General features: G+C 39.4%; 6 protein-coding genes, 1 non-coding gene and 1 pseudogene across 8 annotated transcripts in view; all 8 read right to left on the bottom strand.

The window, feature by feature from the left end:
* LOC141643821 (DEAD-box ATP-dependent RNA helicase 13) overlaps positions 1–1,793 on the bottom strand; it is a 14,255-nt gene extending 12,462 nt beyond the window's left edge. Inside the window, exons 1-3 of the mRNA XM_074453137.1 lie at positions 1,648–1,793; positions 1,299–1,450; positions 363–614 (exon numbers count right to left, since the gene is read on the bottom strand). Coding sequence (XP_074309238.1) covers positions 363–614; positions 1,299–1,425 — 379 coding nt within the window. The 5' untranslated portion in view covers positions 1,426–1,450; positions 1,648–1,793. The remainder of the gene's footprint in view (positions 1–362; positions 615–1,298; positions 1,451–1,647) is intronic.
* Positions 1,794–7,252: 5,459 nt separating this feature from the next.
* On the bottom strand, positions 7,253–7,359 carry LOC141644844 (small nucleolar RNA R71). Its single transcript, XR_012544448.1, has one exon. It is a non-coding gene; the product is annotated as a small nucleolar RNA R71 (small nucleolar RNA).
* A 16,671-nt stretch (positions 7,360–24,030) lies between these two features.
* On the bottom strand, positions 24,031–28,990 carry LOC141643820 (glutathione S-transferase 2-like; annotated as a pseudogene).
* Positions 28,991–30,587: 1,597 nt separating this feature from the next.
* On the bottom strand, positions 30,588–32,881 carry LOC141641797 (glutathione S-transferase 2-like). The gene is made up of 10 exons (XM_074450445.1): positions 32,873–32,881; positions 32,645–32,732; positions 32,081–32,137; positions 31,771–31,856; positions 31,576–31,647; positions 31,426–31,479; positions 31,261–31,336; positions 31,110–31,171; positions 30,856–30,912; positions 30,588–30,732 (listed from the first exon to the last, which is right to left on the bottom strand). Exons 1-10 carry the CDS (start codon positions 32,879–32,881, stop codon positions 30,640–30,642), a joined length of 654 nt encoding a protein of 217 aa, XP_074306546.1. The 3' UTR covers positions 30,588–30,639.
* A 1,460-nt stretch (positions 32,882–34,341) lies between these two features.
* On the bottom strand, positions 34,342–38,564 carry LOC141643811 (adenylosuccinate synthetase 2, chloroplastic-like). The gene is made up of 4 exons (XM_074453126.1): positions 38,097–38,564; positions 36,260–36,952; positions 35,314–35,625; positions 34,342–34,837 (listed from the first exon to the last, which is right to left on the bottom strand). The coding sequence occupies exons 1-4, from the start codon at positions 38,394–38,396 to the stop codon at positions 34,667–34,669; spliced, it is 1,476 nt and encodes a 491-aa protein (XP_074309227.1). The 5' UTR covers positions 38,397–38,564; the 3' UTR covers positions 34,342–34,666.
* A 9,660-nt stretch (positions 38,565–48,224) lies between these two features.
* Positions 48,225–52,899, bottom strand: LOC141643819 (endoglucanase 25-like). 2 transcript variants are annotated; one of them, XM_074453136.1, is made up of 7 exons: positions 52,861–52,899; positions 52,065–52,658; positions 50,779–51,089; positions 50,078–50,536; positions 49,450–49,585; positions 49,176–49,348; positions 48,225–48,977 (listed from the first exon to the last, which is right to left on the bottom strand). In XM_074453136.1, the coding sequence occupies exons 2-7, from the start codon at positions 52,441–52,443 to the stop codon at positions 48,576–48,578; spliced, it is 1,860 nt and encodes a 619-aa protein (XP_074309237.1). In that variant the 5' UTR covers positions 52,444–52,658; positions 52,861–52,899; the 3' UTR covers positions 48,225–48,575. The 2 variants fall into 2 exon arrangements, with proteins under 2 accessions (XP_074309237.1, XP_074309235.1); XM_074453134.1 differs by lacking the exon at positions 52,861–52,899 and having other exon boundaries at positions 52,065–52,665.
* Positions 52,900–57,370: 4,471 nt separating this feature from the next.
* Positions 57,371–61,538, bottom strand: LOC141643818 (uncharacterized). Its single transcript, XM_074453133.1, has 6 exons — positions 61,093–61,538; positions 59,118–59,229; positions 58,939–59,032; positions 58,523–58,706; positions 58,376–58,445; positions 57,371–57,877 (listed from the first exon to the last, which is right to left on the bottom strand). The coding sequence occupies exons 1-6, from the start codon at positions 61,479–61,481 to the stop codon at positions 57,566–57,568; spliced, it is 1,161 nt and encodes a 386-aa protein (XP_074309234.1). The 5' UTR covers positions 61,482–61,538; the 3' UTR covers positions 57,371–57,565.
* A 583-nt stretch (positions 61,539–62,121) lies between these two features.
* Positions 62,122–70,165, bottom strand: LOC141643817 (T-complex protein 1 subunit alpha). The gene is made up of 17 exons (XM_074453132.1): positions 69,969–70,165; positions 69,801–69,865; positions 68,615–68,704; positions 68,441–68,527; positions 68,293–68,352; positions 68,132–68,182; positions 67,937–68,032; positions 67,762–67,827; positions 67,451–67,668; positions 67,134–67,230; positions 66,663–66,749; positions 65,536–65,670; positions 65,305–65,409; positions 64,325–64,453; positions 63,770–63,873; positions 62,895–62,985; positions 62,122–62,448 (listed from the first exon to the last, which is right to left on the bottom strand). The coding sequence occupies exons 1-17, from the start codon at positions 70,027–70,029 to the stop codon at positions 62,365–62,367; spliced, it is 1,626 nt and encodes a 541-aa protein (XP_074309233.1). The 5' UTR covers positions 70,030–70,165; the 3' UTR covers positions 62,122–62,364.
* Between the last annotated feature and the right edge of the window lie 559 nt (positions 70,166–70,724).

Raw genomic sequence — 70,724 nt, 5'->3', positions numbered from 1 at the left:
TGAGCATCCCGCATTGATAGAAGATAAGAGAGTTTACTACTTTATAAGAGTAGGGGACTACTCTCTTTATGTCAATTGGTTTTAGTGTGGAACCTCCTTGGGCTTATAAAGTGGGCTCACTTGCCTCCATATGGGTGCCGCCAAGACCCGTTTTCATGATTTAACGATCACAATTCATAATGCTTAATCTTATGTGTAGAAACATCTACAATGTACTTATTGGCAAGAGTAGTTTTCAACAGCCCATTGAATTCCGAACATAAAATCATAAAGATAATAATAACAAAATCCTCTAAAAAAGGTCGGACATACAGTCACAAAACTTTCAAAAAAAAAACTGCTACCAATAGTGGCAAACTCACCATGATTTTCAGCTGGCTTTTCCTTCTTCCTTTTCTTTTTATTCTTCTTCTTCATCTTCTTCTTTTCTGCATTACCCTCTTCTCCCACCTCTTCTTCACCTGCATTTTCATTATCGTCTTTGTCCTCGTCACTAGTTACCCTTTTCCGTTTTCTAATTTTGGAAGGTACACTTGACTCTTCAGATTGTTTTACAGGTTGAGGAATCGGCAAAATATACTCTGACTCATCAATCTCCTCCAGGGACAAAAATCCTACACAGAATTCAAATTCCTAAAGGTTAAAAACATAGCTAACACAGCACAAATAAGGTATACAGAATACTACTGATTTGTAACTAAACCATCTTTTCACACGAAATTGGCCCAAACTGTCTAAATCCCTGTACGATTAGCAATTTAACACCAAACTACTTGCCAATCATCAAACTTGTATTCAAATGTTCTTTTATTTGGCAGAAAACATACATCTGCATAATCATTATTAACTGTAGACCAAACTTAACGCCGTACATTAAGGGCACGCTAGACAAGATACTTAAATACACCGCCATCAAATGGAAGTATCTAACCTCTAAGCCCATAACAACTTTAAATCAAAATCAACATTACCTCAGTGACTCAAGGACTCCGGGTAAGGGAGTCAGATCTACGTATCTTGCCCTTGTGTTATCATTTAGCAACACAAAGAACGAATCTCTAAGCCTCAAACACACTAGTTCCTTCAGCATTGAGCTTGCGTTTCAAGCAACAGCGATAAAACCCACAGATCAACATAAATTCAATCTCGACCAAAATTAAAAACCGACTTCAGTCGAGTGAACAAGGCAAACACATAATCATAATTCGCAAACATCTTTGCCCTCTACAGCTAAACCATTACATGGTGAATCAAAAAACAATACTCCGTATTATGAAAAGGTAACAAAGAGCACAAACCTCCTTCTTCATTGTCATCGCCGAAAAAAGAAAGGTCGTCAGTAGCGATAGAAGATTTCCAAGGTAGCTTATTAATACGCTCAACTTCTACCTTACGAGAAGGACGTCCTCGATTCGTCTTCCCCATTGATTATGGAAAGGTAGCTTAAACCCTAATTCATCAACACATAACAATGAATTCAATCAATTGAACAAATATACGATAAAAATTAGTACATACAGACATAGACGAAATTAAACCCTAACCTAAAATCGGCAAATTTGAGCAGAAATTGTTCAGGGCTAAAAATGAGATTACGCAGAAAACAAAAACAAAGAGCGATTGAGAAAACGAAAAGAGAATAATTACCTTAAAATGGAGTTGAATCACAGAGATGTATGGCGATACTGTGAACTTCTTCAACTAGCTTAAGACTTTAAGCAATGAATAATTATGGAGGAGGCGAAAGGGATACGCTAAACCCTTTTCTTAAACCCAGACGCGATACGGTCAGCTTTTTTTTTTTTTGGACCGTCTTAAGCTTAAAACGATATAGAATAGAATACGAGTATTTTTGCATACTCCGTATTTTTATGGAACTCCCGCGTATATAAATATTTTCTTTCATTTTTATTTTATTTCTTCTCATTCTTTTTATGTGGACTATAAAATTTGACATTATATATTCTCTTTTATTTTTAATTTTATTTTTACTTTTTCACATACGGAGTTTACTCTTTCACATACATCATTTACAGTTTTAACCTGGTCATTTTTGCAATTTTTTTGTCTCCCTTCCCTGATCTCCTTTCACCACCTTCGTTCACCACCTCCGGTCAGTCCATTCGCCGGCAACCCTCACTCACGTCAACCGACCTCTGTCATTCTCCCACTACGCCGCACTCCCGCCCTCTGCAACTGTCAGCGCCCCCCTTCCTTTGCGACTCTCCTCACCCCGGAACCGCCTTATCTCAGGCCGACCACCGGCGTCCCAAGACCAAGCCGACCAACGACGTCTTACATTTCCGCCGACCACCGTCGTCCTTATCGAGAGCAGACCACCGTTATCCCCTACAATCACCATCAACCTAATTGAAAAACTTGAAGTATATATTATAAACCCTAATTATGATTCAAAATAATTACTTAGCAAATTTTTAATAATTGCAAATAAATTAATTACTTCTCTAATTGAAGAATTTGAAAAAATGTAATCCATTGTTATGTTTGTAGAACAATTTTGTTTTAATTTTAGGGAGAAAGTATATGTAAAACCTAATTTGTTTAAATTTTGGAAAAGGGTATAGTATGAAAACTTTATGAAAAAAATGTATGTGAAAGAATAAACCCTGTATGTGAAAAAGCAACACCCTTTATTTATTGATGACCAAGGTTTGTTAATTTTGACAAACAAAATGAGAATGGGAAAAAAATAGTGTATTTTACAAGTTTAAGGCAGACTTAAATAACAATTTTCTTAAAAATATGATCCCTCAAAAAGAAATTCTAAGAAAATATTGTTGGGAAAAATTCGTATTTCCCTCTTTGTGCAATTACGGGAAAAATAAATAAATAGTAAATAAGATAATTAGACAAAGACACAATAGAATTTTTGGTTACGCAGAAAAACCCAAATAGGTAAACAACCGCGGGACGAGTAGTCCAATTCTTCCACTATAATATTTGTAGTAGGATTACAAGTCGTCACCTTAATAAGGTGGATATCTCTCACTATTAATAGTGGCTTTCTTCTCTCACAAAAACTCTCACAATAATAATACTAATTATTGTGGATTAATAATATATGTTTTGTTGTTGTGATTGATGAAATATGCTCTTCAATCTCACGTATTTATATGTGATGATGAAGGTTTAACTTACTCGAGTAGTTACTCCAATATTAAACGCTAAAATGAATGTTTTTCCCCACATTCATTTAGCAAATGAGTTTTATCAATTTCTTTAGTAAATGCATCTACGTTATTCATTTACTAGATGAGTTTCAATGACTTAAATCATGTGAAACATCTCGTTCACTTATTGTGTTCATCCCTCTCAATTAAAGAGAGAATAACCCAACAAATCTCCCCCTTCTCGACTTAATTGGAGGGCATCACCACACCGGAACCATCGCAACAATCATCGAACTTCTTTGTTGATATGGTCTTGGTCATCATGTCGGACCAATTGTCATCAGTGTGAATTTTATCAAGTAGAAGCTTCTTTTCTTCTAACACATCTCGAATCCAATGATATCGAACATCGATGTGTTTGGATCTTGAATGATAGGCTGGATTTTTAGCTAAGTGAATAGCGCTTTGATTATCACAAAGCAGAACATATTTTTCTTGCTTTTGACCAAGTTCTAGCAAGAAATTCTTCAACCATAACATTTCCTTACAAGCTTCGGCGGCTGCAATATACTCGGCCTCGGTAGTTGACAACGCAACACATTTTTGCAGTTTAGACTGCCAAGATACAGCTCCCCCTGCAAAAGTAGTCAAATAACCTGATGTCGATTTTCTGGAGTCGACATCGCCTACCATGTCTGCATCACAATAACCTTTCAGCAAAGGTTCGCCTTTTCCAAAACATAAGCATCTATTGCTCGTTCCTCGGAGATATCTAAATATCAATTTCACAGCGGACCAATGTTCCTTTCCGGGATTAGATAAATGGCGACTAACTACTCCGACTGCATAAGCAATGTCGGGTCTTGTACATATCATGGCATACATTAGACTGCCAACAGCGGAAGAATAAATGACATTTTGCATCTCGAATCTTTCATTCTCACTAACTGGACTTTGCTTCTTACCGAGTTTGATATGTCCAGGAAGTGGCATACTAACCGGCTTGGCATTGTTCATCTTGAATTTCTCAAGGACTTTCTCAATATATCTCTCTTGGGATAGCCATAAGAGTTTCTTCTCTCGGTCACGAGTAATTTTTATCCCAAGGATCTGTCTCGCCGGTCCCAAATCTTTCATAGCAAACGATTTGCTTAGAGCTTTCTTGAGCGATACAATTTTCAGCTTATCTTGCCCAACAATTAACATATCATCAACATATAACAATAGTATGATGAAATCACCACTTGCGTACCTCTTCATGAAAACACAATGATCAGTCTGTGTTTTGTTAAAACCGTGCTCGGTCATGAAGGAATCAAATTTCTTATACCATTGTCGTGGTGCTTGCTTCAAACCATAAAGACTTTTGTTAAGACGACAGACGAGATTTTCTTTACCTGGTTTTTCGAATCCTTCAGGTTGCTCCATATAAATCTCCTCGTCAAGATCTCCATGTAAGAATGCAGTTTTCACATCGAGTTGCTCAATCTCCAAATCTAGACTAGCAGCTAGACCCATTACAACTCGGATGGATGACATCTTCACAACGGGGGAAAATATCTCATCAAAATCAATCCCCTTTTTCTGATTGCATCCCTTAACAACAATTCGAGCTTTATATCGAGGTTTAGGATTGTTCTCTTCATTCTTGAGCTTGAACACTGATATATGACCATTTTGCACTCTTTTTCCCTCTATTTTCATGCATATTCGACCCCATTTAAGGCGGTTTTGTACCCCCTTTACTCTCGTTTCTAGTCCCGATTCCCTTTACTATGACACTTTGGCCCCCTTGCAGAAATTGAGGCGGGAACGGGCGAAACGAAACTAGAAAGACGGGATTTCTAAGCTTTGCATGAAAGATGAAGGGAATTATGCTGAGGAGTACCCTCAGCCGGTAGGCCGGCAGCTGGCTAGCCGGCTGGGAGTACATCTACAAGGAAATGAAGGAAGAATTGTGAAGAAGCATCCCCAGCCGGTGGCCCGGCGGCCGGCTGGCCGGCTGGGAGGACATATGAGCTTAGGAAATGCAAAGAAGTGAAGAAGGTTACAGGAATCTCCCAGCCGGTCAAAAGACCGGCGGCCGGCTAGCCGGCTGGGAGTTCCTCCAAATGCCAAAAGTCAAGATTGAAGTCAAGGATGCCCCAGCCGGTCAGTGACCGGCGGCCGGTTGACCGGCCGTGCACACCTAATGACCTCCAAAACTCGTTCAAAGTTCCAGAGATCTCCCAGCCGGCCAAAGCACCGGCGGCCGGTTGACCGGCCGGGAATGCATATACGTGTTTCAAAGCCCATTTCCAATTTCTGTCCTAATCCTTGTGTAACCTATAAATACCCTCTCTTAAACCCTTTTGTGGAGATAATAACCCTAGATCTGAAAAACATTCCATTTTATTGTAATACCTCCTTAATCAAGCACTAATCTTTCAATAATTATTATTAATATTTAGCAAGAATTAGTTAGTTCTAGTAATAGTCAATTGTTTACACTTGTTTGTTGAAGTTTGTATTGGGGATTTTGAAGGGTTTTCCTTCTTATTAATCAATCAAGCTTTCATCTTTCCTTTTGTTGGTATAATTTCTTTCCTTTCTTTTACTTGTTTATCATTTGTTTACATTTTCCTTGTCCTTTGATATTGCTATAACATTCATCATGTCTCCTCCTTGTGTTGTTTGCTTTTCTTCTCTATTTAGCATAATTTCCCTTAACATGAGTGAGTAGATTCCCTCTAGGGTTTAGGGTGATTCTTTATGGAATTTAGGGGCATGATTCTTTGAATATTTTGGTCTTTGGTGAAATTGTTTAACTTTCCTATTCATTGCACTCAAGGTGTTTGTTGATTTGCTCAAGTGAAAGCTTTTGCCTTTCTTCCTTTATTGCTTAATTCTCCCTTGGAATGAAAGTTTTTTGGGGGTCTTGATGTGTGTCTAGGAGGGGTGTGAGACTTAATGAAAATTAGTAGCCACCTTTAAGATAGCCAAGACATTGGTTCTTCATCTTAGGTTAATCTCTCACCATTGACCCTTTTTTATCTTCATGTTTGCCCCGAAACCATATTGATGACCCCGAAGGCCCTAGCTTTTAATTAACCGTATTCATTATCATCAACTTGTTTGTCTTTTGCTCTAGTGATTATAACCAAAACCCTTTCTTTTAAATTTTGATTAAACTTGACTCCTAATTAAACTTCGTAGCAACCCCCACCATCCTTGAGTTCGACCCCGACTAAATACTACGCTTTTTCGGGTTTTATAAATAGTTTTGGTATAGGAAGTAGACGACAAATTTCCTATTATCAAACGGCGCCGTTGCCGGGGATGGCGTTAGGTTATGCTTAGTTTTATTTAGAGTCTTTGCTTTAATCTTGTCTCAATTGTCATTTTTGCTTTAGTAGTTGATTGTTGTTTGTAGAGTGTGTGTGATTTTTGCCTTTCCCTAGTGTGTAAAAACACTAGGAGACTTACGATTTGTCAAGTGTATGCCTAGAAGGAATCACCAAGCTCTCCTATTCAACTCCGACCCCGAAAGGCTTTTTAGAACCTTGAGGACTAGGACTCTTGAAAGAGTGAGGAACAATTCCACCCAAGCAAACATTGATCAACCAAACTCACACATCCCACAAAATTTTGATACAACAACTACGATTCAACCAAATACCACAATTGAGACTTTAGTAGAGAACCCCTTTCATAACTTCCTTAATTACAATAGTCCACCTCAAACACCACCACATCAAGAACCGAACCACCCACCACAAATGGCTCTTAGAGATCACAACCGGCCTAACCATAATGATTCATGTAATCCCATCAACTTTGGCACTTTGGCCCCAAACAATTTTGAAATGCATCCCGCCCAAGTCGGGTTAGTTGAGAAGGACTTGTTTGGAGGTCATCTTGAGGAGGATCCCCATGCTCATCTCCGGAAGTTTAAGAGGAAAGTATCAATGATGAAGAAGAATGGGGTGTCCGAAGACACCTTGAGAATGATGTTGTTTCCGTTTTCATTGACGGGCAAAGCGGACCGGTGGTTGAACATTCACCCACCGGATACTTTCACTACTTGGGATGACTTAGCCCAAGCATTTATGGCCAAGTACTACCCTTCCTCAAAGACCGCGATGCTCCGCAACGAGATCCATACGTTCCAACAAGAGGATGGGGAGTCCTTAGGTGAGGCTTGGGACCGTTATCAAGATTTGATAGCAAGTTGCCCCCACCATGGAATACCGGAATGGTACATTACTCAAACATTCTTCCAAACTCTACTACCAAGAACTAAGGAGATGGTAAATGCCTCCGCGGGGGGAGGTTTTGACCACTTGAATGATGAAGAAGGCACGACATTGATCAAAAAAATGGTAGACTCGGAGGCAAACTATGGTTCTAGAGGGAACATGCTACGAAGGAACGGGAAATATCCTAAGGAAAATGCCTCCAACTCCGAGACAAATGCCAAGCTCGACTTGCTCACAAAGCAATTTGAGAAGTTTTCAAAGAATCAAGTGAACCAAGCCGCGACCTCATATGGGCCGCCCATGGAAGAAGTTGCTCAAGTCGCGAGTTGTGAACTTTGTGGAGGAAGTGGTCATACATATGACTTGTGTGGCAACAATTACAATGGTGCCTATGAAGAGAATGCCCAAGAGGTGAACGCTTTTCAAAGTTACAACAACAATCCTAGACCACCAAGGCCTCCTTACAACAACCCAAACACCTACAATCCAAATACCAATTTCTACCACCCCGGGTTAAGAAACCACCCCAACTTTAGTTACAAAAGCACCAATGTTCAAAACCCCCAACATCTCCAACCACAAACCCAAACCAATCCACCCGGTTTTGCTCAACCAAGGGGAATTCTCCCAAACCCAAGAAATAATTTTGGAAATCAAAACCAATGGTCAAGCAACAATCCACCCCAAAACTATGGCAACCAACAACAAGGGCACCAAGAGTTTGGAGGAAACCAAAGCAACCAAAGGTTTTACCAAGGGAATCAAGTAAATCAAGCAAATCAAGGATTTGGGCAAGGGTATGTTCAAGGGTCTCAAGAACAAGGTCAAGGATCAAATTTCAACAACTATGGTCCGAGAGGTAACCTACAAGTGGGGCAAAACAACAACCAAGGTCCCAATGCTAGATATGACTATGGGTTCCCTTTACCCATAGCCAACCAACCTCATCAAGAACCCCAAGGTGAGCTCTCTCAAGTGGAGCTTTTGAAGATGATTAAGAACGTGCAACTTCAACATAGCCAAGAGATAGCTAACTTTGCAAAAGCTACTCAACAAGAACAAGCAAACTTGAGAGCTACATTTCTTAAGGACATGAGGGAAATGGAATCTAGGATGGCTTCTCATGCTATGGCTAACCCTCAAAGGCCACCCGGTGGTTTGTTGGCTCAAGGACAAAGCTCCAAAGATGCCTCAAATAGCCACCATGCTCATGCGGTAGTGCTAAGGAGTGGTTTAGAGCTTGAGGACCCTTACAAAGACCTTGAGTTGGAAGTTGATGAAGATCCCAAGGGGAATGAGGTAGAAATGGATGATGAAGAAGAAAGCTCACCCATTGAGGCTTCGGGTAAAGCTAATGAAGACACCAAAGGAAAGAAAGCTTGTGAAGATTTGACTAGAAAAGGAATTCAAGTGGACAAGGATGTTGATGGATATGTGGAAGACCTCCCTTATGAGGAGGAAGCTATTGAAGAAATACCTTTGCAACACTCTAAAAAGGTAACAAAAAGTTCGGCTCCTCCAAAGGTATCTTCCAATTCCCAACTTGTTTCTAAAATTCCTTACCCTTCAAGAGCCATAAAGAGTAGAGAAAACCTCAAGTATGCAAAATTTTGTGATATGCTTGAGAAACTTGAGGTTACCCTACCCTTTACGGAGGTGATAACGAACATGCCAACCTACTCAAAATTTTTAAAAGACATTTTGACAAAGAAAAGAGTCTTGGGTGACCAAGAAATAGTGGCTATGGAAGAAGCATGTAGTGCTCATATTCTTAACAAATTGCCCACTAAACTTGGTGACCCCGGAAGCTTCTCCATTCCTTGTGTAGTTGGCGGTGTTCCTATCTCTAGAGCTCTTTGTGACTTGGGAGCAAGTGTTAGTGTTATTCCTTTGAAAGTTGCAAAAAGGATTGGCATTCAAAACTTGGCTCCCACTACCATGACTCTCCAATTGGCGGATAGGTCCGTCAAGCGCCCTATGGGGGTACTTGAGGACGTGCCCGTTAAGGTTGAAAAGTTTTTGATTCCCACCGATTTTGTTGTCCTTGATATTCTGGAGGATAGCCACACTCCCATCATCCTAGGTAGGCCATTTTTGGCTACCGGAGGAGTACTCATTGATGTGAAGAATGGGCGGCTAACCTTCTAAATTGAGGGCAACAAAACCGAATTTAACTTGCCAAATTTGATGAAAGGTCCAAGTATAGAAAGGTTGAGCACAATCGAGGTAATTGATGAAGTAGTGCACGAAGTAGCCCGTGAAGAGGCGGAGATGGAAGAGGTTTTTCAAATCTCTTTGCATGATGAGGCAATGAAAGAGGATCACGAAGTCGATGAGGAACTATTAAAGAAAGTGGAGGGCTTTCTCCCTCCAAAGGTACAACTCAAACCCTTGCCTCCCTCACTCAAATATGCTTTTCTTGATGAGGGAGAGACCTATCCGGTGATCGTTAATGCTAACTTAAGTGAGTCCCAAGAAAAGAAGCTTTTGGAAATCTTGAAAACTCATAGAGGAGCACTTGGGTATAGCATTGATGACATCAAAGGTTTAAGTCCGAGTTTGTGCATGCATAGAATAGTTTTGGAAGAGGGGAGTCAACCCAAAGTTGATGGTCTTAGGAGGATTAACCCAAAGATGGCCGAGGTGGTGAAAAATGAAGTGTTGAAACTCCTAGAGGCCGGTATTATATACCAAATTACCGATAGCAAATGGGTTAGTCCGGTCCACGTGGTACCCAAAAAAGGGGGGATACAAATGGTTGAACAAGAGGATGGCACCACCCTACCCACTAGACCCGTGACCGGGTGGCGTATGTGTATTGACTACCGCAAGCTCAATGCCGCCACCCTAAAAGACCACTTCCCAATTCCCTTCATTGACCAAATGCTAGAGAGACTCGCGGGCCATGCTTATTATTGCTTCTTAGACGGTTATTCCGGGTTTTTCCAAATTCCCATCCACCCGGATGACCAAGAGAAGACGACCTTCACTTGTCCAATAGGGGTCTATGCCTACCGTAGGATGCCATTCGGGCTTTGTAATGCGCCCGACACCTTTCAAAGGTGCATGATGGCAATCTTTTCGGACTTTCTAGAGAAAATCATGGAAGTCTTCATGGACGACTTTAGTGTCCATGGAGACTCATTTGATCATGGTCTAGAGAACTTGACTAGTGTGTTGAAGAGATGTGAGGAGCACAACCTCGTCCTCAATTGGGAAAAATGCCATTTTATGGTAGAGGAAGGGGTTGTACTCGGTCACATTGTCTCTAGTAGGGGTATTGAGGTTGATGGTGCCAAAGTTGCGGTCATAGAGAACTTGTCACCCCCTTCCAATGTCAAAGGAGTGAGAAGTTTTCTAGGCCATGCCGGGTTTTATCGGCGTTTTATCAAGGATTTTTCAAAAATAGCAAAGCCCCTAACCTCATTACTCCTCAAGGATTCCCCCTTTGTGTTTGATGATTCTTGTCTTGAAGCTTTCAATAGGTTGAAGAGAGCATTGGTCACGGCACCGATAATCCGGTCTCCGGATTGGAATCTTCCCTTTGAGATAATGTGTGATGCTTCAGACTTCGCGGTTGGTGCGGTACTTGGGCAAGTTGTGGATAAGAAGCATCATGTGATATATTACACAAGCAAGACTCTTGATCAAACTCAATGTGGATATGCTACTACCGAAAAAGAAATGTTGGCAATTGTTCATGCCGTGGAGAAATTTCGGCAATACCTTGTTGGGTCTAAGGTGGTGGTCTACTCCGATCACACCGCCTTGAGACAATTGATGGTGAAGAAAGATGCGAAGCCCCGGCTCTTGAGATGGGTCCTTCTTCTTCAAGAGTTTGATTTAGAGATTAAGGATAAGGCCGGTTCGGAAAATGTTGTTGCCGACCACTTATCTAGATTGACCGTTGAAGACCATGGGATACAAGACAAGAGTGGACCCATAAATGAGTGGTTGCGGGATGATGGACTCATGGAAGTTACCGCCAAGACCCCTTGGTTTGCGGATCTTGCAAACTACATTGTGAGTGGTTTCTTACCGGATGAAATGGAACCTAGAGAAAGGAGGAAGTTGAGAAATGATGCTAGGAGATATTTTTGGAATGACCCACATTTGTTTCGCAAGTGTGGGGATGGAATGTTCCGAAGATGTGTTTCAAGAGAGGAGGGCTTAGAGATTGTGGACCGGGTTCACAATTCCGCCTATGGGGGACACTTGGCCACCTCTAGAACAATTGCCAAGATCCTCCAAGGTGGGTTTTATTGGCCCTCCATGTTCAAAGACATTCACTACTTGGTTAAATCTTGTGATGCTTGTCAAAGAGTTGGGAACATTGGGAAGAGAAGTGAGATGCCCTTGACTAACATATTGGAGATTGAGCTTTTTGATTGTTGGGGCATAGACTTCATGGGACCCTTTCCCAACTCTTGTGGAAATGAATACATCTTGGTTGCAGTGGACTATGTATCCAAATGGATTGAAGCGGTTGCCTCCCCCACCAATGATAGCAAGGTTGTAATGAAGCTTTTTAAAGGCACGATTTTTCCAAGGTTCGGAACACCAAGAGTAGTCATAAGTGATGGCGGATCTCATTTCCGCAAAAGTACCTTCAAAGCTCTACTTGAATCACATGGAGTGCGGCACAAAACCGCACTTGCCTATCACCCTCAAACTAGTGGGCAAGTGGAGGTTTCTAACCGCCAAATTAAAGCCATTTTGGAGAAAGTCACCAACAAGAGCCGGAAAGATTGGTCCCAAAAGCTCCCGGATGTCTTATGGGCATTGAGAACCGCCTTCAAGACACCACTTGGCACCACCCCGTATAAACTTGTGTACGGAAAAGCTTGCCATTTGCCGGTGGAGTTGGAGCATAAGGCTTGGTGGGCTCTTAAAGAAATGAATTTTGACTTTGATGCCGCCGGAGAAGTGCGCTTTCTCCAAATGAATGAGCTTGAGGAGTTGAGATTGGAGGCTTATGAGAGCTCCAAAATCTACAAAGACCAAACGAAGAAATGGCATGATGCCAAGATCATGAAGAAAGAGGTAAGTGTTGGAGACCTTGTTCTCCTTTTTAACTCCAAAATCAAGGTGTTTCCGGGCAAGCTCAAATCACGATGGTCCGGACCCTTTAAGGTGATGAAAGTATTTCCATATGGTGCTTTCGAACTTTGGAGTGAAGAAGGGGGAACTTTTAGGGTCAATGGTCAAAGAGTCAAGCGATACTATGATGGTGATAACAAGGGTCCTATTGAAGTGCTCTACCTCGGGGAACCCCTCCCCGAGGAGAGGGAAAGTTGAAATTCTTGATAGCAATTTGGTTTGGTGGAGTTCCTCAAGAACCACCGCTTGTATATATCATGCATTTAGGTAGAATTTGAGGAATTTTGGATAGAAGCTACTTGTCGATTTGATTGTTGTCGGTCACGATTGTTGAAGATTTGGGGTTTTTGTTTGATGAACAAGCGTTTGACCATTTATTGGCCTTTATCCGACGTCCCGAGTCGGGTTTGAAAGTCGAAAACACGAGAAACGAGGCCAATAAATGATGGGAATTGGAATAAGGGGTTTATTGGAGAAAACATGATGAAAGGGAGTCCCAGCCGGGTGACCGGCGGCCGGTCTTCTGACCGGCTGGGAAGTCCCTGTAAATTTCAAAGATTTTTGGCGAAAACACAAGGAAGAGTAGTCCCAGCCGGCTGGCCGGCAGCCGGTCCACCGGCTGGGAATGCGTATAATAGAAGAAATGAACCAAATTGGATTGAGGGAAAGTCCCAGCCGGCAGGCCGGCAGCCGGCCCACCGGCTGGGGATACGCTTATGGGGTTTTTTGGCATGTTGGCTTATGAGGCAAAGTCCCAGCCGGCAGGCCGGCAGCCGGTCCACCGGCTGGGAATGCACATATGAAGAAAATGGGGAATGGGTGTCCTCCCGGTAGGGTGATGGCGGCCGGCCTCTCTGACCTACCGGGAGTTTTCTGATCTTTTTTTGGAATTTCAAAAATCACCCGAACTCCCAGCCGGGTGACCGGCGGCCGGTCTCCTGACCGGCTGGGAGCACTCTGATCGCGTTTTGAACTCAATTTCACCCAAAATCCCTCATAATTTTCGACCCATTCTTCTCTCATCTCTCACTCTTAACCCAACCTCCCCTACCCTCACCTCACCTCAACCCACCAACCACCACCTTTCCACCACCCTTCCACCACCAACAACCACCTCAACCTCCTTCCTAACCTTTCACCCACCATAAAAATCACAAACATGGCCCCAAAGAAAAGAGTGAGGAGAGGAGACTTGGCTCTTCAACAAAGGAGGCGGTAGCGCAATGGCGGCGACCGACATGAGCTCCGATCCCGACTTCCCGGACATCCAATTCGCTTCAATCACAATGAAAGGTAAGTTTGTCTTATTCAAGAAACGCCCTATTGTCCCTACCCGATTTATTGATCGACAATCCATGCGGGAACTAGGATTAGATCAAGTTACTCTTGAATTATTTGATGGGGTGGGAATGAAAATGATGTATGGAATTCATGAGCGGACCTATGTCCGTCTTACTTGGGAGTTTTTGAGTTCCCTCCGCCTTGACAAGCATCGCCAAACCCAAAAGGTCGCCTTTTTGCATTTCCGGTTGATGAACAAGGACTACTCCTTGACCCTTGCGACCTTTGCTTCCCATTTTGGGCTTGACACTAGCCCGCCTCACAAGGCACCCGAGACATTTGACCATGGGGCCTTATGGAAGGCTATTACGGGTTTAGATGACGTTAAGGGGGTCAAGAGAGCCGCCAACACTGTCCACAATGCGGCTATCCGGGTTTGGCATAGGTTCATGGGGTGGACTGTTTTCGGCCGTGAGGAAAATCACAATTTCCGAACGGAAGAGTTGGAAATTCTCGGCTCTTTTGTTCGATCCAACCCCACTAATTTCAAGATTGACATTGCCCACCACTTGGCCCTTACATTACAAAGGCTTAGCAATTCTCCGGCCTCTAATACGGCCGTTGTCGTGGGTGGACTCATCACCCATTTGATGAAGAGGCTCAATCGGAGGGTCAACTTGGGTGGCTTGCGTTCTATGATTGGTGATACGATGTTTTTCAAAAGCTATATCCACCACAACCTCGGTTGGTTGAAGACCAACCCGAATGATGGCCTAGACTATTGGCAAATTCGGGTTGATGGAGTTGATCGAAATTCTATCCCTCTTCCCAACCCCGACAAAATGAAAGTAGTGCCTAACCAAGAATATTACTTGCTTGAGATTGAAGATCTTGAAGATCCCTCCATCCCCCAACAAATTAACCCTAATCTTCGTTATTCTCGTGACCGACCCATCATTCCCGCAAGGTCTACCTTGCGGTATGTCACACCATCTACCCCTTTTGTCCCCCGGCCTTTCCATCAAGGAGAGGGGTCCTCCAGTCAACAACAACAATCGCCCCCTCTCCACGCCGATCTCATTTCCTTCATGGAGGAGATGAAAATTAACATGGCAAACGCCGCCGGTGAGCGGCTTGGGCTTCAACAACGACTTGACCGGATTTACTTTGACCATTCTGTTGGTCAATTTCCGGTCTATGATGACTATATGAGGAACCAATACAAGCACCCCTCCAAACTACACCCCTCCTACTATTTATTCCCGGATGGCGGACATCCGGAAGATGGGACCTTCCGCTACGGAGATATTAACTTGCGGCCCGACTACTTTAGCGCTCCGGTTTTTCCCACCCCGCCTACCACCCAAGGGGAGGGACATGACGCGAGGTGGTTCGGGGGTGCCCCTTCAATCTTCCAAGAGGGCGGGTCTAGTGGTGCCGGAGGGCACCCGGAGATGTTTGTTGGTATGAGCTCGGCCATGGAGAATATTAGCTCGGATGTCCACTTGAACACGGACGATTTCATCCGTGAGTCCGAGTTCGGGGCAATGCAAGGTGATGGTAATGATGATGATGATGGAGATGATGATGGAGACGGTGATGGTGATTATGATTTTGAGTAGAGCCTAGTAATGAGGGCTCCACTTCTTCTTCCCTTTTCAATCCAAAGCCGCCGGTATGCTCCCCTTAATCAATCCAAATGACAAGTATGATTTCTCCCTTTTATCCAAATTTCTCATTCATGTTTAAATTTTTCGCATGCATTTAGTTGATAATTCATTTAGTTGCATCATATAGGATTGCATTAGATTTAAATTTTGTAATATATTGTCACATTTAGTAATTGCATTCACTTAGCATAATTTGCATTGTCATTTCAATTTTGCATATAGAATAGAGCATGCATTGCATTTTCAAAATAAAAACCAACTAAAAATTGAAAAATGACCAAAAAACCAAAAACATGTTAATTTATTTCACTAATATGCCCTCCCATGTTTATAAATAAGTGTGGGGAGGGCCTAAAAAAAAAAAAAAAAAAAATATGTCTTTTAATTTGTACTCCCTCCACACATTTATTTCCATTTGGAAGTAATGTAAATAAATAAGTGTGGGGAGGGAGTTTTCATAAAAAAAAAAAAAAAAAAACCCAAAAATACGTCTTTTAAATTTTTCAAACCCAAAAATCACAAAAATATGTTATTTTGCCTTTGAAAAATCAAAAAAAAAATCAAAAATATGTTCCTTCATTTTTCTTATTCTCTCCCTATGCTTTTGTCCATTGAGGACAATGTACATTTCAAGTGTGGGGAGGGAAATATCCACCCTTGTGAATATTTGTTTATAATTGTAAATGTTTATAAATTAGAGAAAATGCCTAAAAATTGAAAAAATTGAAAAATTTCTGAAAAATTCAAAAAAATTTGCATTGTATATATATGTTTTGTCTAACCTTTGGCATGGCACATTGACCACTTGAGGCAAAAAGGAGCTAGAAGACCGCTTGGTATAATCCCTCCTATCTCTTGCTCCTTTTACTATTCTTTCTTTTTGGTATCTTGGATATTTTGAAGGAGAATGGGAATTTTGTTGCTTTGGGTGTCTCCTTTGGAGACCGTTTGGAATTTTGGTGTTGATGTGCTTCTAGGTTTAGCCAATTTGTTGCATGTTTCATTTCGTGTTTGTTTGAATTTCCGCATGCATTTGTTCACATGTAAATACTTGTTGCATTTCTTTCTTTTGCATTGAGTTTGTAAATAAGTTTTTAAGGAAGAACATAGTCAAAGGAAGGGAACCAAGTACCCCCATGATGAACTAATGTGCCCAATTGTGCCTTTCCCCTCCTCGTGACTCGCACCCGTGGCCTCTTAGTTAGCCGAGGAAGGGGGAGCTTGACCAATGAGTCTAGACCGAACTTGTGAGACCTTGGGCCGTAGGCTAGACCTTTGGCTCGACTTAACTACTCAAAGGTAAGGGTAGAGCCTCCTAGGGCGGGTACATTCATACCCCGCCCTCATCTAGGTTCGAGAGTAGGCCTCCTCGCGAGGCGTGTCACGTCTTTACGCACAAGTGTGTCGCATCGTCCTTAGATCATGAAATTGCATTACATTTTTGTGCATATGGTTTGAAGCAAAAATCAGTTTATATGAACCTCACAATAGCCAAATAGCCTTGTTTTATTCCCTACATTATCTCCCTTTTTGATTCACCCACTTTTGAGCCTTAGCCTTTTCATTGACAAACCCACTAAATTAACTACATCCCATAAACACCTTTCCTTGATCAAGAATTGGTCGGTTTTGTATTAGTGTTTTAGGAGGTGATTGGGTCATAATGGCGGATAGCCTATTTATCCACTTGGGTCGGAATTTGGTATGCATTTGGCATTGTATATAAATAAGAGGTTTTGAAAAAGAAATGAAAAACAAAATAGAAAAGTGAAAAAAGACATGAAAAATCAAAAAAAATGAGTTGTGTTGTATATATTTGTTTGTTGTCAAGAAAAAGAAAAAGGCGAGCAACACCCCTACTCATCATTTAAAGGGGTAGAAAAAGCCGTTGCTAAATAAAAAGGGGGCAAATTGATGTTTTTCCAAAAATGAGTCGGGTCTACACATTTTTTGCATGGCTTTGGAAACCGAGTCGTTGTTACGGTGTAGACGTTACCATTTGTTGAAATAAAAGGAGTTTTATCAAATTTTTCCTACTTGAGTTGGGTTTATGCAATTTTTGCATAGTTTTGGTCATCATTGCTATGTTAGGGCATAGACGTGTCTCATGTGTTGCAATAAGAGATGGGATGTGATGTGTCGACGATTCTTGATTTGAGCCCCACATGTCCAAACGGTGCTTGCACCAATCCCGTTTCGACCCTCTCCTTAGCCCCGTTGTAACCCTTGCTTCATGTTTTGTGCATTTTTCCCATTGTTTGCATTTCATTGGACATAGGACGGTGTTACACATTAGATTGCGGGCACGTTTTCGCTAGTCGAGTTAGTTGAGTGATTTTGGTTACTTTTTGTCACAAAAATCACCTTGTTCTTTCATTGAGTGACGAGTGAAAACCGTGAGGATGTCGTTGCCTTGGTCTCCTTAGTCATGGGTCCTTTGGTTGAATCTTGTGTCGGTTTTGTAATTCTCGGCGGACTTGCCCTTTCTTCCCTTTCCCCGCTCTTGAATTAGTTTCTCGAGCATTGGTCACACAAGGGTTGCTTTTGTCACATTTAGGGGGTTGGCACCTCAATTGGCACTCCTGAGACGGTACTCCCGACCGAGACCATGTTTTGTTATTTGAAAAATCCGACCACTTAGATGAGTAAAGTGGATCATTTTGTTAGATGCATTCTATTTGTTGATTATGTGCTTTCATGATGAATGTGTCAAAAGTTTTGTAGCAAGACCCAACTTGCCTTGCAATAGGGCACTCTCCCCTCATGGGTGTCAAATTGTGAGTTGAAGGGGCGTTGAGTGCGCTAATACTCGATCGGCTTAAGTAGTAGTTTAGTTGAGTGATGCTTATATTGTGCATCCACTCTCCATTTCTATCATAATAATGCTTTGTGCAATTGGTTGAGGACTTACTCGGGGACGAGTAAGGTTCAAGTGTGGGGAGGTTTGATATAGGACCATTTTGCACTCTTTTTCCCTCTATTTTCATGCATATTCGACCCCATTTAAGGCGGTTTTGTACCCCCTTTACTCTCGTTTCTAGTCCCGATTCCCTTTACTATGACACTTTGGCCCCCTTGCAGAAATTGAGGCGGGAACGGGCGAAACGAAGCTAGAAAGACGGGATTTCTAAGCTTTGCATGAAAGATGAAGGGAATTATGCTGAGGAGTACCCTCAGCCGGTAGGCCGGCAGCCGGCTAGCCGGCTGGGAGTACATCTACAAGGAAATGAAGGAAGAATTGTGAAGAAGCATCCCCAGCCGGTGGCCCGGCGGCCGGCTGGCCGGCTGGGAGGACATATGAGCTTAGGAAATGCAAAGAAGTGAAGAAGGTTACAGGAATCTCCCAGCCGGTCAAAAGACCGGCGGCCGGCTAGCCGGCTGGGAGTTCCTCCAAATGCCAAAAGTCAAGATTGAAGTCAAGGATGCCCCAGCCGGTCAGTGACCGGCGGCCGGTTGACCGGCCGTGCACACCTAATGACCTCCAAAACTCGTTCAAAGTTCCAGAGATCTCCCAGCCGGCCAAAGCACCGGCGGCCGGTTGACCGGCCGGGAATGCATATACGTGTTTCAAAGCCCATTTCCAATTTCTGTCCTAATCCTTGTGTAACCTATAAATACCCTCTCTTAAACCCTTTTGTGGAGATAATAACCCTAGATCTGAAAAACATTCCATTTTATTGTAATACCTCCTTAATCAAGCACTAATCTTTCAATAATTATTATTAATATTTAGCAAGAATTAGTTAGTTCTAGTAATAGTCAATTGTTTACACTTGTTTGTTGAAGTTTGTATTGGGGATTTTGAAGGGTTTTCCTTCTTATTAATCAATCAAGCTTTCATCTTTCCTTTTGTTGGTATAATTTCTTTCCTTTCTTTTACTTGTTTATCATTTGTTTACATTTTCCTTGTCCTTTGATATTGCTATAACATTCATCATGTCTCCTCCTTGTGTTGTTTGCTTTTCTTCTCTATTTAGCATAATTTCCCTTAACATGAGTGAGTAGATTCCCTCTAGGGTTTAGGGTGATTCTTTATGGAATTTAGGGGCATGATTCTTTGAATATTTTGGTCTTTGGTGAAATTGTTTAACTTTCCTATTCATTGCACTCAAGGTGTTTGTTGATTTGCTCAAGTGAAAGCTTTTGCCTTTCTTCCTTTATTGCTTAATTCTCCCTTGGAATGAAAGTTTTTTGGGGGTCTTGATGTGTGTCTAGGAGGGGTGTGAGACTTAATGAAAATTAGTAGCCACCTTTAAGATAGCCAAGACATTGGTTCTTCATCTTAGGTTAATCTCTCACCATTGACCCTTTTTTATCTTCATGTTTGCCCCGAAACCATATTGATGACCCCGAAGGCCCTAGCTTTTAATTAACCGTATTCATTATCATCAACTTGTTTGTCTTTTGCTCTAGTGATTATAACCAAAACCCTTTCTTTTAAATTTTGATTAAACTTGACTCCTAATTAAACTTCGTAGCAACCCCCACCATCCTTGAGTTCGACCCCGACTAAATACTACGCTTTTTCGGGTTTTATAAATAGTTTTGGTATAGGAAGTAGACGACAAATTTCCTATTATCAAACACCCATTTACATCTCAACGCTCGTTTTCCTTTAGGCAACTCCACTAGATCATAAGTGTAATTCTCATGCAAGGATTGCATTTCTTCTTGCATAGCTTTCTCCCATTCTTCTTTATGGTCGCTGGTTAGTACCTCTCGATAATTCTGAGGCTCCCCCGCGTCAGCGATAAGTTCATACTCTTCTTCACTATATCTAGTGGATGGACGTCGTTCTCTACTGCCACGACATGGTTCAGGTTGAACCTGAGTATTTATATCATCTGCTTCAAATTGTTCAGCATTCTGATCATGATTTTGTTCTCTTTCTTCTCTCCCTATATCATCGGGTACCACAGGGGATGGTGAAGAATTATCACGAACAATAATATGAGGTTGAGACTTCTCAGACTCCTTGAGGTCTTCTATTGTTTGATCCTCGAAAAATACAACATCTCGGCTTCTCAAGACCTTTCTTTTGACTGGATCCCATAATCTATAGCCAAATTCGTCTTTGGGTGAGCCAAGGTAAATACATTGCCTGGTTTTTGAATCAAGTTTGGCTCGCTCATCCTTTGGAATGTGGACGAATGCGCGACAACCAAATACCTTCAGGTGATCATAAGATATCTTCTTTCCCGACCATACTTCATCTGGAATGCCTCTATTTAAAGAGTTTGATGGCGAGAGATTGATAATATCCATAACAGTCTTCACAGCTTCTCCCCAATATGAGTTTGGGAGTTTTGCGTGAGATAACATACATCGAACTATTTCACAAATAGTCCGGTTCATTCTTTCAGCTATGCCATTTAGCTGAGGTGTCTTCGGAGGAGTCTTTTCTAGTTTGATGCCAAAAGACTTGCAATAATCTTCAAATGGACCACGGTATTCACCACCATTATCAGCACGAGCGCACTTTAACTTCTTACCCGTCTGACGTTCAACCATGGCATGAAATTCCTTAAAGGATTGGAGTACCTGGTCTTTGGTTTTCAACAAATATAACCAAACTTTTCTCGAATGATCATCAATAAATGTGACAAAATAAGATGCACCTCCTTGAGATTTTTCAGTCATAGAGCAAACGTCAGTATGAACCAAATCTAGGATATATTTTCTTCTAGATGGCGAACTGGATCTTTTAAATGAGACTCTATCTTTGCTTTCCCGCTAAGTGTGTGCAAGGATTAAGAGATTTACCTTTCACCTTTGGTAGTAGGTCTTTTTGTGAGAGAATTTGTAATCCTTTCTCACTCATATGCCCTAACCTTTTATGCCATAACTCCAAGGAAGAATTATCATGAGCAATATTTGCCTCCCCCTTGAATAAGTGCCCATGGGTGAAATATAAGGTACCTTCTTTCTTTCCTCGAGCGACAATCATATTACCATTGGTGAGCTTCCACTTTCCATCACCAAAGTAATTGGATACCCAACATCGTCAAGTTTACCAAATTTATCGATTAAGCCGCATATCGGGTACATGTCTCACATCCTTCAACATAAGCTTACAACCGGTACTAGTCACTAGTTGAATATCTCCTAAGCCAACAATTTTGCTTGTGACTTGATTTCCCATTTTCACCGTACCGAAATCACCTTTCTTGTAAGATGAAAATAACCATTCATGTGGGGTGATGTGAAATGATGCACCAATCGACAATCCATAGGCTTTCATCGAAAGCTAAATTGAGATAATTATCTTCTCCGATTATAAATATATCGGTTTCTTCCTCAATCTATGACAATACTGGTGCTTGTTCTTCTTTCTTCTTTGGGTCAATTTGATCTGGCTTGACCGTACCATTTTTCTGGTCTCTCTTCAGATTTCGACATTCGGATTTTCTATGACCCGGTTTACCACAATAATAACAAGTAACGCTTGCTCTAGAACGAGATTTGGATCTTCCTCTTGACTTGTCACGCCCCTTGTTTCTAGAGTTATCACGATTTTCACTTCTGCCTCTGTTTTCAACAACATTAACATTTGAATCTGTTGAAATACCACGTTCCTTTCTCCTGGCTTCTTCATTTAGAAGACTCACGAATTTACATCCATGGTGAGATTTCCTTGAGGATGAGTTCTTGAGTGTAACAACTAAAGTGTCCCAACTCTCAGGAAGAGAGCTTAAAAGCAATAGTGCTTGTAGCTCATCATCAATCTTCATATCCACCTTGGTTAACTGGTTTACAAGACCCTTGAAATTTTTCAAGTGTTCAATCATGCATTGACCATCTTTATAATCTAACTTCACCAATCGTCTTACGAGAAGAGCTTTATTTCTAGGAGTTTTCTTTTGAATCATAGATTCAAGTTTTGACCATAATTCATGGGCATTAGTGAAAGTAGCCACATGCTCAAATAAACTTCGGTCGATATATTTACGTATCATAGCGACCGCTTTCCGATTAAGGAGATCCCAATCTTTGTCTGATTTTTCTTCCGGCTTGTCTTCACTAATGATAGGCTCATACAAATCTTTACAATATAAATGATCCTCCATCATTGGTTTCCAATAGGAATAATTATCAGCCGTGAGTTTAAACATATCAGCATCATAATGAGCGATGGTAGTCTCCATAATAATACACAAGAAAATATAATGAGCCCACTAACGTGGCTCTGATACCACTGTTGGGAAAAATTCGTATTTCCCTCTTTGTGCAATTACGGGAAAAATAAATAAATAGTAAATAAGATAATTAGACAAAGACACAATAGAATTTTTGGTTACGCAGAAAAACCCAAATAGGTAAACAACCGCGGGACGAGTAGTCCAATTCTTCCACTATAATATTTGTAGTAGGATTACAAGTCGTCACCTTAATAAGGTGGATATCTCTCACTATTAATAGTGGCTTTCTTCTCTCACAAAAACTCTCACAATAATAATACTAATTATTGTGGATTAATAATATATGTTTTGTTGTTGTGATTGATGAAATATGCTCTTCAATCTCACGTATTTATATGTGATGATGAAGGTTTAACTTACTCCAATATTAAACGCTAAAATGAATGTTTTTCCCCACATTCATTTAGCAAATGAGTTTTATCAATTTCTTTAGTAAATGCATCTACGTTATTCATTTACTAGATGAGTTTCAATGACTTAAATCATGTGAAACATCTCGTTCACTTATTGTGTTCATCCCTCTCAATTAAAGAGAGAATAACCCAACAAATATGAAGGTGGTGTTTGGTTGATCAAATAATTTGTATTTTCTATACAAATTTTCAATTCATAAAAATTAAATTGACTAGTACAATTTACATATGAATTTGGCTAATAAGATAAGCCTGAAGGCCATTATTCGTGATTATGAGGATGCCTCCGATCAGCTTGTCAACTTTGATAACACGACTATTTCATCTAGCAAGGGAACTAGCTTAAGTTAGAAGAAGCGAGTTGTTGCGGTATTAGGTGCAAAGGGTTGTTGAGGTGCAGGATACGTATTTGGGTCTTCCCACGATGGTAAGGAATTTGAAGCAGGTTATTTCGAAGATTATTCATCACTGGTTAAATAAGAAATTGCAGAGTTGGCGTGGAATATTACTTAGTAAAGGTGGTCGGAAATCTTGATAAATGTAGTTGCCCAATCTATCCTCACATATGTGATGAGTGTCTTCAAATTGCAAGCTAGCTTTTGCGATGAATTGTGATCTCTTGTCTCGAGATTTTGATGGGGGGGACAGAAGATGGTACAAGAAAGATGGTGCGGGACATGTCGTGTCTCCCAAAATCGAGAGGGGACTTGGGTTTCACGATTTTAACAAGTTCAACCATGCTCTTTCAGGCATAGAGGCTTTTGACCACCAGGGATTCGCTGACAGGGAAGTCGGGAAGTCCTTCACTGAGGTTGATATGGGGTCTGCTCCGAGCTACACTTCATATGTGGGAGGCTCGAGAGGTTATTAAGTTAGGAGAAATATGTGGGAACTCTCTCCAAGTACTTCACATTCGATCATAGGTAGGTTTTCTCTACACAGGGCCAAGTCCGAGTCCATTAACTCATCTTGGACCAGACTTATTAGTGAGCTGTAAATTTCAAGTTAAATCCAACCCGAGCCTGCATTTGATTACCTTAATAACAAGTGGTTTGCTCAACGCTTAAATAGCACAACTATCTTGCAACTATATCCTTATGATCCGTCACTTTGGAGTGACGGATATCATTTTTCCTCACAATGACCCAAATAGAGGAGAGAGGGAAGCACATGGGGGTGCCCCCACCTTGTCCCCCCTATCCGTTTTGTGAGTGACATTATCCGACCCGTCTTCAGCAAGACTAATTATTGCTTATGTGTGTGACCATACAAAATTACAAGTTCATACATTTCAACCAGACTAGACTCATAATTATTTGAACAGTCGAAATATACACGAACAGGAAGAAATTGCTTGCACGAAATTTCAGCAATTCAACGTTTGGTACCTGCCAGTAGAGAAGCTACGCAAAGTCAGTTTGGGTTCAAATGTTGCTAGAAGATGATATTGGAGGATCATTGGATCAATTTCGACAGCAATAATGCATGCCCTAAAAGAATCAGCTGATGCTAATCATGCTATGTAAACATTCAAAATATATGTTGATTTTGATTTAACCAGATTGGATAGCCCGAAGCCTTGGACGGTTAGCCACAAATATTTATTTGTGTGTTTTGTTCGACTCTGGTGTCAAAGTTTTTTAAAAATAGTAACTTTTATATAATGATGATTCGCAAATTTTTAAGAGGAAGTCGTAAACAATTTCTTTGGAATCCGGCAATGCTTCCAAAGAACAAAGCTTTAACAATTCAATCAAATTTAAGAAGCTCTGATAGAATAGGACATTATTCTCAATTTCATGCTCTATCCGACTATCCGGTAGCACAGTTTAAGAATTCTCTGAACAAAAAAACTTGACAAGGTACGTCTGGGCATACCTAGGATTTGGTGCCACTCAAGCATCTGGTTGCTTTGCGGGCATGGCATTTTGAAATGCGGGTAGTTCAGAATACGCATCATTCAACCTCTTCATTAGTGGGAATTCAGCCTGAGTGGTTATATACAGATAAACAAAGCTAGTTAGCAGCCCACATAAACTTAATTTAATCTTTCAAAAAGCATAGCAGTAGAAACGTAAACACGGCTATTTTTTCACGACAGCCAAAAAATCAATTAGGGATAAAACGAGAGTATTTTTTACGGGAGTCAATGAACAACTATGGCTGACAGTTACTTTTGAGGGAAAATATTACCAGGACGAGGTTGAACCTTTTGGCTGATCCTATCTGAGGAGCCAAAAACAGGTCTGCCTGCAGGTAGTCAAATACTTCGTATCATATTACCTTAAACATCAAGTCTTGGTATTTACATAGATACAAATAAAAGTGTCAGAAAAACTTAAGAAGCTCAGATAGTTTATTAAGTCATTTTGCTTTGTTTATAAACCAAACTCGTAGAATAGCAAGTCTTGTTGACTTTGCAATAAAAAGAAAAAATTCTTAGTTCTCGTATGGACAAGCCAAGAATAACTCGTTCAGTCTATCACCACAGAGAAAGGAACGGTATAGCTATAATAAGATAAGAGGGATTGCGAGAATATATTACTAATCTGCAAATGATAAACTAATAATCAGGTATGAAAGAACAAAGAGAAACAAACCAAGGCAACTTCATCCCCAGTAGCATATTTGCCAGCGTGCTCTTCTAGCAACTTCTCTAAAGCTGATTTGACAAAAGAAACCAATAAACAGGTCAACTCACCACACTAGAGGATCACTGGTTGAATTAAACGTCTGACGTCTTGAACAGAACTTAATACGGACTTAAGCTTTCTAGAAGGCCTGAATTTGACCCTTCATAGGAATGAATACCACGGCACGGTAATTATTTAGGGATATCAGCAATGAACTTTGCATTAAGATGCTCATCCAATTCACCTAATAGAGTAATAGGTAATAATATGTTTGGTATGAACTCTGTCTAAAGTTCCACAAAGTCCGAGTTCAAACCAATGCCAAGAAGTGTACACTTACCGACAAAGCCTTTCCTGATATGGTGCTGGGCCCAAGAAAGCCTCTCATCAGCCCCAAGTTTTTCTTCAATATAATTCTGAATCAAAAAAATATTGCAAGTAGTAGCATCTCAGGCATTGATATATTAATGAAAGGTACTTGGAGAAGAGCAGAGCAGATCACAACTAACCACCACTGCGAGATTCTGGAAAGGCTGTATGTTTGAGGCAACAATATTCGCAGCCTTGAACAGAAACCAAATACGGATTAGATAGACGATATTAAATAATTATTATGCAGTACATGCACAGAGGCTGCTATTTATTTGAATAATAACACACCATACCACAGTATTGTACATTCCATTTATCTACTTGTGTGTAAGCACAGATATAAAAAAGGAACTGAAGACATGAAAATAATTACAAATTTGAATCTATTTATTAAGATAATGTTATAAAAATAGGGTTCATGTAGGAAAGGTTTCTCCTAATCTAGGTAAGGACTAACACGCTACTTCACATGTAAGTCTCTATTGTAAACACACAACATGACATGTGTTTCGTTTTTCCAAAACGCAACAGAATTACAGAACCATCATACAGCCAGCCGGTTTTCACATGTAAGAAACGTTATCTAGCCTGGCATATTTGATTTTTGCTCTCGTTAAACTGTATTCCTTTTTTCTGTTGCTCCCAGACGAGAAAAATTAGACCAAGACTAATTTTCGTATATAATTTATTTCAGACCTTTTATTAATTTTCGTATCCGTGGCTTTTATTTACCAAGTTTTCCTCTTTTTTTTTTACCCTCTTTCTTCCTCTTAAATTTTTCTTCTTCCTCGTTCTTGGTAGAGTGAAGGGGGTCAATATACTCGAAGATAAACATGAAGTCGTAGATGTCATGGATCATGATCCAGTAAATTGACAAGGGTAGAACACAACATATACACCAAGTATACCTGGTAATTGAGAGCTCTTTTCTGCAGATCCTGAGGTAACAATGGGTTTTCGGGATACTTCTCTTCCAGATACTGTAAAACAAAAACAAAAAAGTCTCTTTTGACCACACTATCTTGAACTGTAAAGAACCTAAAACGAGAGTTCCACAAATTGTTTTAACAACGAAACCAAGAAGATCCAATAAAGTAGGAAACTGACCATTATGATTGCAAAGGAATCAGCAATAACAATATCCTCATCCACCAACACCGGCACATAGCTAAGAGGATTTAGTTTCTGAAACTCTGTTAAATACCAAAAAAATCTCAGTAAACCAACAGCACTCGGAAATAAGCTCAGGAATTAAACCAATGCCCACCTTATACAATGTCATCATTGGAAAGAACAAAAAATCTCCTTAGATGGCATCAACATAGTCTGAATTTCCAATTAATTACTCTCAATGCAAGCGAATCCTTAAGGGGATATTAATTACTCGCCTGTCCCAATGAGATTGCATAACGCCATAAAGCCATATTTTAATAGTCCCTCACCGCCCCTTTATCCTCTCTTCACCACCATTTTAGCTTTCCTTCACTACTAACCCTTATCGCCTTTCATCCTTTTGTTTTGACCTCTATTATCCCGTAACAATTATACCTAATCCAAACGAACCCAAATCAAAACCCCTTCAAAATCTAAGATTTCAGAGTGATTCAGGAGGGTTTCAAAGAAAAACATGATCATGGGGGTATAGAATTCCACACTGGTTTCTACAAGTGTTCACCAAGCTGAATCATTTAATCTGAATATCTGAAGTATAAACAACAGATAATTCTTTAAGCTTTTTTTACTTTCATTTGCTTCTTTCTTCTTAAGCTTTCACGGTTTCACCCATCGACGATTTTAAATGATGATTCATGTCAGCCTACCACAAATCATATCAGGATTAAGGGTGTGTTTGGATAGCAAAAGTGGAGGGAAAAGAAGGGGAGGGGGAAGGAGGGAAGGGAAAGGGAGAGAAAGGAAGGGGAGGGAAAATGGAGTGTGGGTGTTTGGATACAATTTCCCTCCAAATCTTGCCTATTGTGGAGAGATTTTGATTAGCCTTGGAAGAGGGAAATTGAATCCCTCCAAATCTCCTCCCCCTTCATTTCCCTCCACCCTCATTTGCTATCCAAACAAAGGATTTTAAATCCCTTACTCTCCCTCCCTTTGTTTTCTTTCCAAATCCCTCAATCCAAACACACCCTAAGGCTCTATTGTTGCTGAATTATATAAAGCATAAACAATAGATCAAGCAAAAACTAAATATGAAGCCATAAGAAAGCACAATCAAATAGCACACAAAAGGCGGAAAATCGAAGAGAAACACAAAAATCAAACCCTCACCAGCAGTCAAATGTTCCCCATTGCGCAAATTTACAGCTTTATACTCAAAATCCAACCCTGTAAATTTTCCAAAATATTACTAATAAGAAGTGAACTTTTGTACATAAATTGAAAACCCATAAAAATAAAAAATAAATAATTAAAAAGGAGAGACCTTTGAGATTAAGAGCAATACGAACACGCCAAGAACAAGAGCTTCCCGCAGTAGAGTAGAGTTGCAGCTTCGACATCACTGGGCTTGCCTGTATTATTTAAATATATTATATTATTACTCACTCCGTCTCAATCATTTGTTTACGCTTTTTATTCAGTGATTCAAAAGTAAACAAATAATCGAGACGGAGATAAATGAAATGGGTCATGTATAATTTGTAGCATATGATCAGGATTGTATAAATCAGAAGAATTAGGAGAAATGGAGAATCAGCAAGTAGATTAATTAACAGTAATGAATTTAGTAAGAAAGAGAGACATGCATACATACCATGATTGACGGAAAGTGTGGATATTGATTAGCGAGTGAATGAAATGACAGTAGCAGTTCCAGTTTGGAGTTTGGAAAATGGTGAAACAAGGTAATGGACGACTCATCAAAGACTTCATCTACAACTTTGCAACTACTAATAAGTACGAGACATGCCATTGACTAGCAAGTCTCCGGGCATTTTTTGGTCCGAAATTAAGATGGAAAAAATGTGATTTGTTTATAAAAAAAAGTTAGGGATTAAAATAATTTCTTTATAAAATTTTAATAGTAATATTTGTCTTTAAATATAGTCACTTTGTTGACATTTTATTGATCTAATTTCAAACAGACGGATTTGTAAAAAATTACTAAAATTAGAGTGACTTGTAGAAAAAACGAAACTAAAATATGATTATAAATTATGCTCTCGGTATCCTTACCTTGTAGTCCTATTCAACCTTAAGACACTCTTAAATTCGGGATATGCAGTACAATCGTAAACCTCTTTGTGAGAGCATACGTGACGAGAGAATTATACACTGTTGTCGACAATAGACATCCCAAATTACACCCAAAAATTGTGGGGTTTACGAAGTACAATACTCACTACTTAGAAACTTCTTATTCGAGAATTGAGCTAATAGAAGTGCTGGAAATATTTTATGGGAAAAAGCTAAAACATGGTTAATTAACACAAATCTGATACAAAATTAGTGAGCGAGGGTCAAAGACCTTGTAATCCATTTAAATATAGTTGGCTTGACATGGCGTGACACATTTAGTTGTAGACTAATCCGAGCATATTAGAGTATTAAATCGATCTTGAGATTTCAATTAAAAGCTTAAACTCTTGGTTGAAATGGTTTCTTAACATGATAAGAGAGTAAGTGTAACCAATAAGTCACGGATTTAAATCTCATCACCTTTTTCCTTTCTAAAGTGGAATATTAGCATCGGGTTTGAGGAGGCTTGCAATGCATCCACACTTCAAGCCGAAAGAGCATTCGTATGAGGGGCGTGTTAAAATATAAAACCGATCATGAGACTCCAACCACCAACATAAACCTTTGGTTGAGATGGTTTCCTGGCTAAGTTTTTGGTTGAGATGGTTTATTGACTATGGAGATGCCTGCGATTGCATCCACACTTAAAACCCAACGAGCATTCGTATGGGGAGGCGTGTTAGATAATATGAATATTTATAATAGTTGGGCCTCAACCATCACCTTAAGGTTTTGGTTGAGTTGGTTCATCTATCATGGTATCAGAGCCAGTGTGACCGAAGGTGGAAACCCAGCACACGGTACGGAGGAGCCGGTGCACAACCTACCACTCTTCAAGCCCAACGGGCATCTGAGTGGGTTCAAATCCCGGCAACCTCAAAACCCCTCAAAAACTCGAAGTGGAAACCCAGCACACGGTACGGGGGAGCCGGTGCACAACTAACCACTCTTCAAGCCCAACGAGCATCTGAGTGAGGGAGCGTAATAGGAGAGCATCTGAGTGAGGGAGCGTAATAGGAATATTTATAATAGTTGGCCTCAACCATCACCTTAAGGTTTTGGTTGAGATGGTTCATCTATCATTAGAGTATTAAATCGATCTTAGAAGTCCAACCATCAACTTAAATATACTATTCGGCACAATTATCTTCATGTGTTTAACAATACAAATTACAATTAAAATTAAAATTACAAGTTCATACCATACAAAGTAACAAGTTCATTAATTGGGTATCATTCCACTAAACTAGACAACTTTTACAGTGTTTTTTTTTTATTCAAATGCTTGAAGATTTGCAACCATGACTTTTTTTTAGAACTCATTTATCCAGTTCCTACGGGATAGTCGAGCACTCAAGCACCTGGGTGTTTTTCGGGCATGGCATTTTGAAACGCCGGTAGTTCAGAATACGCGTCATTCAACCGTCTCAATAGTGAGAAGTCCGCCTGAGAGGCAAACACAGATAAATAAACAGTACTAGTTAGCATCCGAAATGCTAAGCGTTTACATATGCTATTCTTTCACAGGACAGTCAAAACATAAATTAGAGGTAAATAAATAATAATTACCAGGTCTATATTGAACTTCTTGGAATATCCTATCTGAGGTGCCAGAAACAAGTCGGCCTGCGTGTTGTCAAATAACTCGCATCATATTGCCTTAAACATCAAGTATTTCATTGAACAACTACTTCTAGGAAGAAAACAATACGTATTCCCTTCCTAGAACTAGTTGTTCAATGTAACCAAATTATTAGTCTATGAATTACTGTAATTCATAGACTAATAAATTGATTGGTCTGAAAGAACAAGGAGAAACAAACCAAGGCGATTTCATCCCCCGTAGCATATTTGCCAGCACACGCCTCTAACAGCTTCTCTAAAGCTGAAAGAAAACAATTAACCATAACGTCTACTGATATATATATATATATAGTCGGAGTTGCAAAGCAGTGTCACGAAGTGTATGCTTACCGACAAAGCCTTTCCTGATATGGTGTTGGGCCCAAGAAAACTTCTCATCGGATCCAAGTTTTTCTTCAATATAGTTCTGCGCGTCAAATAAAACGCAAGCATTAACATCTCATGCATTGATATATTTACTGTAAAGTACAGGGAGAACAGCAGATTACAACTAACCAGCACTGCGAGATTCTGAAAAGGCTGGATGTTTGAGGCGACAAGATTCGCAACCTTTAACAGAAACCAAAAACCACAAATTCATGCATTAATCCTCCAGTAAATTGACAAGGGTATAACATACGGAGTAGTATATAAGTATATATATACCTGGTAATTAAGAGCTTTTTTCTGAAGGTCCTGAGGCAACAATGGAATTTCAGGAAACTTGTCTTCCAGATACTGTACAACGGAAAAAAAAAAAAAAAAAAAACGTTGATCAATACATCGAGTTGCGAAGAGCCCAAGACACGAGTTCCAAAGACTCTTTTTAAGACCGAAATGATTAATGAAGCAGGAACTGACCATTATAATTGCAAAGGAATCAGCGACAACAATATCCTCGTCCACCAACACGGGCACATAGTTAAGAGGATTTAGTTTCTGAAACTCTGTTTAGTAAAAGAAGTTCAGTAAACCAATGCCGAAAATATGCTCAACAATTTAATTAACCATTGACAACGGAAATTGCAAGAATCAGTTACATTGTAGAGTGGAAATCAGTGCATTGTATTTCCTTATTCTTATGATTTTACTTGTCATGGACGATTTTACAAGATGATTTATGTTCGTCTATACAAATTAAATGTAACGCTCACAAAATGCAAATTCTCACCAGTAGTCAATTGTTCTCCTTTGAGCAAATTTATGGTTTTATACTCAAAATCCAGCCCTGCCAAATTTTCACGAAAAACGATAAATTTCAGTACCACCCACCATATTTTAGCAATGAAAAATTCTACCGCCTCACACACAAACACAATCCACCCAAGTAAAATATTATAATGGATTGTGGGAGATATTATAATGGATTGTGGGAGAACGGTAGAATTACTCTTAGCAATCAAAAATTCTACCGTCCTCCCGGAGGACGGTACTCACACAAACACAATCCACCCAAGTGTAATATTATAATGGATTGTGTGTGAGGAGTACCGTCCTCCGGGAGAACGGTAGAATTACTCGCTAGCAATTTATTCAAATGTATATTTAAAGTTGTGTTTTGCAAAATTTCTAAGCAAAAATAAAATCAAGACAGGGTAATTATTATTATTTTTTAAAAAAAAATACATTTTAGAAAATCAATTTTAGATTTTGATACATTCCTAAAAGGAAAATCTATCATTTTTCTTTTAAGGAAATCAATTTATTTTAGATTTTGATACATTCCTAAAAAGACCTTTGAGATGAAGAGCAATACGAACACGCCATGAACAAGAGCTTCGAGGAGTAGAGTAGAGCTGGAGCTTCGACTTCACTGAGCTCGCCTGAATCGTATAAATATTAAATTAATTAATATGAAATATAAATCAAATCTAAAGATAAATACTCGATAATGTAATATTTGTAGCATATGGTCAAGGTTATACAAATGAGAAGAAATCACGTAGATTAACAATTAAAATACGGAGTACATTTATTAAAAAGAGAAAGATAAACAAATGAACGAGAATAGAAATAACGAGGCGACAAGCATACCATGATATACACTTAGTAAATTAGTGAAAGGATGAAGATAATTGGATCGATGTTAATGAAATCAGTTGGACGATTCAAATACTTCATTTAGCTTATAGTTTTATAAGATAAATAAAATAAATTATATTACGGAGTAATATAATAATATGACACCCGTTTATCATGGGAGTGCATGTTATCCTCCGACTTACTTATTAAAGAATGTAACCATAAAATATTCAGACCATATTCGGAAACACTCTACGCGTCTAGGTCAAACAAAATATTCGCATTTATTTTCTTCGTTCACTTAGATTCCATATGTTTCATTAAAATACGCCTTATGGTAGATTGCAGACGACTTACGGTAGTTTGGTCGGGATAGAAGAGTTCGATCACCCTTTTTTTTACGAGCAAAATAATATTTATATACATATTACTTATCTCAAAAAATAGGAAAAAAAAAAAAGTTCCATCTATAAAGTATGTTATTATGTCAGGAGGGAGCCCTACAGCTCCCGAGTGCTAACTCCTGACAATTCAATTTATGTACATTTTAATGAATAAATTAGCATTCATGATTCAACCCCCTTTGCTAGGTCAGCCTAGGTGGTTGTGGCTTGTGTATAAGTATTCACCAACAAGATTACACGTTTGTGTTAAGCAATCCGTCTAAAGTTGTAGACGGACAATGTCTTTCTCACAAAATGAGAGTGGATAGTGCAAGTGAGTGTAGCTCCATCACTATCTACGGAGTAGTCTTTTATGGGTCAAGTTATCTCAAGTCGGGTCGTATTCAGGGGAAATGGATCCTCTCCATTTCCTTTCTCTCCATTTCCTCTCACAATCTCCTTAAATAATACGAGTAATTTCTTTTGAGGAAATGGAGAGAAAATGGGCTCGTATTCAAGTTGGGTCAATCAAGTTGTTTTGGATTAGTTCGAGCCCTAAATATAAAGGGTTTTTATCTTATTTTTTCTTATTGGGCCACTTCAGGTGCAATCTGGTTATTTCGGATCGAATCACTTCGGAGTGGCGTCATTTTCACATATAGGTCAGCAATGGGTTATACTGTTTGGGTTTGGGTTTGGGTCGGGTTCCAATTAATGCAGGTCAGGTCAGATTTGAGGCGATCTATGAAGCTCTGCATGGTACCAATCGTTGGTTGGCGCAGTGGTAGCATGGGGCTGTGCTTGGTAGGGAGGTTTGCGGATCGATCCCCCACAACTGCGATTGGGAGGGGTTTAAATACCGTAATCCTTGGACACGCCCCGAAATCCGGATTAGTCGGCCCAATGTGGTTCGGATTACCGGATGGTTTAGACCAAAAAAAAAAAATGAAGCTCTGCATGGTCCAACGGTCTAATGCAATGTGAGAACGAGAACAGAGAAGAAAGCCAAACAAACAAAGAACCAAGCTGGAGTACAACATTGCTTCCTTTGCCAAGATAAAAAAAATACTTCCCTGCGCAATCGGAAAATGAGTTAATATAAACTGTAAAGTGACCGCGACTGGACAAACTAAACCTCAGATGTTCCAAGCATCTTCTCCGACCAGAATCAATCGGCAGGTACATGTTCTACAAATAAGGGCATCTTGAAAAAATCTAGTTTGTTTGGATTGAACGACATCCAGCGAATTGAAAATGGAGCGATTGGCGACATTCTCCGCCCCCTCCCAAAAATAAGATAAAAATAAACCATTCAGGTAGTCAGGTATCATCTGAACTGAAAGTTGCGGTTGCTACTTGTAAATGAGGGCATCTCGACCAGGACCAACTCCGATGTAGTGGATAGGCACTCCGACTAGTTCTTCTATCCTCTCAACATAACGACGAGCAGCCAATGGAAGATCCGCATAGTTTCTTACTAAGGATATGTCTGTCTGCCACCCGGGAAGAACCTCATACTCCACCTGAAGATGATAAAACCGATCATTTTGAAAATTATGTGACAAGCACGTATGCCATATTATTTTCTACTCTGCTTTAAACTACCAAAGACCCGTGGGCTGTGGTCAGAAAAGGGTTGTGGTTACACAAAATTTCCCGGAGATCAACTTTTTGAACCCTCCTTAAACAGATTATAGGACACAGAACAAAAAGGGATGTGTCTATTACCATACCCTAATAGTTACTCCCACACCCCTCCTGTTACGCAAACATATTGGAATCATAAAAGCTGTATTGTGAGAGAGAATAGTCGTAGGAAGTGTCGGAATTGCTATGCCCCTTAGAAAATTCAATAAACTTGTATGTATCATGTGAGCCTCCATCATTCCTCTTAGTATTCCTTAAATCTGATATCCTATAGTATAGAATAGATAGTGGTTCACATGGAATGAGAGACGATAAATGGTTTGATAATTGAAAAAAAGAAAAAGAAACTCACCTTCAACCGTTCAAGCACACGAAGATCACCAGGGAATGACTTGATAGGTGTACCATCAACATCTGTGTAAGCCACCCCCAACTGGATCTCAGAAAGATCCGATAGAACATCTAGCTTTGTGAGATTCAGAGATGAGAACCCATTAATCTGGCAGGAAAACTTTAACGCAACAATGTCAAGCCAGCCACAACGACGAGGACGACCAGTTGTAGTCCCGAACTCCTGACCAGCAAACCTAAGAAGGTCACCACCCTGACCTAAATTCTCTGTAGGGAAGGGACCAGAGCCAACACGTGTCGTGTATGCTTTCACCTAGTATCAAGATGAATGTCAGGAATAATGTGAGATAACCACTTATCCAATCAAGCATTCAAGCTGCATACACACAGATGGGGAAAGGGGGCAATACCGGGGCATGCATGAATATACTTTTATAGTTTCATTATTCTTTGGTTTTGGATTATGATTGCACTAGAAACTGGCTACAATTCTTCTTATTATAAAGTAACAGCCATTCAATACAACTCTCTACGCATTTTTCATTACAAGTCATGTGACCACTCCTTGCCCTCCATTTTATAGAAGCCCTTGAGGCATTGGGCTACTGTTCTTGTACATTTTCATTATATTCGTTCTCTAAATGATCAACCAAGTGACACCAGCAGAAGCAAAACTAGTCCTAAAATTTTGTGGTCTTCAAGCCATATTTAGTACACAGTAAATAACAAAGAAACTGATATACGTCAATATATTATAGGAGGCGTTGTGGACTTCAAAGGACAAAAAAAAAAAGCACCTGAAGTCCCCGACCCATATTTTATCATAGTCAACATATATCAATAATCTATGACTACAACGAGTGGATACATATACATATATCCATCTACAAGTACCTACAATGAGAAACAAAATAAATTGAAAAAATATGATGGTAGTGTGCACTTACAACTCCAACTAGATCACCGATAACTCGGGGAGCAATTCCAAGACCAGTGGAAATTCCTCCAGCTGACGGGCTCGAAGAAGTTACAAACGGATAAGTTCCAAAATCAATGTCTAACATAGTAGCCTGGCCACCTTCAACCAAAACCTTCTTCTTCTGAGAAATTGATTCATTCATGACATGCACAGTATCAGCGATATACGGCTCCAATCTCTCAGCAAACCGTTTGTACTTTTCAACTTCTTCCTTCAACATTTCTGGACTGTATTTGAAATCTTTAAATCTAGAGGCTGCGTCCAACAATAAAATTTCAAGTTTGTGAGGGAAAGTATCCATGTGTCTAAGGTCACCTACTCTTATGCCATTACGAGTCACCTTGCTAGAATAACACGGCCCAATGCCTCTCTTTGTCGTCCCAATAAAAGATTTTGCTAGCTCAGCCTCTCTAAGTCCATCAACTTCTTGATGGAAGTCAAACAACAAGTGAGCACGGTCAGATACCAATATACGACCCTCACAAGAAACCCCGTTAGCCTCAAGTCCATCAATTTCTTTGAAAAGTCCAGGCAAGTGCACAACAACTCCATTTCCAATAACGCAAAGGGTTTCCTCGTTAAGGATACCAGACGGAACTAAATGAAGGGCAAACTTTTTACCCTCGGAGTTGTAGATGGTATGTCCAGCATTAGCTCCACCCTAACATCAAATCAATATAACAACACGAGAATGTTTCAGGACGGCATATCTTTCAATAAACAATTGCACAAGTCCATCCCTTAGGAAAGCCATTTTCTCCATTTTCTTTAAATAAAAGACATGTTGTACAGAGTATGAACAACTGGATCAAAATATTGACATTTTCATAGGGCACTTAATTACCTAAAGCCTCAAATTATATTCTCATTTCCCCAATCATTTGTTTACCTTTTTTATTCTTTGGGAAGGGTATTCTAATCAAAGGTAAATGAATGACTGAGCGGAGTGAGTACTACTCATAGCTATATAACTCCGACAACTAATTCCTTACCGAAACTAAATCTTGGTGGACTATTGGTATACTTCAGTTTAAGCCACAACTAAAGAATAACAAAGTATCAAAAATTCAAAATAATTTTAGTTTGGCTTCTAGTAGCTAAACTTGCTTTCTCCATTTTCCGTCCTCTCCATTTCTCTCTAATCTAATTCATTAACCAAACAACCGAAACACAGGGTACATGCTACAGTAAGTGGATTATACATCCGATGTATTACCACCAATTGCTTAGTTTTATAGCATTACAATAAAGTTTTTGAATTTTGTTTTAAAGTTTTTGAGTTTTACTATAAAGTTTCTGAGTCCATTCAATTAGACTTTAAACTCAAAAAATTACAATATAACTCAAAAACATTACATATAAACTCGGTTAAATTTGAGTTTTGATGGCAAAAAATTAACTCAGAAAAAATACACATAAACTCAAAAACTAATTAAAATCGATAAACAACCACCCTCCAAAATCCAATCCAATCCAATCTAATCTTTCCATATTTATAAAATTTATATACAAAATATAAAATTCAATACTACATTATACTCTCTCCAATTCAATCCAATATACACCGTCACATACTTCAAAATTCCCCTCACATATTTTGAAATATACGAATATTAAATAAACATGATATAAACAAAAAACAATATTCTTTTACAAATACTCAGTCCGTCCCAATCATTTATTTTATCTATGACTAAAATACTCTACATTACAAATTGGTAAACAAATAATTGAGACGGAGGGAGTACAATGTAGTGCGTCAACGGCTTCTGCAAATTGCGAGGTAAGGGGGGAGTCGGATATACCTGACAACGAGCGACGACATCAAAATGGCGCGCTAAAATATCAACGAGTTTGCCTTTCCCTTCATCACCCCACTGACAACCAAGCACACCAGAAACTTGACTCAACCCGGTGATTCGACTCACTGAGTCCTGAGTCGACTCGGCCACCACGGCAGACTTAAGCGAAGAACATTCCACCGTCTTCCGGAATGTTCTAGAGGAAACGCGACAAGGATAGGATATAGGACGAGTGAAACGGTGAGTCAACCCGGTGAATGAGACCGGGTTCGGGTCGACTCGGATAGCGGATGTGGAAGCCATTGTTGTTGAAGAAGAGAGGGAATAATAACAAAGTGAGGGTTTTAGAGATTATTTGGTTTCGTTGTTTAATAAGGGGACAATTTGGTTCCGTTGTTTTGGAATTTCGATAAAGGAGGGGACACCTACTATTCGTCAACAACAACCAAGTTTAATCCAAACACAAATTCATTTGTATATCCCGTCTTAAGCTCAAAATGATTTAAATAAGATATACTCCATCCGTCCTGGTTAATGGCTGTCCTTTGGTTTTGGCACAAAGACCCGGAAAAGAGGAGGGGGCCAATTATAATATGATAAGTGGACCAAATTGAATTTGAATGATCAAATTATTTATCAAATGATATTTTAAAATAGAAAGCATAACAAGTGACTGAGATACTCAAAAATGAAAATGGAATAGGACAACAGATGACCGGAATGGAGGAAGTATGATGCAAAGGCATAATAATAAATTAATAATGCCTTCTGAATAATAATCATAAAATAATTTGTTCCTTCTGATGAAGTGAATATTATTTGGTCGGCTTCAATCTTGATACGGATATACCAGTTTTAAGAGAGACCAACTAAATTTTACTTTCGTTACCTCACATTAATCACACAACTTGCCAGCTGTGGTAGAACCAGAATTTCTTAGGGGCAAAAAAAAATTCAGCAAAGGCAAACAAGTGTAATGAGGTAGACCTGAAAAATTCGAAAATTTTACTAAAAACTTTGGATTTTTCATTTTTCAACGGGACCTCTGTGTACTTGATGTGTGCATTTTACATAGTCTTTATAGGCCATTTATGCACACATTTCTATGCTATTTTAGTAGTAATTTGCTACGAATATGCCCCGAATAGTCTACTTTGGGTTCTCTTGTCATATTTGCGGTATGAGCCGAAAAGGAGTAAATCAAGCCTAAAACATGTCCCTAGGCATGCATTTAGGAGATGAGTTGAATTGGAGCTTGGGAACTATTGATTTGAGATGCGCGCGGAAGTAAAGAAGCTAGGCGAGCAAAACAAAAACTACAAATTACGAGTGCTTAATTCAAAGAGCCATATCTCGAGTTCTACAACTGATATTCAGGTGATTCGAATTGGAGATGAAAGCTTATCCTCTTAGCTTTCCAACGCCACAAAAATCGCTTGATTCGGACAAGTAACGAAGAAATGGCAGCCGTTTGAAGTTCAGTGCGCGAAGCAGGAATTACGCGCTGAGAAGTGCTCGATCGAGAACTATTTCTATTCGATCGAGAGCCCATTTGCTCGATCGAGAGCTACTTCTTCTCGATCGAGTGATTAAAGGGAAAGAAGTCCTCGATCGAGAGGAATTGTTCTCGATCGAGAGGAATGCTAAGGAATATCACTCGATCGAGAGCCTTAAGTGCTCGATCAAGCAACAATCTTTGACGGGCTTGGCCTGTTTTGTTATTTAGGTTTAGCAAGTCATTATTTTGTTATAAATAGGCTTGCACGCCAAACACATGAGATATACATTAGACGGGACTGGAGCTCCTCTCCAGTTTCGACCCTCTTTCCTTTATTTCGCGGATTCAACTTTTGCTATTAATTCAGTTGGTATTTTCTTCCCTTAAATTCTTCTTTTATGCTTCGTTATTTAATTATGCGTAGCTAATCCCCTTTGATATGTTAGGATTAGGGAAGACGTGGTAGCAATATGTTAGGATCGTCTTGATTAGATTAGTTTTGCGATAAGAATTGTATTAAGCATTTTAATTGTGATTAGGTTGAATGAATGCATGCAGGAGACCGATCAATTTAGTTACCCCCGACCTAGATCGAAAGATTGGAAGGGAAGGCTTGCTTAATTACAATAGGTGATACCTAACTAGGGCGAAAGCTAAATTAGGGAGACCCTAGAGCGATTAGAGACCGAAAGGGTATAATCGTAGGTTTAAGGACCAAAAGGTGACGACCACGCTCTTCTTATCAATTAATTAGATCGACTCAGTTGACCCGATAGTTTAGTTGCCACGGCAGACCGACTCCTAGCATATTTCTCTCTTTCCCTGCTCTTCTCTACTTCTCTCCCTTAAATCTCGTAGTTTAGAAAACAAACTTAAAACCCCCATTTTGTGACCAAATAAGCGAACCGTTAAAACAGATATCTTGCCTCCCTGCGGATCGACCCTTATTACTACCCTTTAGTAATTTGGTTTTATAAATATTATTTTTGATACTAAAACGACGGTATCAAATTTTGGCGCCGTTGCCGGGGAGGCAATTGCCCTATTTGTTTTTTTTGTTTCGTTTATTTCCCCTCCGTCTCAGGGAATTTTATTTCCTGAGACAGTTCTTATCTTCCTTTCTAGTGTTGTTTGATAGGTCCTACATGTCCTATGGCGATGCTTCAGGAGGTATTTTGTGAGAGATGCGGTACTGTGGGACACGATGCAGTTCACTGCCTTGCAGATCGTGACCAAGTTTATGCTTATCGACAGTATAAACAAAGTCACTATGTTTCGTCCCCACCTCGCAGTTATGCACCACCGCATCCGTACTATCAACGAGGCTTCCGAGAGACCTTCTATTCTTTTTCACCACCGCAACAACCAACCGCTCCCGCTGTCAACAATACAGAGTTCGATGAGTTAAAATCGCTATTAGCGACACTCACTCTTCAAGTGGAACAAACGAGGAACGCCTCAATTCAGAGTCTTACGCACCAGGTCGCTCAAGTAACAATCGAGCCAGACTTTGATGTGTACAACTCAGACTCCGAGGACGATTACTTCATTGCGATATTTGACAAGGGAATCCCAGCAGAAAAATTGGTCAATCGAGCTCCTCAAAGCTCTCGAATCGATTGCTGGTGGGGAGAAGTTGTTCGATCGACCTGCTACCACCGATCGATCGAGCGATTAGGTGAAGAAGAGTCTCGATCGAGTCTTTGAAACCTCTCGATCGACCACAGTAGCTGCGGACATCAATGGTTATTCATCCGATTCTGTCCCAATTGACGATGTGAAGGCTAACGAAGGTCATACCGCTCCAATAGAAGGTACTATAATTCCTTTTATTGACCTTAGTACAACTAGTTTTAGTCCTTCCGTTGATTCATATGCTGTTTTTGAATTAACGCCTCCGCCCCAACTCGGGAGCAATTTGGAGGAAAATCGTTTTATTTCTTCTTATGCAGGTCTAACAAGCTGGGACCCGGAAAGGGAATCGAAAGATTCTATCCCGCCTAGGAAGAAAGCACGACAATGGGTAGATAAAGTCGTGATGGAGGCTGTGATAGGCCATTGTCTCGATACTGCTGTGATATGGAGGACGATTGTAAAGCTCCTAATGGCTGAAATAACTGCTTTCAGTCAAAAGCCTCGAGGAGGAGCGAATTATTTCGTTAGTTGTTAAGCCGGGTTTGCAACCCCGTGTAATTTGTAATAAATTATATACTTAAAACCATTTCTGTTTTTGTTAGGCATTTCTAAGACAATGTTTTGCGTGAAACAATTATTTGGTATTTGGATATATTTTTGTGTTTAGTTTTGCAGGTAGCTAACAAAGGATTTGGTCGAGTAGTTTACTACTCGATCGAGGGGAAATTGGAAAGTCAAGGCCTCGATCGAAAGGCCATTCTGGTCGATCGAGGAACCAGACCTTAGTGAAGGCTCGATCGAGTAACTTTGTTACTCGATCGAGAGGATTATGGAGGAAGAACATCTCGATCGAGAAGATAGGAGAGTTTTTGACTTTTCTTATTTCTTTTCGCCTTATTTCCTCCTCTTGTTACTTCCCAATTTCGTGCACCCCCTCCCCCTTAATTTTCTATCTGTTTATATTAGCCCAGAAAATACCAAATAGGACTACGAACCCTGCTGTTGCCGTAGCCACCTCTTCTGCTGTGCTTTTGTCTCGTGCGCAATTACTGAGTAGTACGCTGGCTACTCGTCCCCTTAGTTTGATGCTGGTTTGGGGAAGCCGTCCTGTGAGTACCACCTTCCCTTGTTTTTCCATCTCATTTACTGTATTTTAGGAACATGTATTAGGTTTGCGTACCCCATCTCCCTTTTTGCTGTTGTTGGTGTAATACCCCGTATTTTATTATCGATTGAGCCCGTATTTTATTATCGATTGAGCGAGATATTATTATTTAGTAGTATCGTAAAAGTAATTAATTGATTCATATTGTAAGATGAGTCGGGTTTATAGTTTTAGGTGGCATTTTGGGTCAAGATGTTATAACTCATTTACCCACTTACCCATTTACCTTTTACCACTCACCAAAACCCTAAAACTAAACCCTAAATCAACCTTAAAACCCAATCCCCTCCCTACCGTCATTTTTACACATCATCATCATCAACCTCTTTTCCTCCACGCCGCAAGCCTCATTTACAGCCAACGAGCGCACGCCGGTGAGTGTGGAGGGAGTAGGGTCTGCCGTGAGTCTAGGGAAGCTGTTGCTGGTGGACGAGGGTGGTCGTACTTGTCGGAATAGCGCAGATCGACGGCCGTCGTAGGTAAGGTTCCCTGTTTTCATTTCTGTCACGCTAGTTTGATCTGGGTTGTACGCCGTTTAGGGGCTGTTATAGCAGTCGTCGGGGTGTGGGATGTGTTGCTGGGTGTGAGTCGAGTCGTGTGGTGGTAGGTTGAGTGGTTGTCGTCGCTGTTGGTGGTTGCAGTGGTGGCGATTAGGCGTCGGGGTTGATATGGGTGGTTATGTTTCATTTCAGACATGGGATAATGGGGTGGCACCACCGTGTACTCGGGGGAGGTCGAATCGGTGGTGCCACGTGTGTCAGAGTCGCCGTTCGACGGTGGTGTCAAGGGTGGTGGTTAGGCGAGGTGGCACGGATGTGTCGTGGTGGCAGACGAGTCAGAAATGGGCCTGTTGTGGTGTTTTGTGGCGGCAGAGTTGCAGACAGGGGGTGTTGGTGATGGTGGTTCTGACCACCGGCGTGGGTCGACCACGTTGGTGGTGGTTGGAGGTGACCAGGCCAGACACAGTGTCGAGGCCGGTGGTCGGCGGTGAGGGTTGGTGGTTGTTGGAGGGAGTTGTGTCGGGTTGAAGGGGGTGCGTTTGTGTGTCGGGTTGGGTTTATTGTTTTTGGGTATTTTTGTTACGGTTTCTATTTTTAGTAAGTCGGAAAAATATGTACATTACTATTATTTCTATTATTAGTTTAGTTATTAAGTCGATATTAAGTAGCGATGACGGAATCATATATTTAGGCTTTGAGTCGGGATTCTATTTCGGGAAGGTTACTATTTTTAGTAACCTGATATTTTTAGTAAGTTGCTATTTTTGAAAACTTCCCATTTTAGGAAAACTTTCTATTTTGGGTAACTTACATTTTTTTAGTAACTTCTAAATTGGGAAAGTTTCTACTTATAGTGACTCTTGAATATGGGAACGGGAATAGTTAAGTGAATTAATTATGTTATGTATATGTTTAGGTGGCGAGTTTCGGGTGGAGTACTTCTAATCTGCAGTTAGCTTATTACCGCTATTTGAGGTAGGGGAATACACTGGACTTGATATAGTACTATGTGACTGGATTGACTGAATCGGTGATTTACATGTTATAATATGATTGTTTGATTTAATTCCGTTAAGTAATATCGTTGAACTGTTTTAATATATTATTGCATCGGAGTTGGTGGAGGTGGAGGTGAGTATGGTGTGGTGATAAGGCCCAGGCGGGTTCTGCAGGACTTGCCCTGGTGTCCTCAACAACGTCTTTGGCGAGATCGGCTACGGTCGATGTATAGTCTACCGGGGATCGGTATGGTTGGGTTGTCCGGGTTATGAGTTGTGATGGCGATGGTGGTGATGGAGGAGCATGTGTATTATGTTCTTTGTTTTATTGTATTACCTACTCGGCTTCGGGTGACCACAATGTATTCGTGTACGCTGTGATGATCCAACTATTGGTGAGCGATTGACGGTATAAGCGGACTGATGGGAGCTGGCCGGGAAGAGAGCTTGGATGACTGACTTAGTGCCTAGCCCACCTTAGTCTTATTAGTAGTTTTATCAGACTTTATCTTTTGGTCGTATTTTGAGACTTTGTTTTATTTCCAGTTGTAATCTCACTATACACGTCTTAATAAAGTACTGTGTTTTCTTCCATTTGTTATCTACTGCCTCGGGTTTTCGAGATGGTAACACTGTCATTTATCTGAGGAGTCCTAGTTCAGGCCCTTAATTAAGTAAATGGGGGTGTTACAGTTGGTTAGCTGTGAAGACAATGAGGACATTGTCTGTTTTGGTTTGGGGAGGGTATATGCATCCTTTTGAGTCTGCATTTGCATTCGTTTTGCATTCATATTTCTTGCATTTCCGTATGCATTGCACTTAATTTCGAAAAATTATTAAACCCATAAAAACTTAAAAATTTCACAAAAATTCAAAAAAAAATCACGTTTAATTTTGCATTTAGGTTGTGTCGGAATAGAACATTTCTATGCTAGAATTGTTTTCACTTAAGCCTTGCAAATTTCTCACGACTTTTAGTAATTTTCAAAGCAATTTCTCGAATTTCGTTTCTAAATATGTTGAACAATTAGACTTGACTTGAAATTTTGGCAAACTACAATAACTTTCTGAGGTTTAGAGCTTTATAAACTGGTGACATCTATGACCAGTTTCATATAGGAATTGAGAGTAGTACTCCTTGCATATCATGTATCATCAATTTGCACATTTATGAAATTCAATTGCTTATTGCCTACATACATTCGGGTTAGTGGTTGGTGTCACATGCAGGGAGATGCTTACATTACCTTTTCTTTCATTTTTACCCATATAACTCCACATTTAGCCAAATTTGCCTTTTGTCCCTTAACTACATCCAAATTTAGCCTGCCCTGTCAAGCTAGTTAGATTGTTTTGTGGTATATTATTTATTGTGCCAAGTTTGGTCTTATATCTAAGTTGTGGGAGTTGGTAATTTATGAAGGAAAGAAGGAAAAAATGAAAAAATCAAAAGAAGAAAAAAAAAATCGAAAAAGAAAAGAAAAAAAGAAGAAAAGAAAAAAAAAAAAAGAAAGATGTTTCACTCCTATGCTTTATTATAATCATATGAGGAGTATTTTCAGTAGAGGCGGCAATCATTAACACGACCCGAAAACACGACACGAACCCGACACGAAGTTAGCGGGTTAGGGTCGATACGTTGCGACCCATTTAAGTAATTGGGTTGACACGACACAACACGAAACTTAAATGGGTCGGGTTAGGGTTGATGTCTTTTGACACGAACCCGACACGAATAACCCATTTATTTAAAATTTTCATAATATATTTGGCTTGAGTCAATAACTCAACAAAACAACTAACAATTAACATTTTCATGTATCATTTTGTGGGATAATAGCGTTATAAAACGTAGTTTATTGTATTATTTTATTTTGTTAAACGGGTTAAGCGGGTTAAAATGACCTGCTTAAAGATAAATGGGTTAAACAGGTCGGGTTGGGTTATAGAAAAATTAAATGGGTCGGGTTAGGGTTGAGACAAATGACCCGTTTATGTAATTGGGTCGGGTTAGGGTTGGGGTAGTGGTGACCCGTTTAATATTGACCCGAACACGAACACGACCCGACCTGTTTGTCAGGTCTAATTTTCAGTGAGTTTTGTGCCAAATGAAGAGCACTTCTGCTTAATTTTGAGGGATAAGAGATGGATATGTTCCATTTGGTTCTGTTAGGGTGCTAGCTTGATCACCTATACCTTCACATTTCCGAAAAATGTTTTGCCTATTCTTACCCATTGCCTCACTTTAGTCTTTACCATAATTTTGTAAGCTCTCGGCTGTGACGGACCTCGTTTGGTTGGAATGTATGTGTACGGTAGCTAGAATTGTCTATCATATTAGTTGCATGCATGTTTATGTGGGTCGTAGTTTAGGTGAGTGTCTATTTTTCTTTCTCTCTTACATATAATGCTTACCTTGTGCTTAATTGAGAGAGAGTGACCCGGGAGAGTCCAATCTTGAAAGTCTTGCAAGGTCAAAAGTTCAACTATTTATGAGATATGTATAAATTCGTTTGCTTTATTATTGCGCTATTAGTAGTTGACTCTTTTACATTAAATCGGTTTGAGTAAACGGTTTCAGCTTGTCCTAGTTTTTGTTCCTTTCCATTTAGCTCATTAGTTAGTTGCATTTAGCTTGCTTGAGGACAAGCAAATGTTTGGTTTGGGGAAGTTTGATGTGTGCATTTTACATAGTCTTTATAGGCCAGTACTCATAATAATAGTCAAAACATCTCTTTAGAGAGGATAAATTTAGGCCTCATTTGGTTGCTCACCGAATTCATGGAAATTCTAGAATCCCATGGATTAGGATTTTTAGAGGTTGTTTGATTACCCTATTTTTTGTAAAATGGAGGAGTTTAAAATTCCTAAGACTTTCCAACATCTATCTGATGGGGGAATTTAATTACCTACCCGACTAACCCTCATGGTCATTGGAAATTCCTAGTAAAATAAAACTCCAACCTGACAACCAAACAGATTATTGTAATTCGCGTGAATTTTAATGTAGGGATTAAACTCTAGTGCATTACAAATTAAGGGGTCGTTTGGTTGCATATAGTAATTTGTATTGCCTAGAAAGTCATAAAACACGTGAATTTGGAATTCATGTGAATTGCAAAAAAATGTTTGGTTGTCATGGAGGAAGTGCAATTCATGTAGGCATTCTAACTCACCTAGGGGGGCCTAGGTAAAAAACTTCCTCCATTGTGGAGAAATTGGAATTCATGGGAACTTCCAATTCATGTGAATTGGGGTAACCAAACAACATACCCATTTTCCAATTCACATGAATTTAAGTTCCTACATTGTTTAGTGTGTAATCAAACGACCTAGAGGTGATCATGGGCCGGGCCGGACCGGGTTTGGGCCGGGCCCAAGCATTAAATTAAGCCCAAGTGCGTGGGCCGGGCCGGGCCGGGCTACAAGTGCGGGCCTATTTTGTCGGCCCAAACCCGGCCCATGCGAGCTTAAGCGGGCTTTCGGGCCAATTCGGGCTAAATACTTTTTCTCTTGAAATAAGTTTAGAAATCCCCATTATGAAGTTATAATACTTTGTGTATTTGTTATCAAAAATTTCGTATAGAATTGTGTGATTTTTTTCGAGTATTGCAATTAAGAAGTAGTAACCTAATGTAGCTTTTATGAACGTACTGCTTGAGGTGACTCATACAAACTAAATGCACAATTTTTAGTAGTGTAATAATATATTTTAGTGCGGTGCTCACTGTATGTTGTTGTAGTTTTGTAATTGATTTGATATTTGTTTTTCTTTAGGTTAAAAAACATTGACTTAGCACGCCGATAATGGTAAACAATTTATCGGCACTAGTATGATACAAAATCATTAGCTCATTTTTTATCATATAAATAATGGTGAAGGAAAATACTAAGCCTTATCAGACTAATACATGTAAACAAGTTATTACGGCTTATTTACAATACAACAATTGATTGGTTAATTATTTTACTTAATGCTTATTAACATTCTTAAATTGTACATATTCGTAAATTTTGCATATGTTCGGGTCGGGCCGGGCCAAATTTCGGGCCGTAAAGGCGGCTCAAACCCGGCCCTATTAAATTGAATCGGGCCATGGGCTTCGGGCCGTGGGCTTTTCGGGCCTAAAATCGAGGCCCAAGCCCGGGGAAAAATCGGGCTGGGCCGGGTCGGGCTAGCGGGCCTGGACCATATGATCAGCTCTAAAACGACCCCTAACACATCAATTTAATTCCCGTATCAACCAAACAAGAGGCCTTACATCAATTTTGGTTGAACTGAAATTATTATATAAATAAGATTTAAAATAAAATTTACACTTTTAACACAACAAAGGCACTCAGAGGAAAACATAATTTCATTGTCCAGGAGTCGAACACAGAAACGAACCCGTACGATCAGCCGTCAATTACAATCTAATAGAACTATTAGAGCAGTGGAAAACAATTACTTCCTAGTTTCTACAGCCATGACCTCTAACCAGCCATCGGTATCAGTTGATCGGCTTTAGCCTTAGAGTTGTTCAGTAAGTTGGTTTACACGGATTACACAGCGAATACATCATCGTACAGAATTACACATGCAGTGCCATACAAAAACTAACACCGTGAGAAAAAATATATCAACTCCTACAACAAAACCCAACAACTCACAGCAGCAATTTGAAATGCACCCACCGTCTTAGTTCACGGTTTCCATGGCGCGGGAGGGGGTGGAGGATTCGGAAACATGGGCGGCACTGCTGAGAATATGGTGTTCTTATCTATTCCAACGCTTTTTTCGCCTGAAAGTGCGACAAGGGCAGCCACTAGGCCAGCATTTCCGGCAATTGTGGGCTCTGTGTAGTTATAGTTGGTACGAACGTCATGGAATCCGTCATGCCTGTCAGGGCCTGCAACCATGGCACCAACCACAGTGTTCGGGTTTGGCTTCTTATTGTCCCTCCATTTCCAGCCGCCTTTGCAGTTGTACTTGATCTTGTTCTTAGGAATTGATGCACCTCTGTGGTGCACGTGCTTTGGATAGTGGTTACCAAAACCAACCAAATAACTCATTTTACGAGGATTCTTGCCGAGAATGTAATTTATCTACAAAAATGGTGAAACGTAGCGTTTTAGGAAACCTTAATTACCATTGAACAGTTGAAACTATACATATGATACTTCCTTTGGCTACCATTTTCGATTCTTAAGTTGGCTGCCGTTTGACTAAATTCCACGATCAAGTATTTTGCGGGCTGAAATTATTATCAGTAGAGTTTTAACATCAATGCTTTCTATGAGTACCTGAGTCTGAGCAAATTCACGCAAGACATTGCTGGTGTAGAAATTGGGACCACATCTCCAGCCCGGTGTATCTGAAGCATCAAGATAATCACTATATAGGGTGGCCAAGAACGCGGCATTTACTACGTACTGCAGAGGTTGGGGTCTTCCGTGATTCAACTGGATCAAACCCCCTAGACAATTTGAGCAGCAAAAATGCAAAATATGCACTTAGACGAGGTTTACAAATTAACAAAAAAAAAGCCCGCATCCCAAGGAAAACAATTAAACTAACCTTTTGTTCGGTTAAAGCTATTGAAATAGGGTAAGTAGGAGCACATAATTATGCCAGTCTGGTTGTGGTAAGATGAAAGCATTTCTTCGTAAGGATAGCCAGGACTCAAGAACAATCTCAGACGGCTCAAAAGCACCTGAAATAGAGTCAAAATCGAACTCAATCACGCAATGGGTTTGTGATTAGTTAAAGCATTGATAAGTTCATGAGGCATAACACAACACACCGAGTATTTAGACTTAAATAGACTCATCGGCGGATCATGTACACTGATATGGCTTCTCGACACCGTTAAGGTAATTTTCGTGTGCATCTTGTCTCAAATAGATTAAATAAAAAAGATTTCAATAATAATGGCTTAATTTTTTCTTTCAAAGGAACACCGAACACCACAGAGTATTTATTCTCCAATTCCAATGGAACTAATATTCACTATTCTTCGACTTTCGAATACAACAGATTCCGAATGACTGCACTTCATTCACTGTGAAGCAGGACTCGCCACAATTATCATTATGGATTACTTGTAAAACGCCTCTCAACACCTCACCTTAAACAGGAAGTCTATCGACTCTAGAGTAATGTTATTGACTTGCTGCAAACGGAGGAATAGAAGGAAGAAACTTACTTGAGCTCCTGTGAGCTTGTTATCCCAGCTAAACACACCATAATCTGGACCTCCCCAGAATGCACCAGCATGCTTAGCCATTTTCGGATGAGTTGCAAGAGAAAGGTATGTATTGTTTCCTGTCGCAAAATACAACCAAGCTCCACCCCAAACAAATTCATCCCAGTACATGGTGGAATTATAGAAAATCTCAGCCTCTACACCAGCACTATATCTACCTCTTTGGTTCCTTGCAAATGCATAAAGTGTTTTAGCTCCGTGCACAAGTTTCTGAGAATAAGCCCTATTATCCTTGAAAACAATCGATGCAGCAGCCAAGGAAGCAGCCATTTCAGCAGCAAGGTCCGAGCAGCTACTGCATACTGTTACAGGGCGGGGATAATCAATATCTTCAGGACGCATCCAACAGTAATGGTCATTAGGAGTTGTGCTCCCATGAGAAGTGTCACCGACCCCAACCTGTCACAGAAGACGAAACCAACGCTTCAACTCTATAACTACATAAAAAGAGAGCAACAACAACATTACCCCAGTGCCTCAATGGCTCCCGCAAATTGCGGGGTAAGGGGGGGTCGGATGTACGCAGCCTTACCCTTGTGTTAGCAACACAAAGAGGCTGTTTCCGAATGAACCAACATAAAAAGAGAGCGTTTCAAGAAAATGCAATGGACTTCCAAAGCAAAAAAAAAATCCCGGTATACCTGAGCCACAAGCCTATCAATAGAATCAGCTGATGAATTAAAGGTCTTGAGAAAGAAATCAGATCCCCACTTAATAATCTCTCTAACATGATTGAGCTCTCCAGCGGCCTCATACTTGCCACTGTACTCGATCACACTCCAACTTAGCATGGTCATAGCAAAAGACGCAGGGAAGTTAAACTTGATTGCATCCCCAGCATCATAGAACCCACCCTTCAAATCCTTAAATATAGTGCCGGTATCAGACTTGCCGTCATTCAAACACGAATTCCCCCTCCACGAAACATTGTTATGCTTTGGTAATTTACCCGCTGTTAAAAACACAAATTCAAGCTCATTAGCCACAAAATCCGTCTTAAACTCATAAGTCCCAACTCTTCTAACCCAAAGAAATTAATTAGTTGAACCAACCATTCAACGCATTAAAAATTGGCCTTTCCTTCCACTAATTTGTCCAAAACCAGCATAGTTTGCGCCATCGAAATTACTATTCCTAGGTAGACAACAGCAGATTCCTCGAAACTTTCACATTTCAAAGGATTTAAACCAATTCAGTACCAAAAAAGTCAATATTCCAATTATAAAAACTTTTTTAAACAAAAAAAAAACCTTAGAATCAGTAACATTATATCATATGATTCATATCCTTAAAACCATCTTAGTATATTTCATTTTTTCGCTTTAAATATTCGTGATCTTAAATCAAAATTACTACTACTAATAGACAATTACAAACACAACGAATTCAACTAGTATTCCCTACGCCTCAATCATTTGTTTACATTTATTTAAAAAAAAATCGTTACTTTTTAGTATTTTTTTTTTAGAGTTATTTTAATCAAATGTAAATAAATGATCGGACGATATATTTGGTGTTGTTTGATCATTTATTCCTTTGTACCAATCATTTGCTTACATTTATTTAAAAAAAATAGCTACTTTTTTATTCTTTTGTGAGTTATTTTAATCAAACGTAAACAAACGATCGGGACGATATGAGAATAAGTTATACTCCCTCCATCCCCTCAGACCTCAGTAATTTACTTTATTTATTTATTTATTTATTTTTGGAGCAAATATTAACAAAAGGTAAACAAATGATTAAGACGAAAAATTATATTCCAAATATACTCCAGATGAATTCAAATCACTCCAATCACAACAAGCTCATAAAACTAGACACTTTCTAATTCTGCACTTTTCTATAACTATTTGTGAGACGTATTTTAATCAAACGTAAACAAATGATTGAAATAGAAATACAAAGTAAATAAATAAAAACATACAGCGCTGAGCATTGAAGAACATAAGAGCCTTATGAAGAGCAAGAGTATAATTATCGGGAGGCGGAAGTTTGCGATGATGTTTAGGCGCAACCTTAACAATTAAAGCAATAAAACCGGCAACTAAACCAACAGCAACAATACTACCAACTATCCATATAAAGATCTCTCTGCTAATTTCGATGCAACCAAGATCAACATATTTTTTCTTCTTTTTTTGCTCAGTGGGGCCCAATAACCAGCTCTGTTGAGTTTCGTCGAGTTGTCGAGAGGATAAGGCAGCTGGGTCGTAGTCGCGGAGGTTTCGGCTTCGGTCGTCGTCTGTTGCGGAATCCGCGATTTCTAAGGGTCCGCCCCATGGATCTCGACCGTACATGCTCATTTTGAAATGATACGGAAAAGTGGTCTCTCGATAACTTAGCGGAGTGAATTAGTAATGGGGAAGTGAAGAGTGTGGAAAGAATGTTGTGTGGTGAGTAAGTTAGTAGGGTGTTTGATGTGTGCGAAGTAAGCAAATGGGAGGAATTATTGTGTGAGGTGTGGTTGTGTCGGAGAATTTATGTTGTTTTTGTTTTAGATATTGTATTTTAATTGGAGCTATTATGAAACACAAATTCTCATTGAAGACATGACATATCCGTCACAAGCTGAAGACGGATACCCTTTTACCTCACAATGTACCCACTTTTTCTCTCTCTGCAACACTATTTATGTGGTCCCCTTTCTCCACTAACCCATTTTGTTACCATTTTATCTTACAAAATATCCGTCACAAATGGTAACCCGTCACAAGAGAGACCAATTGATTATGAAATTAGTATGGGTTTGATTTGGATTTAAGAATGTTTTCGGTTTAGATTTATTTAGGGAGTTGTTAAATTCCGCACACAATTTTATTAAATTTAAGAGAAAAATCCAAACGCACACAATTTTATTAAATTCAAGAGAAAAATCCAAAATCCGAAGAAAACACCCAACCAACCTCTCCCCCACCCCTCTACAATCGCCGACCATCCCTCACCGCCTGCACCGATCTCCCTCTTCACACCATGTTCGTTGCCTCGACTCAGCCGCAATCATCATTTGATCCACCTTCAAGTGCGATTAAGGTGGTGGATCGACGATGGGGTTGGGATGGAGTTGACGACGGGGGTAGGAGGTCGGCGTCGAGGGTAGATGGCTGGCGCTGGTGGAAGGTGATTGGGGTTGTGGAAAGGGCTGTCGGGGTTGGGAATTGTGGTTTATTTTTTTTCTTATTGGATTGAGTGAAATGGCTGTGGGAAGGGCTATCGGGGTTGGGAATTGCGGTTTATTTTTTCTTTATTGGATTGAGTGAAATGGTTGTGGGAAGGGTCCTATTTTTTCTGGCTTAATTTCGGTTCTATTCAATTCCGTTCACTTTAACTCTATTTAATTCAGTTCAGCTTCATTCAGTTAAACTCATCTCTTCACAAATTAACTCTTACTCCAGCTTCATTCAGTTCGGTTCAACTTCATTCAATTCTGCTTAGCCCTTCACAAATATGTGTGGGAGGATTTATGTTGTTTTTTGTTGTTAGATATTGTATTTTAATTGAAGCTATTATGAAATTAGTATGGATGTGATTCGGGTTTAAGAATGTTTTCAGTTTAGATCCATTTATTAATTCACAATGTCATAATTATTGTTAGAATTAAAAGTTACTTTTTTTTTTCAAATCTTAGTTAGATCTTGCAATTGTAAGTTGACAAAATCATACTCTACTCTGTAAATTAAATTGTATGTAAGCCTATTTTTCACCAATTTATTCACAACTTGTGTGGCTATTTTAGTGTTGGTAGAAGTAATTTTTTGTCGATTGATTATTTGATTTTGACGAAAAAAAAAATGTCTTCTATTTTGGCAAAAATGGACTTTTGGAAGAAGTCGGAGTGGCCGAGCGGGTACATTTGTGACATTACTAACACTAAAATAGACGTCATATGCAAGATCGCAAGGATGAAAATTTTGGTCAATTTTCATTTTTTTGTTAAAAACACCAAAGTGGATAGAGTTGAATAACAGTTGGAAGGCAGTGTCATTTTCTGCAGTTGGAGCCAGTTAGCTGATGAGACCAAACAGTCTATTACCAGACAAACACGCCTACGGAATTTAGTTTATGTTTCTTTCAAAGGTTAGTATATTGGTCATTGTCACACATATACTCCCTCCCATCCACTCTTTTCTTTCCCTTTGAAGTGGACACGGAAATTAAGGGTGGGGAGTATAATATTGATAAAGATATGAGTGAGGTTTGTTAATTGGAGAGATGTATGGATAATTAGGATTAAATATTAATAAAGGAGATGAGTGGGGTTTGGTTATTGGAGAGAGGTAGGAATAATTAGAATTAAATATTAATAAAAGACATGGTAGGGTTTGATGAGTGGAGAGAGAGGTATGAGTATAATATTAATAAAAACTTTCCCAAAAAGGAAAGGGAAGAAAACCTGAATAATTCATTTTAGGAAATATGGAATAAAAGACTGGATGGGAGGGAGTATAAGCTATTTAATGACTATATTTCACATCACAAAGACACAAACTATATTATAAAACGGTCGATGCGACTACATAAAATTAATGATCATTTTATATATAAAAAAAATATTACAGAGTATTATTATAACGACTACTTTTTAAATATGTTCACTTTATCTGTTTACCAAAAAGTAATCACATGTTAGCCTTTTCGCCCACAATAACAACTACTAACAAAGCATCTTGCTTGTGACGAACAATATCCGTCACAAGCTGAAGACCTCTCACAATAAAGCAAGTGGATTGGTAAGTGGGAGGGAAAATAGAGCACCCATACATATTGTCACTTATCTTGTGAGAGGGGCACTATCCGTCTTCAACTTGTGACGGATAGTGCCCGTCTTCAATGAGATTTTGTGAACTAATATAGCATTATCGCTAAATGTCTATATGTGGTGTTGTTTTGGTGCCTGTTGCTTTGCTTGCACTTTACTGTATTTTATGCGGAGTGCTTTCTATGTGACGTACCAATTAAGCTTTCTTTACCCTCCAATTTGTTTGGATTCTGTTGGGCATGCTTCTAATCATCTCTTGTCCTACAGGTTTAAATAAACGGTTTTTCTCCATGGTACTCTCGAACTTTGACAGATTACACATGGTACCCCTTCTTTTAACTTTCTACATATGGTACCCCTGTATTTACGTTTTTGTTTCCCAGAATGCCCCTAGTCAAACTTCCGTCATCACTCCGTTAGTTTTTTTGTCTAATGACCCCTTTTTTTGATTATTTAATACACTAATAATACATAACTCCTTAATTTATATAATAAACTAATTTTAATAACTAAATCCCCACAAACCACCCTTATCATCATCATCTTCAACACAAATTCTCATTATAGACGGACACTATCCGTCTATACGTATAGACGGATACCATTTTCCCTCACAAAATACCCATTTGCCATAAAGTGGGAAGCACATGGGGGTGCCCCACCTTGTCCCCCCTACCCATTTTATTAGAGGTCTTTACCCGTCTGCTCGCCCCACCCGTCTATACCAAGACCTATTGCATCTTCAAAATCACCCCAAACATCCTCCTCTTTCACCCACCGCCATACCAATCACCATCATAATCTTCATAGCTCCCACCACTTGTCATCCTCCGCCGACGCCACCACACATCCACCACCACCAAAATCGACATCTATCGCACAACCTTCACCACCGCACAACCCTCTGAATATCGCCACCACACATCCTCCTTTTTTCAGATCTGATTTTCTTCTTGATTTCTTCTTCCTCCTTCGTTAAAAGCATCGACTGCAAATTCAACTCGGGTTTCGATGCCGTAATCGAGTCATGGCGACTCGATCTGGGTTCTTTTCTGGGCTGCTCATTATTGTAGACGGAGGTGCGTGGAGCAGGTGATGAATTGAGGTGAATGGTTGAATTGGTCGTTGATGGTGGTCGGGATCTGGAATTAGAAGGAGGTGGTTGGTAATTGACGGTAATGGTGATTGATAGTGATGCGGTGGTGGCGAAGTTGTTGATTGTTGGTGCTTGTTGATGGGCACGAGTCTTGGTGGCTTGATTTCGAGGCCGCGTTGGATGGAGACGGAAACAGAGGAGCAGCTGGTGGTTGAATGGTAGTGACGATGGCGAAAAGTTGGTTGCTTGTTGACTCGGTTCTGATGTCTGGTTTTCAGACGAAGAATATGGCAAAGGTGTTTTGTTAAATGGGAACTGAAACTGGAGGTGATAACATGGGTTTTCATGGTGGATTAAATGGTGAAGTATGGAAATTGTTGATTGAGTATGCAGCATAACGAAAGAGACAAAAGAAGTGGGTTTGTGATTTATGTATGATTAGTGTATTAAATAATCAAAAAAAGGGGTCATTAGTAAAAAAAACTAACGGAGTGATGACGAAGTTTGACTAGGGGCATTCTGGGAAACAAAAACGTAAATACAGGGGTACCATATGTAGAAAGTTAAAAGGAGGGGTACCATGTGTAATCTGCCAAAGTTCGAGGGTACCATGGGAAAAAACCGTTAAATAAATTACTCCTCTATAAAATGAAAAACAAAGCTGATTAAAACAGTAAAAATCAGTGCCGATGCAGGAATTTTGGTTTGGGGTAGCACATTTTTTTTACATAGATAAAAATGAGCAATGAAAAAAGTGCAAATCATTAAATTTCCTCATATTTTAAAGCTGAATAAAGACCAAAAAGCAAAATAAAGTCGACCGTGGAAATTGAACCTGTGGCTACATGTTATAACTTATAAGTCTCCTACACTTACCACTACATTAGTAATATTACATTGCATACAAGGGGAACTAACTGGTACATATATCTGAAATTTTTGGGTCATGTAAGGGTACTTGCCCTCACTTTCCCTCCCCAAAATCCACCAATGGTAAAATTAGAGAAATTGGAGGGTTGTCGCTAGGGCGGTGGTGGAGGGGAGGTTGGGATTGGGAGTACGGTAGTCACTTAACATGGTTACAAGTTATCGGTAAATGTCAGCTAAATTAATTGGTAAAGTTATAAAATGTACTCGTAGTATTCATGACCTGGTTTTAAAACCCATCAACATCAAATCTATAAAACAGTCCTAACTCCTAACCCTATTAGAACAACAATCGATCTCCTATAAAACCGTCCTACACTGTTTCCTAAACATTGACGATGACCCCGATTCCAGATTTCCAGTTCTTTCTATCTTATTTATATTCTCCCATTAATTAGAAGGTTAATTTGGTGGTTATTTTTTCACAATATATTCAATAAAGAACATCAACTTCTGAACAGTTTAAGGCCGATATCAAACAGTTCAATGAATATGAGCTTGTTCTAGGATTTACATGAGATCATTTCATACATTTTGGCTATAAATCTATAATTCAAGAAGAGGTCGAACAAATACAGCAATATGTATCCTGAAATATTACCGGGCACGAAAAATAAGACAGAGGAATCAGAAAAAGCTCAAGGCTTCAAGCAGATTGAAGATGAGATAGCCAAGGAAGCAATTTCTCATGCACGAGAGAAGGTCTATCATCATGTGGGCAGTGTCCTACGCCTTCCAGAACAAAGAGCGTCACATTAGGATCCTCAGTAGACAGAGACACGAAATATTTGCCTACTGGGCCATCAAGCGGGGTGAACGGATCTTGATCACCCCATAACAACAAGATGGGTACTGTGATTTTGGACATCAGCTTGACAGGGCTCGGCCCTGGGGGACCGGTCACTATAGATACAAAAGCGTCAAGCGCGCCCTCAGCATCAGCAGGTTCTCTAATTATCTGCAAATCTCAAATGATGGAAACTTGGTTGGCTCAATAAGATAAAAGAGATTTTGTTTTCTTGATTAAATGAGGCGAACTATTTCCATTTTCATGGAGCCAAAGCCTCACTTTTTTTTGCTTCGGGATTGTGAAGGAACAAAAAAAAAAAACTAAAACAATTGATTATGTCTTCTTTTTTTAACTGTTACTGTGAATTAGCAGTTATTCAATGCAATACGAAGAATAAAGCAAAAAAGCTCAGTAAACTTGATCGTGTTTCTTTTTTGTAGTGAATTAACATTTACCCAAGGTAATTTTCATTATGAGCTTTCGAAAACAAAATCTGTATAGTTAACTTGAGGTAAGGCAGCGTACATTGAACCTCTCCTTACTCCCATCATTGTCATGAGTTAAGCCGCTTGCCCCGCCATTAGCAGGAGTTAATGCAATGGGGATAATATTGTGGTTTATTAAGAAGGTAAACAAATACTCTGTAGGAGATTGGATCAATCATACCTCAACTAAAGTGTCATCCACAGACTCTTTACATCCATAGACAGACAGCAAGACGTTTCGCAGGCTCTCTCTGCACATAGTAAGATGTTAAGACTTGAGAACATAAGACAGATTTTGGAAACTTCTTAAGACTTCAAGGAATGATACCTTTGTTTGACACGTTCGAAGATTGCTGATGCAATAGCCCTTTGCTTCAGAATAAAATCAATCAACCATAGCAAAGGTAACAACAATGTGATCCTCCAGTCATCAACAATGGCTTTATTGTTCATGCCCCCAGAACAATTCAATAAGACTAGTCCTTTGACCAGAGGCCGAGGCTGAGAAGACTCTGATCAAAGCGAGAAAAAAGTGAAAAGAAAATGAAGACATTAGAAAACTCAAATGGATCAGTGAGTCTTGTAGGAGACAGTCTCAACGGTGAAACCAACTCAAACCCTTCTGGTTTCATCATGTAAATATAGGATATTGGGTTGGTCTCGCATGTAGGACCGTCACAGGTTCTTCTTAACAGCATGATAAATAAATCCTCGTGAAATGAGAAATTGCTGGTGGAAACATACCTGAGGCACATACAACACAAGCAAGACTTCCCACAGAATTTCCTACCAAAACAGCTGGCTCTTTAACAACTTCATTCAAGAAATCCGAGAGCAACTGTTGAAAATGAGCTGCAATGACTAGAGACTTAATCATAGATTAAACATCGCAACCAAAAGGTGAAGTTGTTCAGGAAGTATACCTCAGCCCATGTTTCCATTGTATATGCAAATCCCGCTGGCTTATCTGATGACCCAAATCCAAGCAGATCAATCGCATAGACTATTTGATCTTGCGCCAGCGTCTTGATATTCCTGCACGCGCCTACAGAAATTAGCACCCCGTACAAAACTCCTTCCTTATTTATATACCTTGTGCAAAATGTATTAATCTCAGTTAGTATACAGCATATTTTAGAAATGTTTATATTCACGTTAGATCATTGTCCTGACTCCTAAGGGTCGACTCTGCTGCTTCCCAAGGTACGTTAGCTCGACTTCATTTTTTGTTCTATTCATCATAAAATCAACTTCTCCAAAGCTTGCCCCCAAAGCAACTAACTAGTACTGACATCATCAATTGTATCCTAATTCCGAGTAAAATGTGCATGGGCAAAGTGCAAACAATGCCTATCAACGCATTTCGCCGACAATACTAGAAGTTCCTCCTCATAAATGTATGTATTCCTTTTTTTCCCTAAACCAAGGGGATTAATTCAACTGACATAATAACTATGATTTCCAATTCGCCAACACTAATTAATCAGGCTCAATAGCATCGGTTACTAGTCCAACAATTAAGATAGCATCATATGTTCATGCAATACTATTCCAACATCTTTCAAGTCTACAAGTCATAACATAATACACTCATATCATATCTACAATCTCACTAAGTAGTTTCTTGTATACATTGTCCGAAACATGCGAATCACTTAAAGTGTGTTTGGATTGAGAAAATTGAAAGGAAAGGGAGGGGAGGGAAAGGGAGTGATTTAATTTCTTTTGTTTGGTTACAATATATAGTAGGAGGGAAATGGAAGGGGAGGGAAATGGAAGGGGAGGGGAATGGGAGGATTTAATTTCCCTCCTTTAGACCAAACTAACATCCTCCATCCACTCTACCATCTCCCTCTTCCTCTCTTCCATCCCCTCTAATCATTTTTGTTATCCAAACAACCATAATTTATTTTCCCTCCCCTTCCCTCCCCTACCTTTCCTTCCCCTCACTCCCCCTCCCCTCCCTTTCCCTCCTAAAATAGTATCCAAACACACCCTTTGGATAGCAAAAGTGGAGGGAAAGGGAGGGAAGGGGGAAGGAGGGAAGGGAAAGGAGGTAAAAGAAGGGGAGGGCAAATGGGATGAGGGTGTTTGGATACAATTTCCCTCCAAATCTTGCCTATTATGGAGAGATTTTGATTTCCCTTGAAGGAGGGAAATTAGATCCCTCCAAATCTCTCTCCCTCCATTTCCCTCCACCCTAATTTGCTATCCAAATAAGGGATTTTATATCCCTACTCTAACTCCCTTTCTTTTCCCTCCAAATTCCTCAATCCAAACACACCCTTAGGGTGTGTTTGGATAGCAAAAGTGGAGAGAAAGGGAGGAGAGGGGGAAGGAGGGAAGGGGAAGGGAGAGAAGGGAAGGGGAGGGGGAAAGGAGTGTGGTTGTTTGGATACAATTTCCCTCCAAATCTTGCCTATATTGGAGAGATTTTCATTAGGCTTGGAGGAGGGAAATTGCATCCCTCCAAATCTCTCCCCCTCCATTTCCCTCCACCCTCATTTGCTATCCAAATAAGTGATTTTAAATCCCCTACTCTCCCTCCCTTTCTTTTCCCTCCAAATACATCAATCCAAACACACCCTTAAGAATAAGAAAGAGGAATCTCATGTAAATACCATACCATTGAATAAGGGTTGATCCTATTCATGCTATTCCGTAAATAGAAATATTCCATTTCAAAAATAGAAAGTTCGAAATGAAACAATTGGATTTTTGATTTGGCTGCCTTTCATTTGCTTCTCTTTGATGGTAATTTTTCCAGAATGTATCCTAATTCACTATGACTTTAAAAATGTATACAATTCAATGGAAGTAGCATTGTTTACCTAATTACCTACCATAGTAATTTTATTCGCCAAATTACGCAAATAATTGAGGAAAGAGAAAAGATACCTCCGCCAATGAGGAATAGAAGCACCGAAGCCATGAACAAGCACCAAAGGGGCTCTTCCACTGCCACCGCTAACCGGCGGTTGAACAAAGTAATTGATAGAGTAACTTCCTCTCCAAAGCCATTTCTGTGACCTCTCTTTAATCTCCGCCACCTCCAAAACCTCATCGCCGCCGTGCGCGGCGATTGTATCGGCTGCAGCGGCGGCAATGGCGGCGAGTGAAGGTTGTTTACCGTCAAACGAAACGCGGAGTTCCGAGGTCAGTAATGGCGTCTTTTGTCGCCATAATCGGCGGAATCCGATCGACGGACGGCGAGATGACGAAGAAGAAGAGGATGATAAAGGTGAAGGTGATAATGGAGATGCTCCCGCCAATGATATTCCCGCCATTGATAGCTTTCCCAAGTATTATCCTCTTTTTTTTCGTTTTAATTTTTGATGCTTTGTACTTCGTAGCATACAGTGTACTACGTGGAGGTACAGGAGCCAATCAGATGATTCGGAACGAGTTCAACTGTGACAGTTTGGGTCGGGTCATTTTTAGTACTAATACAGTAGTACTCAACTAGTTTTTGAACCCGTGCAGCACGGAAAATATTATTAAAAATAACAACTTAAATATTTTTTGGATTTAGTAAATTATTAAAATTTAGAAAATTTCACTTTGTCTACTAACCAAACACTTTTGATATTATGATTTTTTGATACCCAAACAGTCATTACTCCACAAATCATCAAAATCAAGTCATATTTGGATCGGGATTTTTTTTAATCCGGTTAACTTTGTGTACTTTTAGCGTCCAATCATGTCATTTACGCCGGTCATTTTAATTTGCTTCAAAATTAATATTACCGAAACAGCATAACCAGTTAACCACTCATAAATAAACTTGGAACATAACCCTATACCGGATCACATACTCTCATGGCTTCCAAAGTAGTCATTTTTGAGGAGGCGAGGGGGGATAAACACTTATTGCCAATGGTTAATTGACCTAAGTCACCTGAGAGATTCACCGTTGAGAACATATGAAAAAATGGAACGTAATTCTTAATCCTGTTTACCTGACTTATAACTACTGAACTAATCAATACAATGTCTACAAGCCCATAACCAAGCAGTGCAACAAAACACTAATTTCCTACTTAAACACAACCCAGTACAATTGCAACTTCAGTTTAGAACGATTTCTTTTAAAAGAAAAACACATCCGAAAGAGGAAAAAAAGGAAAGATTTCTCAAAACTTTGATAGCACATGCATCGAATAGAGTTTACTCTTCGTTCTGCCCGTCTTCCTTCTCTAACTTGATCATGTCATCAATTCTAAGAATGGTAATGGCTGCTTCTGTAGCAAACTGGATAACAAAAAAAAAAGATGGTATTATCAGACTGATGGTCATGAAATATGCACTCCCCATTATAAGGAAATAAACGTCGTACTTGATCTTAAAAGTTAGCCCAAGTTTGTGGTAGCGCACATAAGCTCAGAGCGTGCTCAAGGGTGACATACTAGTTCCCTAGTTGGTGAATGCGTGGCTTGAAGGTAATTTATTACATTCCGGAGGGAGATTATATATCGTCTTTGTAGAAACTGTCTCAGAGTGAGAGTAGACCAGGCCTAGTGCTAAATTTGCCAATTTGGGACAGCCTAAATGAAATTGGGAGCTCGGTAATATTTGGAGGGGCTGTGAGTCTGAGACTAGGTGAGAGGTGGAACCAGATTATATGAGATGGAAGAAAACAACATCTATCTTGATTGAGTTTATACTTCTTGAACAAATTGAATAGCCAGTATGTATACCTGGATAATCTTCACTTTGCTCATGGCTGGCTCAATGACCCCAGCTTCCAAATTGTTACGGACAACGCCCTTGTAAAGATCCAATCCCATGCTGTAAATAATGAGTAAAATGAGATGAGTATATACAGATGGTCAATCAACTTATTAGCCATTATTGTGCACAATCATGGCTTATAGAGTACGGTTTAATATTTTACATCGATAAGATCTTCCTTTTTTGCATATTCATTTAACTAAAGCATCTCGATGAAATGATATATTTGCAACGTTAAACAAAAAATGTTCACCCGAAGTAATCTAAATGGGATATTAGGATATCTCAAGCGGGCTAACTAAATGGACCTAAATGTAAAGTTGTGATTATCTTCAGCAATCATCACCATATTTCTGAGTAAATCAGGGTGGTAAAATCGACAAAGAGAGACTCAGTACTCCTTGTAGTTATACAACTCATACAAGAACTCCAACAGAACGTCTCATATCAGATCACTCAGAAACTCAATTGATCAACTACAGCCTCGATAAAGCATTCAAAATACTACTCATAACTTGCCTTCACTCAATACATTTGCATCTAAAATAAAGTTTTGGGAGATGAATATGTGGAGGGAGACCAAAGGGCACATGCTCAAATTTCAGGCCGTGTCCTCCCCCGTGTCACACTATTGAATCACTGCGTAATTATGTACCTCTGTCCGACACGACTACACTAACTAGCATAGAAACGTTTTATTGGGATTTCGTATCCAAATGGGAAGTGTAGTGATGCGGGTTTAACATCTTGAAAGAGAAATTATAGTAAACCCAAAGAATTGAGAGTAATTTCTGTAGAGGAAAATATAAGTACACGAAACTACACATTATAAAGCAAATACCTAGACAAATGTTGCTTGCTAGGATTTGTCTGAGAAATAAAATGGTTAGCTCGTAGCTTGGATACTAGATCGGTTGCGTCTTTGGCTGCATTTACTGCAAGTACCTGCCCCACAAAATGACGACCACACGTCAGTCCAAGTTGAAGCTCGTATGCCATGACAATAATGTACTTCCTCCATTCTTGTTTGATGCTCCCATTTGCTTTTGGTGGAACAACCAAGACAAAATGGATTAAGAGCAAGTGGACCAATTTTTAGTAATAAAAAAAAGGCTAAGCTAGCAAGTGGGCCGATTTTTAGCAATAAAAAAAAGACTAAGCTAGTGGGGTATAGATATAAGTAGGATTAAGTGGGCTAATATATGGTATATAGTGTAAATATGTAATGACAACAAGGACCATTTGGTCATTTTTTAGGCCCAAAAATAGAAAGAAACCAAATGGGAACATTATAGTGAAATGGCCTAAAAAGGAAAACGGGAACATCAAAGGAGAATGGAGGAAGTACTAGTTTTGGGTTTGATTATCAAACTCAAAAAGACAAAATATAGAATACCTTAGGTATAACCAGCAATGCTTCAGCAAATTCTGCAATGGCTAGTTGTTCTCTTGACCCCAAAGTTGTAGCTAGGTTTTCCAAGTACTGTGATAATGCGGCCTCAACTGCCCCTCCACCTGCAACCACCTGCAATTTGTTTTACAAAAATTAACATCGAGATTTTACTTCATTATGAGAGAAGAAAGAATATAAGGTAGAACAGCAAACAAAAATAGTTGTGTACGGCACAGTTTTACATAAGCATTATTGTAAAAACCACATGCATCCCAAAAATCCATATAAGAGATACCCACTAAACAATTCTTCCATAGGGCTATATGAGATAAATAAACATGCATTATTGCAATATTTTAATGTAAAACTGCCTTAAAAGAGAACATTTTTATTTTGAGAAAAGAAAAACGACTTAGGCAGACTTATAGAAGCGAATATTTTCAAGATATAACTTATTTGAAATTTTGGTCGGTCATAGAAGGAACAAGCCTAAGAAGCGCTGTCAACAGACAATGGCAAAATTTTCCTAGTAGTGGTGGCAAAAGGAGTAGTACAATACGAGTTCAAAAACTTGCAGAACATAGATTCAATACACCACAGCAGGGACAAAATTAGTGACAGTTCTTTTGACAAATGACACGCGATACAAAAGAACGGGTTAATGCAGTAAATTAAGCTGCAAATGATTTGTCTAGATCAAAAACCTTAACACCAATGGTTTATTGACTTTATACAAAAGAAGATTAAGCTTTATATATTTTAAGACACTTCTTGTTAAAAAATTCTTCTACCAAAAGAGTGAATTAGCTCATGTTATCCTCCTCCTCACCAGTCGTGTAAGGAAGACATAAGGAATTAAGCATCGTATCTAACTTAAATCATGAATTAAAAAACAAGATCATTATTTGGAGCGAAGAAAACACCGAATACAGCACAGCAGCACAGATCAACAAATTAGTCTACCCAATATATAAGAGGCTCACCGTATTTGATTCAAGTGTTCTCTTTACAATGCACAAAGCATCATGCAATGCTCTTTCCATCTCATCAAGCATGTAATCATTGGCACCCCTTAGAATCAGAGAAACCTGGATAATATACAACATGAAATCTTAAAATTGCCGTAATAAGATTTATCTTGTCTGATACAGACACGAAATATTGAAATCGTTCATAATAACTATAGAACTTTGTTTTTTTTAACAAGTACCCACCGCACTAGTTGTTTTTGGCCCCTTAATCATTATGACATCATCATCTGCAACACGCTCCTCAACAACTTCTTCTGCCTGTCCAAGAAGTGATGAATCAAAAGTTTCCTCCCCTTCCATATCAGCAAAAGTAGAAACCTGCACCCATTGGAACACACAAGGAAGATGAGTTAATTGGTTTCATGCTCCAGAGTTTAGAATACCTAAACAGTAAACATAACTTGGCTTTACAAAGAGCTGATGGGATAGTAGACATGAATAAATCTAACTCGCAACATTCCTATTGACCTGATTATAAGGGGTCGCTTGGGATGGGGGGAATTAATACTGGAGTAATAGAGGCTAAAACAAGAAGAATGGGAGGATAATGGTCGTTTGTGATAGTTGTGGAGGATGGAAAGAGGAGGTGTGGGAGGAATTATTACCTCCATTACTTAGGGGGGAGGTGGGTAACTATTACTCCCATAATGGAAGGACTACTACACTATCATCCCCTATTTCTATCTACGTACTAAGATCACAAGGACAATAGACTACAAAACCCATTTCATCAAGACTGGACATTTGTCAAAATTTTCAGTTGCTTTGAAACAGTGTCTTACAGCAATGACTACAACAAGAACTCTGAAAATCAACAACAGGGGAGAAAATAGTAACCAGAACACATAAATTATACAGCAAAGGGAAAATGACTCCTTAGACAGTTAGCCTAACATTATTCCCTGACCCAATATGGGTCTCAACTCTCAACTCTTAAGATAACTACAGTAACATATTACTATTTCATCTTTAAGACTCAACTCAACTGTTTCGCTCAGGCTCATCCAAATACTCTAAAAACGATGGAAGACCCGCTTAGGTCTACTTTTATACTCACAAAACACTATTCATTTGTCTCAAAATGCGTCTTGGAAATCCAAGACCCAAGTTGAGACAAAAGAACAGCATCAGTTACACTACTGCTGGTCTGGTAAAAATCTGGAGCAAGTCTGAGGGTAAGACTCCTTCCAGATCCAGGGTTAATGTCGATCTCACTGGTAATGTGGTAATACAGTGAAAGTAAGCGAAGTTTATTCCAAAGCAGTAGCCAATGTGCAGCCTAAATTATGGTAAATCAAGAAGCGGCTTACCATCGTTGCACCCGTGGCCTTGACTACATGGCGCATATCATCCTTTCGCACACGTCTGACAGCAATTGCACCAGACTCTACAAAGTACTGAAAAGGGAACATTGTCGTATCAGAAGCCACAAATCATAGTTGCAAGAAAGTTAGGTTCTCAAATACTATCAACTGCAAAGAAAACCACAGTTAAACATCTAGAATTACGAGGTTGAATTAGACAAGTCGAACAAGCAAATATAGAGATGTGGGTCAAAGTGAAATCAGTTGGATGCAAAACGTAACAATCTATTACGTTCAAAATTAGACACAGGAATGACCAGCCAAAAGAAGTCATTCCGAAAATTTGGCATGTTAATAACAGCTATCCAGAATCACTCAATGTCACACCATTGTATATATAAACAAGTCAAGAAAGTATTCACGGTAGCCAACTGGTTAAGTTCAACAGGAGCTTTAGTTAAATGATAGAAAACTTGCCTTGAGTGCCATGTCATCAATCCCTTTAGTGGTCAGGATGACATTAGCTCCAGCTTTAATCAACTTCTCAATTCGCTCCTTCGTCGTATCTGCTTCCCTGCACACCAACAGCAAAGCAGAGGAACAATCTTAACGTAATAACATATGTACCCAGCCACAAAAATCCAATTATGTGGCAGTCAAATACTTAAATACTGAAAATGATCCTCCTAGCTTAAATTAACAGAGGTCCTAAAAGTTCTTAGTTTACATATTTTTCTGATACAAAGGTACGAAAGCGCTATTTACTTACTTAAGAAAGTATTAAAGCTGAATACCTGTTACGGATTTTCTCGAGTTCTCTTGGATCACTGACTACGACTTGAACGCCCAGCTGCATTTTTGTCTTTTGGAGATTCATATCAAGACAGGCAATTTTTGCCGGAGAAACTCGGGTGGGCATTCCTTGAGCAGCACGACCCGTGTTAAGAGCATAACCCTTTAGAAGATAGCTATCTTTGGCACTTTGTCCATGAGCTTTGAGAATGTTGACACTCTGTAGCAATAATAAGAAGTCAGTAATACATCACAATAGAGGCCAAAGCACAGTTACAAACTGCAATACAGCAACTGCATTTAAAGGACAGACCTTGATTGGGTACTTTACATCACCACGTGCATTAGTCATCTTTACTGACAATACCGCTTCTACTACCTGACCAAACAAAAGGATATTATCAATATATAGTAGCAACGTCATTTGTAATAGTAACATACTCTGTAGCAATAAAATTGATTGACAAATAAAATAAGCAAGAGCATACCAGTTTAGCAAAGAAATCGCTGTCCACAACCAACAGTTTTGATGACATACTTGTCTTTGCACAATTTATAAGTGAATCTTTACCGAGCTTTTCAACCTAGAGAAAATTATAGAACAATAAGGGTAATCACTTACTTTCACTGCAAATGGAAAATACCATAAAAGCATGTGAACAAAAAAGAAGAACAGGACATACCTTCACTGACAATTTTTCTTCAATGTATTTGCAAGCTTCTCTCATAGCAAGCTGTAAAAAGTTAACCACGTCACATCATTTTACATTAGCATGTCTTACGAAACATAATCCTCTACAATGTCATATGAACATCAAGTATTGGAAAATGGAACTACACTAACCCTATATCCACTTATGATAGATGTTGGGTGGATCTTATTCTTCACCAATTCATTTGCTTTCTGCGGCAATAAAAACAATTATTAAATTGCAATGGAGACATAACAAGATCATCACCTGATTGCAGTGACAAAGAACAGCCATACAAACCTTAAGTAACTCTGCAGCAAAAATAACTACTGAAGTAGTGCCGTCTCCTACTTCCTTATCTTGGAGTTCGGCCAAATCCACGAGTACCTAATAGACATGGGAAAAGCAGTCATTTAATCTTTAATGTGAATACAAGTATAGACAAAACCCACTCGTCAAAAAGTTTTTCAGTACCTTGGCAGCAGGGTGTTCAACTTCCAACATTTTAAGAATGGTAGCACCGTCATTTGTTATTGTGACATCCCCAATGTCGTCAACCAACATCTGTACAAATACTATCAATATTAGAGATTTAGAAACAACAAAATCCATGTTACAATATAGAGTCTCTAGAATTGTGAGGGGAGATGCATAGTAGAACACGCGTAACTCTCGGGCTTCGTATATCCCCGCTGAATTTTCCATTTCCATTTGAGCCAAAGACTAACTGTATTTGGATTTGCAATAGAGTCGCATAAAGCAAAATTGCTCACCATACTTAGAAATTAGAATAATTCGTATATGCAGATCGATGAAAATTTAAACGCAATCTTTTTCGTGGGTCATTCAAAAGCAGCCAATTCGTGTGTTCTCTCACGCCCATTACATTGTGATATGCAAGAGTGTTTGCCCCCCTAGAGTAATATTGTCGACTTTTGTAGTCTATATAACCATTGGATATCCTACACAAATTCTTATTGAAGACATGCATATCCGTCACAAGCTGAAGACGGGTCAAGCAATATCCAAGTGGGGTAGATAAGACAAAAGCAGAATGCTACTTCCCACTTGGGTATTACTTGACCTGTCTTCAGCTTGTGACGGATATGACCGTCTTCAATGAGACTTGTTAGATATCCTAAACTTCAAAGCGAAGATGATGTAGAGTTGCTAACTGGCTAAGCAAAATTATTTGAATCGTAGTTTAACAATAGGATTCAACAACGAGAACTTGTAAGCAACAACAAGTCACTCACTCCTCACAAATCAACTCTATTAATTACCAATAACTTCTCTCGAGTAATCTGGGGCAGAAAAAAATGCAGAAAAATCGATGCCTAGTGTGTTCAATGTGGTTACTAAGATCAGTTTAGAACTTCCAACTGTCAATATCATCGTTTTATGGTCGAATACGATTTAGTTCAGGACGGCGCACTACAAAAACATGCTCAATTAATCAACAATACAGCTACACTAATCTCAACCCTAAAAAGTTATAAAAATGTTCTCACAGGACTCACTCCTTCCGTCTCAATCAATTGTTATCGTAATTATTCTTTGAGAGAGACGGTTAAATAAAAAGGAAAACAAATGATTGAAACGGAGCGAATATTAGCAAATCAAACAACGAGATTCAAATTATAAAGTTAAGAGATCGAACCTTGTCGAGACCAACCGGACCAAGCGAAGATTTAACGATGTTGGCGATAGCTTGACACGCAACAACTGCAATTAAAATAAAAATGTAAAAACCAGATAAAATCAAAAAAATCGTAAAATAAAAAACAAAGATATAATGTTGAAGAAGAGAAGAGATATGAATAGAGACCGTTTTGAGAGCGAACATCTTGGCCAGATTGACGGTCTCCGAGGATGTCTGGTCCCGGCATGTTTGAGTTTAAACAAGGTAGAAAATGGGGAACAAGGGTTTTGGTTTTGAGAGAAGAGAAGACGAAGATCCGAAGGTTGTAGTGTGCTGTGTTTGAGAAGAGGTGGTGAGATTTAAGAGGGAAATTTATGAGTCCAGTTTGTAGGGGACTATCTTACTTGAAACTTCTTTATGGGCTTTACTGAGTTCCTTCTTTGATTTTATTTCACTTGATAGAGACTTCGAGTCGGGTTGAGTTTTTTATAGACCAATCAGATTTCAAATCATTTTGTTTTATTTTTTTTATAAATCAAGTCTTTTCTTTAACCTATTTATTTTGGAGTAGCATTTTATTTACGATTCACAAAACAACGATATTGTTAATCAGATTACTAACATTTCACTACCTCATAATGATATTCCGGATACCCTCCTATGGAAGTTGTCCGTATATGGATTTTTTTCTACCAAAACAGCAACATGGCTAGCACAAGGTTTGTTCGATCAAAGCCTTGAAAAAATGTGAATTTAACTGGATTTGGAAATTGAATATATTCCTCCAAAGTTTAAAATTTTCCTTTAGAAAACCTGTGTTGATGGCCTCACAACGAAAGACAGACTTCTTAAAAGTCGTATTAATGTCCCACCTAATTGTGTTTTGTGCAACCATCATATTGAAAATAAAGATCATTTCTTTTACGAATGTCCCTTGATGGG

This window comes from Silene latifolia, chromosome 2, assembly GCF_048544455.1.
Source record: "Silene latifolia isolate original U9 population chromosome 2, ASM4854445v1, whole genome shotgun sequence".
Lineage (NCBI taxonomy): Eukaryota > Viridiplantae > Streptophyta > Magnoliopsida > Caryophyllales > Caryophyllaceae > Silene > Silene latifolia.
Note: the sequence above shows the minus strand (reverse complement) of the source record. Positions and strands in the feature narration are given on the sequence as shown.

Bases quoted from the DNA above. Each gene is read 5' to 3' on its own strand.
- LOC141643818 (XM_074453133.1), bottom strand. From the start codon at position 61,481: ATGGCGGGAATATCATTGGCGGGAGCATCTCCATTATCACCTTCACCT. The intron at 59,033-59,117 runs GTATACTTCCTG...CATTTTCAACAG, and splicing joins CAATGGAAACATGGGCTGAG to TTGCTCTCGGATTTCTTGAA. The intron at 58,446-58,522 runs GTATCATTCCTT...TACTATGTGCAG, and splicing joins TTCGAACGTGTCAAACAAAG to AGAGAGCCTGCGAAACGTCT.
- LOC141643811 (XM_074453126.1), bottom strand. From the start codon at position 38,396: ATGGCTTCCACATCCGCTATCCGAGTCGACCCGAACCCGGTCTCATTC. The intron at 36,953-38,096 runs GTATATCCGACT...ATTTGATGTTAG, and splicing joins ATGTCGTCGCTCGTTGTCAG to GGTGGAGCTAATGCTGGACA. The intron at 35,626-36,259 runs GTAAGTGCACAC...TCTTGATACTAG, and splicing joins TCGGTGATCTAGTTGGAGTT to GTGAAAGCATACACGACACG.
- LOC141643819 (XM_074453136.1), bottom strand. From the start codon at position 52,443: ATGAGCATGTACGGTCGAGATCCATGGGGCGGACCCTTAGAAATCGCG. The intron at 49,586-50,077 runs GTAAGTTTCTTC...ACTCTATTTCAG, and splicing joins ACAAGCTCACAGGAGCTCAA to GTGCTTTTGAGCCGTCTGAG. The intron at 49,349-49,449 runs GTTAGTTTAATT...CAAATTGTCTAG, and splicing joins TAGCTTTAACCGAACAAAAG to GGGGTTTGATCCAGTTGAAT.
- LOC141643817 (XM_074453132.1), bottom strand. From the start codon at position 70,029: ATGCCGGGACCAGACATCCTCGGAGACCGTCAATCTGGCCAAGATGTT. The intron at 68,033-68,131 runs GTATGTCCTGTT...AATTTTCTCTAG, and splicing joins AAGAAAAATTGTCAGTGAAG to GTTGAAAAGCTCGGTAAAGA. The intron at 67,231-67,450 runs GTATTCAGCTTT...GTTGGTGTGCAG, and splicing joins CTCGAGAAAATCCGTAACAG to GGAAGCAGATACGACGAAGG.
- LOC141641797 (XM_074450445.1), bottom strand. The intron at 31,172-31,260 runs GTAAGCATACAC...GTTTTCTTTCAG, and splicing joins TATCAGGAAAGGCTTTGTCG to CTTTAGAGAAGCTGTTAGAG. The intron at 30,733-30,855 runs GTAATTATTATT...TTTGCCTCTCAG, and splicing joins AGAAGTTCAATATAGACCTG to GCGGACTTCTCACTATTGAG.